Raw genomic sequence first — 72,089 nt, forward strand, 5'->3', positions numbered from 1 at the left:
CCGCCCCCTCTTCCTCCCCCTCTTCCTCCTCCTCCTCCTCCTCCCCCTCTTCCTCCCCCTCTTCCTCCTCCTCCTCCTCCTCCTCCTCCCCCTCTTCCTCCTCCTCCTCCTCCCCCTCTGCAGCATCCTGGCTCGTCCAGCCCAGAACTTCCTCTGCAGTGTTGCTGCTTCCTCCTCGGCCTCCAAGTATTACAGTCCCATGAGGACAGCAACCGTCGCCTGATCCTTTTTTTTTTTTTTTTTTTTTTTTTTTTTTTATATATATCAGTTCTCTGGTATCCTCTCACAAAATGTTGTTTCCACACCAACGGCTACCTCCCACAAATATTTCCCGACAATGGCCCCGCTATAAACAATCATCCTACGTTACTTTTTATTAATATATTTATTTTTGTATTAACAGTTTACTACATGATGATATGAAGAGAAACATACAATTGTGTTGTAAATAGGTATTTTTATCTTTGTGTGTGTGTGTGCGAGCGCGTCTATGTGAAGTCATCCAGTACTGTTTACTCGCAAGTCTGTTCTCAGAGGTACGACTGACAGGTGTGTACTCTCCAAGTACACGAGTGCGTACTCGCGTACTATGAATTGAGAAACGGCCAAGGAGACAGGAAAAACACCAACAAAAAAGGGGTTTTCCGCCTGGGTCACACATGTCATTTATTTATAATTCTAAAATTAATCAAAAGGAGTCCGACCAAGTATTGAGCGCAGAGAAATGAAAATACTTTTAACAAGTCTTACATTTTCTTTAAAATATCCTTTTTAATTTTTTTTATTCATTTATTTCTGAGACACTGAATTTTGCATTTTCATTATCTGTAAGCCATCATGATCAACATTTCAAGAAGCAAAGGCTGGAAATATTTCACTCCATGATACTGTATAGGTTTGACTTTCTGAAATGAGTGACTTCTGAAATATTGAACATTTTCATGACATTCTAATTTTCTGAGGCATAAAGGTCCACTGCATGAGAAGATACAGCACCGCTTGACAGGAAAAGATGGAAACAAACAAACAAAACTGTAAAGATTAAAGCTCGTGTCCGGAGTTTCCGTTCATTTCCAACGTATGTATCATTTTGTAACACAGCTTAAATGTGTCAGTCTGGTTCGATACTACAATATAATATTAGCATAAAGCAATATAAAAATTTATTTTTGAGCCCCGCCTTCGTCTCATAGACCCCCATGTTATCCGAAAAAGTGCCGGTCAGCTTCAGTCAATAGACTTGGAGCTTCTGCATTCTTGTGCTGTCAATCAAAGTGTGGAGCAGCCAGAGAGCACGGCCGCTCGCCCAGCAGAGGAGAGTTAGCTCTGCAGCAGCCGCCGCGCTTACCTCGGATATATCCACTGTCTGCTGAACATCCACCGTAAACAGCTCAACATGGAGGATGCTGTAGGACTCGGAGGCTCTCATTTTCACCCGACAGATAATAGCGTGCACAATTAAAGGGGCGTGGCTTGGTCGCTCATGAAAGCAGAGGGAGGGCAGAACCTCCAGACGGAAAACCTCTCTCTTTCAAAACTCCAAACACGAGCTTTAACTTCAAAGTACACTCTAAAAAGAAATGTCTAGACTCAACGAAAAAAAATCAACGCAACAGTTTGCATTAGTCTTTTTAAGTTATGGCAACCTTAGAAATTACATTGAACCAACAAACTGTATTACTTTGAGTGAATTCATTTTTTGTCATCAAAGATCATTTTAAGTCCTGCTTACTTAATAAATGCAAGATTTTTAAGTTGATTACTCAAATAAATTGGCTGCCCACTTTTAAGTTGTTAAAATGGCCAGTTTCTGTTGAACCTTAATGTTGTAAGTATTTGGGAATACGATGCTGTCATGGGCACTGTGGACTGGTTCTGCACAGGCAGTATCAGGCGATTAATAACTGGGAACTGTTCTGTAAGTTTTGGAGTAGTAGCAGGAGCAGATTAAACGCTCAGTACTTCTCATTCCAGGTTTGACACAAAAAGTAACTAAACTATTTAGATTAACTGAACAAGAAAACAACCAAACACAACCAGCAATAACACTATTAACGTCAGAACATCGAAATAAATAATGAAATCAATGTTTAAATCTGGAATATCTCATCCCAAACTCCCATGATGCATTGCGGCACTACCATCATCATTGTTAAATTCTTCAAAGAGCCTGTTCCCTTTATGCTGTGACCAACACTAACCATGCCGACGTGGTGTCCTTACCCTACTAAAAATGAATTTTAGTCACCATGAAATGTTGCTTATTTCAAGGTGTTTCATCCTGCTAACCCACTGTCCAACTTGTCCAGGCAGGGTGTGTGGTGAGAGGGAACTTAAAATTGTGAAGTCAACGTTGACAAAATCAAATTATCAAGCCAAGTTTGTTCAGTTATAACAACTTGAATTTTGTTTTAAACCCATCAACAATGAATTTTGAGTTCAAACTGCAAGCAAAATTAAGTTGATGTAATATAACATAATAATAATAATAATAATAATAATAATAATAATAATAATAATAATAATAATAATAATAATACATAACAACTTTTTCATAACTTGAAAAAAATAGGTTTGGAACTTAGAAAGTTTATCAAAATCAACGAATTACAGTTTTTTACTTGGATCCATGTATTAAATCAAGCGGTGTTAGAAGCTTCTCTGAGTTACTTTTTAGAGTGTGCTGATTACGTGGTTAAGAATGAGTTTACTGACACTACTTTTCCTGTGTTAAAGCTAATTAGACCACTGCTTGTTTCAGGTAGATGATCTTTTTCTAAATGATCAAAGATCTTGACTCCTTGTTTCAGTCCTGAACAGTTTCAGAGTCAGCAGCTGGACTGAAGTCAATCAGTTCAACACAGAGTGTGTTTTCACCGCCTGAACTCTCTCTCTACATTTCCTCCACCCTCCCTCCAGAGCAGCAGTGGGTGGAGCCACATGGTGGCTCACTGGGTGGAGGTCAGGAAAACTAGTTTCATTTCTCCAGAAGAGAAGCAGGTGGAAAGAGAGGCTGGACGTCTGCTCAGGATTTCTACTGCTGTGAGTAGAAACTAATGCTGACTAATGTGAGGAGGAGTCAGATGAAAGAGTACTTTTGGATTGTAAGTTTACTAAAAATCAGTTGTTGGCAGGTTAAAAATATACCAGATTTGTTCTTTTTTCTTTTAATATCTTCTTACTGTGCTGATAATGTGCTTCATTATAACTGTAGCTTATTCCAATTACTAAAAAAAACTCATCTTTGCAGTTAATAGTCAACATACTTTGTCATTAGTTTGCTGTACTACTTTTCTAGCACACACACACACACACACACACACACACACACACACACACACACACACACACACACACACACACACACACACACACACGACGATCCTGGAAGGTTCTCCCTTTATTTTATTTATCAGCAGAATCCAGACGTAACATCTTGAGGATGTTAAAACAGTGTCAGAGTTGAACCATGAGACCTTCTCCTCCTCCTGACTGGATCAGTAATTTCTAAACACTGATCGTTCACTTCAGAGCATCTGGATGGAGCAAACGGTGGAGGCTCCTCTCTCTTCACTGCATGGTGGAGACATCCAGTGGGTCTCTGGTCAGTCATGAGGACAGAGGACAGTGGACAGGAGGACAGGACGGAGCTTCACAGATCTGTCCTCTGGAGTCAAACAGCAGCCTGAGGTTTGATCTGCTCCACTTTGTCCAGAAAATGCTCAAAAGCTGAGACACAAGAGATGTTCTAGGTCTAAGTTCTGGTGTCCAACCCCAGGTTCGGTTCCTTTTCCCTTCTCGCGTTCAGTTCGCACACAGCTTGAAGATGACAGGATGAGGCTGCACGGCATCATGAAGCTCCGTCTGCTGAAAAGCTACGTTCACACCGCCAAGTGCTGTCTGCGATTTTGCGTCAAAGACAAGTGAAAACAAATGGGAACGCGCGTTCCAGCTGCGATGAGACGCAACGCGTCGGACGCTGCGCGTCGTCACGTCGCGTTGTGCGGCGCGTCGGGGCGTTGGCGCTACGCGTCGCGATTTTGCGTCCGACGCTGAAGTTGGGAAATCTGAACTTTGGCGCGTCGCGATTTTACGGCAAACCAATCATAGAGCGTGTCCATGGTGACGTCGGCCAGGGAGCTGGAACCGGTCCGAAGAGAAGCACTACGACCATGGAGGAGCGTGCTCGTCCATGCTTCACATGTACGCGTTTCCGCGTCCGCTTTGGAAGGTCCGCGCACCACCGATGCGGACGCGCTTTCTCCCATGCTACATTTTGAGCTCAGCTGTGCGCGTCTCATGCAGGCGCGGTGATCCACGCAGCCTCGAGAAGCTTTTCCGGCTCTACAGACTGTTTATCTGCTCCTTTATTACGGTTTATTTAGAGAAAATTAAGCACATACATTGTCAGTACATTATCTTTAAGTATTAAAGTTTATTTAGCCTTTTTTTTCTGTTTCTGAATCGCGGGGCGGCGCCCGAGCGATTAGTTACTTTTTCACTTCTGTCTGCAGACCTTCTCCTCCCTCCAGACAGTCTCTCTCTCTTTCCACGAGTTTTTCACTCTTTCGGTGTCTTTAAGTGGAGCCATCAGGCTGGAGCTCCGTCTACTTTCACTTTTACAGTCATGTTTTGTTTGCTATGGCGCTCTGGCGCAGGCGCACACTTCCGCGACCTGCGCGCAATGCGCAACGCGGTCTCAATTTCTGGCTGCTGCGCGGATGTCCGCGGATCGGTCCGCGCGGACCCTAGCGGACAGGAATTCATGACGATTCACGTCACGCGGACCAACGCGCACCCACGCGCACCCACGCGCACCCAGGCGGACATGTGAAGCATGGACGGGCCTTTATAATGGCCGTTTACGCTTGCCCAGAGCTCTGGGACAAAACTTCTTCATTTTACAGGGAGCCCCGCCTCCCCACCAGACACGACGCGTCGCGTCTGGTGGGGAGGCGGCTTTTGGCCCCACGTTGTTCAGCGTCGGACCTCAGAATTGACACGCGTTCAGCTTCTCGCGTTGACGCGCTTTTTGACGCAAAATCGCGTTCGGTGTGAACGTAGCTAAAGCCTTGCATCCGTGTTGGGAGGAGCAGCGCATCGCCCTCCTAAAGGCTGCGGCGTGATGCTGGTCCCGTTCACCTCACCCCGGGGTTCCACCGGACGCCACGCAAATTTTTCGTGCGATGAGATTACATACAAAGTCAATGTAATGACGGGAATGATGAGGTAAGGTACTTTATTGGTCATTATACAGTGAATGTACAACGAAATTTGTTTCTCTGCATTTAACCCATCCATCGATGCCACTGAGGCATTCCGTATGGAGCAGTGGGCAGCTGCGGGGAGCGCCCGGGGACCCATCTCCAGATGTGGGGTCAGGTTAATGGTCAGAATCACCTGACTGGAGGATTGACCTATGGTGCATGTTATCGGGGGAAACCGGAGATCCCGGAGGAAACCCATCCAGACACGGGGAGGAACATGCAAACTCCACACAGAAAGGCCCGCACGGTCCGGGGATTGAACCCGGGACCTTCTTGCTGTGAGGCAAGAGCGCTAACCACTCAGCCACTCAGCCACCGTGATGATGCGGTGAGCGGCCGGCGGCGAGCATTTCCAGCAAAAAATTTGCACGCCCTCGACTTGCACCGCCACTTGCCTCCGCCCGCCGCTCGACGATCGCCGCCCGCTGCGCGCCACTTCATTGCTCTTTGCTCGAGTTGAAATATTTGAACTTTTCAAGCGAATTCGCGCCAGGACAGCCTATCAGCGTGGAGGTCTTCACAACATGCTGACGTAGGGCATGCAGGAACATGCAAATCAGTTGGCGTGATGCCACGGCGTGCGAGATGTCATTTGTTCACCGCTTCTGGTGGAAACACAGCGTCAGCCTGAAGCAGCGTTAGAACCGGCCGTCCAGCAGCTCCTGCAGAAGACGGTGGAACTGACCGAGCTCAGACCGCCTCCGGAGGGCAGCATGCAGCCAGAAGAGATGCCGGCGCCTCGGCCTCAGCCAACGCTGACTTCCTCATTCCAAATAATACAGAGCAGCGACGGTGGTGGGCGGAGCATCTCAATCTCTATCTTTATTTGTAAAAGCACTTTTCATATTCATAAAAACAACGCAAAGTGCTGAATAGTAAAAACTAGGGGTGTAACAATACACAAAAATCTGGGTTCGATACGTACCTCGGTTCTGAGGTCACGGTTCGGTTCGTTTTCGATACAGTAGGGAACAAAATGCAAAACCTAAATGTTCTTCATGGTTTGGATTCGTATATACAGGCCAGAGGTTATTTTGCCTACCTTGACATGTTTCGGCTGCCAAGCTGCAGCCTTCCTCAGAAGTGTCACGTGATGTTGTCTGGTCGGCTGATTTATACAGGTTTTGGCGCCAGCTTCCTACTGGGTGCAGTAGGACGACAGCGCCATCTGCAGTCCGACTTCTTCAGAACTGTGTCCCAGGTATGGGAAAGTTGATACGCCCCCTCTGCCCGGTTCACAGTCTGGGGGGCACGTTTCCGGATCTCGATGGCCTCCCTGATCCAGCGGTGGTACTTGTTGCTTTCCGTGCCGATGATCTGGGCGTGATCCCAGTCCATGAGGTGGTTTTCCCTCTTGCAGTGTTCGGAAACGGCAGACTTTAGCTGTTCCTGCTCTGCCTGTCGTTTGGAGGAGCGTGTGCACGCTTTAGATGTTTCTTTTTCGCATTCAGTGCGATGTTCTTTTGTCCTGATGTTGAAGGCTCTGCCAGTCTCCCCGACGTAGGATTTGTTGCACGACAAACAAGGTATTTCGTAAATGATATTGCATTTGTGTTGTGGCTCTATTTTGTCCTTGGGATGTACTAGTAACTGCCGTAGTTTTAAGTGTGGTTTTACTGGGGTGCTGATGTTGTGCTTATTCATGGCCCGTTGTATTCTCTCTGTGATCCCTCTGATGTATGGAAGTGTCACCATGGCCCTGTTTTGTTTCTCAGTTTGTTTAGTTGTTGTTCTCTTTTTTGTGTCTTTGTTTTGTTTTGCTTGTTGGCGGCCTTTGTTTATGGCCCACATCGGATAGTTGCACTTTCGTAGTGCTTTTATGATGTGTTGTTCCTCCTCTTTTCTGTCTTCTTCCTGTGTGATTAGTTTTGTGCGTTCGAAAAGGGTTCTTACGACTGAAAGTTTGTGGTTAATGGGATGTTCTGACGTCCAAAGGAGGTATTGGTCTGTGTGAGTGGGTTTCCGATATATGTGAATTTTAATGCTGCCATCTTCCAGGTGTTTTATGTCCAGGTCCAGGAAATGTATGGTGCTGTCTGTTTCCTCTTCGTGGGTGAACTTGATGTTTTTTGTGTCATCCAGTGTGTTGAGATGATCCGTGAGTTCTTGTGTATGTCCTTTCCTTGTTATTTCCAAAATGTCATCCACGTACCTCTTCCAGAGGGAAAGGCCGCAGTGTGGTGGTACTGTTTTGAGGGCCCGGGCTTCAAGGTCTTCCATGAAGAAGCCGCTCATTATGGCAGACAGCGGATCCCCCATTGCAAACCCCTCCTTCTGCCTGTAGATGGTACCCCGATACTGGAAGTAGGTGGAGGTGGAGACGAATTCCAGGAGCCTTGTGATGTCCTCGACAGTGAGTGGGGTCCTTCTTTTTAATGATTTGTCCTCCTTGAGGCGATTATGTACGATGTGTATTGTGACGTTTATGGGAGTTTTTGTGAATAAAGAAACCACATCATGTGAGATAAATATTTCATCTTTTTGAATTGTTATATCCTTCAGTTCCTGGGCCAATTGCTTGGCATTTTTACAGTGTTGGTCTGTGAGGCCAAGGAGTGGTTTTATGAGGTCAACCAGGGCTTTAGACAGATTGTACGTCACGGACCCGATGCTATCCACAATGGGTCTAAGCGGTGTTCCAGGTTTGTGTATCTTGGGGGTTCCATAAATTCTAGGGGTGATGCTTGCTGTGGGGATGAGATGATTGTATGTCTCCTTACTTATTTTTTCTTCATTGAGAAGGGGTTTGAGTAGTGATTTCAGGGACTTCTTTTTGTCTTCAGTTGGGTCTTTCTTTAGAATCTCGTATGTATTGGAATCTTGTAGCATAGTATCCATTTGCTTTTCATAATGCTCCATGTTCATTATTACTGTGGCTCTCCCCTTGTCTGCTGGTAATATGGTGATGCTCTTGTCTTTGGCGAGTGTTTGTGCTGCTTTCACCTCCTCCTTAGTCATATTGGCTGGTGGTAGCTTTGCGGATTTTAAAATGCCTGCTATTTCGTTTCGTAGTTCTGACTTTTTCCCCTGGTCTTCTATTGATTTGCACGCTATTTCAGTAGCTAAAATGTAATCGTCGTACGGAATTTTAGCGGGTGTGATGGCATAGTTCAGACCCCGGGCTAAAACGCTTTGCTCCGTGGTGGTTAAAGAGCGACTGGAGATGTTATGCACCCACTTCCTGGATGCTACGTCGTGCGTGTTACGTTCCCTGTCTTGTTTATTTTGGATTAATGTTTCTAATTTCCTGACTTGGCGATGTTTGGCTTCTGCGAACTGCCATTCGTGTGCGTGCTTCAGATGTGTTTCCATCAGCTTGTATGTGTCCTTGTCCATATTGTATGTCTGTCTGAAATGTGCCGTTTTTTGTGCTAGTGACAAGTTGATTTCTTTTACCTTGTTTGCCGTGCAGCGGATCCTTTCCTGTAGCAATGCACTTTGCGCTCTAGGAAGCTGGCGCCAAAACCTGTATAAATCAGCCGACCAGACAACATCACGTGACACTTCTGAGGAAGGCTGCAGCTTGGCAGCCGAAACATGTCAAGGTAGGCAAAATAACCTCTGGCCTGTATATACGAATCCAAACCATAAATACAAAAAAAGGCCTAATGAACCTTATCGGACTCCTAAATGTTCTTGTTGTTGTCCATGCTTCCCATGTCCGTGTGTCTGTGTCGGCTTTGCGGCACATCACCGATGCCAACGCTCTTCTCTCCTGCTACATTTGGGCTCAGCTGTGGACGTTCCATGCAGGCGCACTGATCCACGCATCCTCCAGAAGCTTTTCCGGCTCTCTAGACTGTTTATCTGCTCCTTTGTTTCAGATTATTTATAGGAAATGAGGCACAGACGTTGTCAGTACGTTATCATTTAGTATCAGAGTTTATTTAGCCTTTTTTTTCTGTTTCTGAATCTCGGGGCGGCGTCCGAGTGATTAGATACTTTCACTCAGGGTGCGAACTATGGGGGGGGGCAGGGGGGTCTCAGCCCCCCTTGAAGAGACATGAGCCCCTCTGAAAACATGATTTGTGAAATTTTGGGGGGGCCCTAAATATTGGAAAAATGCTGTTTCCCCCATGCATTTCCTTTAATTTATTATTATTGATTTTGTATGATTATAATCATGGATTATATGCAGAATTAGGCCAATTTTAATGGATGATTTGCGCATCACTATTTCACTTTAATCAAGATGCCGACCTGCATGCAGTACTTGTCCTCACCATTGAAGGGTGGGGGCGCTATGCCTTAAGCGTCACTTAAAGCAGACGTATTCCCTCCGAGGCACGCGCACCCCCACAAATAACAGGCACATGCCGTGAGCTCCAGGGTTAGGTAGGCAGACAGTCGCAAATTGCTACGGACACACCAATGACAATTTAAATGTGTAGGCAGGTCAGTGCCAGCTTACTGTAACAAAATCAAGATGGTATAACACCATTAATAAAGCTTAAACAATGACTTAATAGCAGTCCCAAGACTTTCCCAATTAACTTTATATCTCATGGCCACACAGCGCATTCCTGGTTTGTGGTCAAGACGCAAAATGAGTGAGAAAATGACAATTCGGACGTGGAGCTGTCTGCGGTGCTGAAACGTCTCTCTCTGCAGGGCCCACACCCCAACACACATTTAATGAAAGAACACCTGAAAGCAACAACCAAAAACAACAAATAGGTTTATGCTCAAAGCTCTGCTGCACATATGTGTCGCTCCTCTTGCCCCTAATTCATGCCATTCACACAGTTATCACAGTTAACAGACTTAGCATGAAGTGATTCTCCACTGCCCTCCTCCGCTGACTGGATTCCACAAGTGAAGCTGGTTCGCAGCTGGGTGAAGCTAGTTCGCGGGTGCGCTAACCGTTAGCGGCTAATGTGACTTCATTCAGAGAGAAACCACATTTTCAGCAACACTGCTCAAAAACAAATAGACTCGCTTACTTGCCTTTATGAAAATGTCGAGAGCAAACAACCATGTTGGCAGATCTGGAGTGAAAAGTGATGCTCTTTCATGTCACGCTGCGACCCCCGCCGTCTGACGCCTCTTCCTTATTTCCTCAGTTTGCTCCCCGTCATTTCTTTTCCAAAACTGGGAAACTGGAAAAAACGGAGCCTGCCTTCTGTCCTGCTCCCGTTCCGTCGATGCGACTTATTATGGCAGCCTGTCACGCAACACGATCTTCCCATTTGTGAGAAATTCACCTTATTCAGGAAGTGCTGCTGGGCGGCGCCATTTTTGAGAGCAACTTCCGGTTGGCCGTCTTTGCGCTGCAACAACATTGAGTCCTCTCGCTACTTTCACTACTTTTAACTAGGGATGTGCGAGTACCGATACCAGGTATCGGTATCGGGCCGATACTGGCCTTATTTCAAGGTATCGGGTACTCGTGAAGGCTACCGATGCCAGCCGCCGATACTCACGGCAAGAAAACCCCACACGTAGTAAGCCCTCCTCACCAGCAGGTGGCGGTAGTGCAACCAAATGGGATGCAAGCTGCCGACAAACATGAAAGAGGAAGAAGCTCCTCTCTGGGAGTCACTGACAGGCGCAGGGCTACACTGCAGCGGGCTGACTTCTCCATGAGTCTCATCCAGAGCAGAGACAACAGAATGAATCCAGAACGGCTGCTCGTCTCACCAAAACTCCGCCGGTGTGGAAATTCTTTTATATAAGTGAAAACGAGCCGAGCTTTGCAGAATGCTAACTCTGCAATGCTAAAATTGCTAAAGGAGGTGCGCGATGTTGTTCATTTCCCACTAGTAATTTGTTGAAACACCTCAGGGCGAAGCTTGTGGACGAGAGTCTGACGCTGTTGTGCTGGAAAAAAGAAAACTCCGGCAGCAACTCGACGGCAAACTCTGCAGAAGACCGAGAATCTGAAGAGCAGAGATCCGAGAGCAGCACAAATAACACGAGCAACTCTTTCAACCCGGGGGTTGTTCTATCTTTGACTTTAGTTCATAAAAAAAATATTAAAATTAGTACATTCAAAAACCTTAGTTTATGTAAAGTGTAAAACTCAGAGAAAACTGTTTTATCTTGCACTTAATTTCATTTAAATAAGTGTAAACTCAGTGTTGTTTGTTTTATTTTTCAGACTATTATTTTGGACTTAAACATTGTGCCTGGGCTGCCTTTTTATTAGAAATAAAATTCATTTTCAAAAATAATCTGTCATTGCATTATTTTAAATTTTATATATATAAAGTATCGGTATCGGTGAGTACTGAAGATGAAGTACTTGTACTTGGTATCGGTCTGAAAAATGGTGGTATCGCACATCCCTACTTTTAACTGTTCTCTTTGGCGATTTTAACATGCTTGGCATCAATTGCGCTGTCCGTGGGAGCCACAACAACTGGGGAAAGATGAAGCTCTCTCTCTCTCTGTATTGTTTGGAGCACGGAAAGGCTAGATCTGAATGCTGCGGACCAGCTTTTAAACTCCACCCGCTTCGTCTAAAGAAGAAGAGCTCCGCTGCTGGCTCAAGGCGCTCCATTTAATAAAGCCACCAAAGCATCCGGATGTTTTCTCCTGTCATTTTGTGGACCTGCATCCCTCACCACTTCATCCCTCTCCAGAGAAACGGCCGGGCTACAAGGCTGAGTTAAAGAAGCCACGACGGAAGCTGGAGAGACACGTAGGTAACTAATCATATGTTAAATAACAGCTGCTGCTGTTAGAGTTGGGATAATAAACATTGTAAATCATAGCTTAATGATTATCCTTAGTTTGTGTAGATAATTGTCCAAAATATCAGGGCTCCTCATGGCGATGTAAACACCATAGACATTGAATAAAGTAAACACACAGCGATTCTACCAAAGTTATGTTTCCTCTAAAGACCCAGCTCTGCCGTCAGTCAGGTAAAAGATCCTCTCTGTTGTTTTGAGGCGTTGTTCTGACTGCGATTTGGTCAGAATCAGTTTTTTATTGCTCCAAGAATTAGCATTAGCTTGTGACAGGGTTAATAACAGTAAACCACAGGGGCTGTTTCAGAAATGACAACCTCCTTTTGCATGTTGGATAACTAGACCGATGCAGAGTGATACAGCAGAGTGATACAGCAGTGTCCTCCCAGGCAGAGACTCAGCCACAACTTCCACAAGCACAATGGTGACTTTGACATGATCTATGTAAAAAAAAGAACCACACCCAATAATAATAATATTCAAATATATCAACATTTCCTCATTTGTTTCAGATTAAATGAAGTGGACTTCTGTTGGCTTTTAGTGAAAGATATCTTACGAACGTAAAAAGATAAAACTTGAACTGCATTTTTATTGTGACATAAAATGTCATTATTGTCCCATCCCAAGAGTAACTGGATTACAGACATACTGTTTTGTGCGAGCATCCACACATCACTTTAGAAGATACACTCAACCTTTTAACACACCTTTTACGTCTATATATGTTGTTTTCATCCCAGCAGGTAGGAAACATGATCATTGACAGAACATTTACAAAATATTTAAGTGGGGAAAAAATATATTTCATATTATTTGGGGACTTGTCTGATACCATGTTTTTGTAACATCATACCTGAAATATACCCATCATTCTTTTTCCTCAGATGCATCAACCAGTCACCAGCCAGACGGCGAGCTCCAGGCTGAACCTGCTGCCTCCTGCCTTCCTCTGTCAGACCAGGACCGAGCTGGAAGTCCTGTTCTCTACCAGCCGGTCCAGGGTCATCCAGCGACAGTGTTCAACACCATCCGAGCTGCATCCAACACTCTGATGCTCTGACCATCTCTGCCTCGTCTACACTGGTCTCCCTCTGGAGAAAGATTGTCATGTTTGAGCTGTAGCATTTTATTTAACTATCATGATGCTGCACCACCTGCTTCACCGTCTTCAGAGTGACTGTGGTTTGAATTCTGTGTTTGGATCGTCTGACAAACTGTCCACAACCTCTCGACCCAAAAAGGACAGTTTTGATTTCACTAGTTCACAAAGTAGTTCCTAGATTTCTCGATAGTCCAGTTGATGTGTTTTTTGGTAAATTGTATTCTCTTTTGCAAACATCTGTTTTTCAACAGTGGGACTTTGCAGGTTCTTCTCGTCCATACTTTAATTTCACACAGGCTTTTCTAATTGTCACAGAATCAAAAGTTAATCCAGAGTGTCTGTGATGATCCTGGAGCTGATCATTGCTTCAGTCTTTTTCTTTCTGCCTCTTTTTTGATCCATTTGGACAGTAATCTTTGGGTTTCTTTAATTTTTTCTCTGGTTTTGCTCCCATTTTATATGACTGGAGTTTATTTTAGCTGAGCAGTTCATCATTTTCTGCACATTTTGTGTTTTTCCTTCACAAATCTTCATTTGAATTTCATTATGCTTAGAATGTTGGGCACTGCAATTTTTTTGCTCAGATTTTCAGGATGATTGATAAAATTTTATATTACCTGATCAGTGATAGTACTTATGAACTGTTGCATGCTTTTTTGTTTACCTCCTATTTAAAGTAAAAAAATAAACCTATACTTTAATCAGATATGCAAAGGTGGTACAATTCAATTAAATGTTTCAGGTAGTATGTAATACAAATTACATTGTTATGGAGTACCTAGGAAAAATATGACACATTGCAATTTTGAAGTCACTCGCCCAACACTGCAGCATAATAATTTGGCACACCAGATTTAGATTGTGGATTGTGTTCAGCCACACTTTCTTTATTTAGGACAGACAGATATATACACTATAGTAATAACAGATATAGTTCAGTATAATTTAAATATGCTGTACATTTAAGACAGACAGTGAGTGGTGATGATTGCACATGATCACTTTGAGGAAGTCACGTTTGGAATGTTTCCATCCTGTACCCTCTCCTTTCTACATCTGATAAAATAAAAACAAAATCAATAGTTCAAAGGGAGCAATCAGACACACCGCGTAATACAAACACTACAATGTCTTTGTCTCTGTACTACAAATACCGACTGTCACTTGTAATGACAATTTTTTTCATGATTCTCACTTCAAATTGTCCTCAATTAAATGGCAAATTGACACAAAAAATGTTTTCTATTTTGCCGTGGCCATATCTGACGTACCCCGAATCATCATTGTTCACAGCCTCTATGAGCTGCAGCGCATGAAACCCTGTTGACTCAAGAGGCAAAACTATTTTGATAATGCATGGACGCACAATTGCGCAACCAATTTCCTCTACATTTTTATGTTAAGTTTTTTTTTTTAAAGGTGTTTCTGCAATGTTGAGACACCATGAATTATGACAACTCACCTTCAAGTCGGACCACTTTTTTCACTTAAGCAGTAGTGGCCCGATGGCTCTGGCACCTGCTCCACTCAACATTTTTCCATTTGTCAGTGGAGACACTGCTGTGTCCTCCAGAGAGGACAGCAGACCGGCTCTCCACCTCACCAATGAGGGGCTGCAGCATCACCTCAAACCTCCACAGCGGCAGATCCTCCTGCAGCGGCGTCTCACCTGCCGGAGACACTGTGTCCTGCTGCAGCGAGACGCTGATCGGCCTGGAAAAGGAAAAGCTGCGTTACTCTGCTGAATGTGCATTAAACTGTAAATGCCATGAAGATGCACACTTCTGCTCGTTTGGCTGATCAAAAAGTGTTTTTCTATCATTTTCATTTGTTTCTTTATGTTTGGAATAAGATTTAAAATGTTGCTTTTTTTTTTTATTTGAGTGCTTCAACCTCGGGCTGGGCAGTAGGGCAAAAACTTAATATCACGTTTTTTTTAAAATTCATACCGGTTTCACAGTATTTGACAGTATTTCTTTTTTTTTCATGCAAGAGTGCTGTTACACACATTTTATTCTAATAAGAAAATAATTACTGCAGCTGATTGGCTTTAAATGGCCCATTTTACTGTCATAAGGACTGTATCTTTTTTTTTCATGTCCAGATTGCGTGATTGTGATCGTTATCTCCACCCACCACTTGCTTTTTTTCTCATAGTCAGTCCCTTTAGAACGCATCTTGAGTGGACGTCTGACTGCTGCTGCAGGTTGAGCTGTGGATGTGGAGGCTGTGGATCTTAGTTCATGACATTCCTGCTACTCTAAAACGTGTTTTCAGCTAAGGTGGTGAAGCTAATTGCTAGTGTTAGCACCGCCGGCTAACACTTCTGCTTGACAGCATTTGCAGAAGGTAGTAGTTTGATCCACGTCCGACCTTTTAAAGCCGAAAAACTTCCAAACCACAGACGTGGCTCCTCTTTTTGGTATTAGTTCTTCTGGGTAAACAGCGTGTGCTTCACTTTGAGAGCTCTTGCCGGCAGCCAACAACACGCTGTGTTGTTGGTGTGCAGCAGTGAAATGGGTCCCTGCTGAAACACTTTACCGCCGCGCACGTTCCGGACGTTGTTTGGGCTGTTCACTGGTATTGCGGTATATGAAAAATTCATATCATGACGAAAATTAAGACCGGTATTCGGTACAAACTGGTATACCGCACAGGCCTACTTCAACCGCAACCCACCCGAATGTAATTAAAATCTTAATTTTTCCACATGTCATCCGCCCGATCCGCGGTTATCTGCGGGCTCCGCAGTGCCGCACCCTGTAATATACCCAAATTTCTTTCATGAGTTCATTTGCATACCCATATGTGGTGCCAAGGGGTGGAGTTGGGGCGGGATTGTGGGTGGGATCGGCCACCGTCACGTTCTCCGCAGAATTTGGAACCATGACTTGGAAATTGCGGACAGGTGTGCGGCGGACTTTTTCTTGGCTCCTGAATTTTTTTTTGCAGACAGAAAATCTCCTTTCCTCTGTCTAACACCTCCCAATAACATTAAAGCCTCCCTAAAACTTCTATCAAAGGTTAAAACAGGGTTAAAATGCCAGTAAGCCTCCCTGGCCGGACATCTCTGATAAAAATACTGCTTAAAAGTAGACAATGATCAGTAAAACCAACAGGTAGAATATCACACCTCCTGAAAACATTAAAATGATGCTTAAGACAATAAATACGATCCAGCCTGGCTGAGGAGACCCTGCTCTCTCTACAGTGGGACCAGGTGTACTGCCGACAGTCAGGATGATCCTTCTCCAGACGTCCACAATGCCCTGAGAGTGGACCAGCTGCTTCAAGACGTGCTGAGAGGCTGGATGAGGCTCTGCATGGTCCAGATCTAAAGCCGCGTCTGTCTCTTTCTCAGATCTCTGCTCCATTTATGTTTAAAATACCAGCTTAAAAACATCCATGGTGAATGAGATGTCTAAAACCAGGATGAGGACAAATAAATTATTAAAAACCACTTGGCTGCCACCCTCATCATTTAATTGTTTCCTTCCTTTTGTCACCAGTTTCTTTAATCTATAACACTCTTGATCAGTGAGGCCAGACTCCTGTCTGTTGCTCATATGCAGCCTGGCTGAAAAAATAAAAACACTCAAATCAGGAAAATGATCCCCCACCTTCACCCTGTGTTGACTTTTGGTCTGGTGCAAGAATGTCTTGATTTTATCTGCGCTGTATGGTGACCTGTTTTTCTGTGAGCTGCTAAAAGAAACATCGCTGCTGTCTGACACACACTCACTATCAGTATCATCTGAAACCTGGCTCTCTCCACAACTTGTCTTTGCATCTGAACTCTTACTCTTTTTCTTTCTTTTTGTTGGTTTTATACGTTCCACTTTTTCCTCCTTCATCTCCTCCTCCTCCACATGATCAGCCCATGAGGCGCTCCTCCCAGCCTCTCCCCTTCCTCCTCCACCTGCTCCTCCATCACTGTCTCTCGCTGCTCTTCCTCCACCTCTGTCTCAAACTGATCCTGCTCCACCCGTCCCTCCACCTCACCTTGCTTCTCCTCCCCTCCCTCACCCACTGTTTTTATTTCTCTTTTTTTCCCTCCACCTCCGAGGGGTTATTTACATGAGCGTCAGTGTCCCTCCACCCGCCAGACTTGCTTTCCTCTCCCCTGCCGTCACCCTCTGTATTTACACTACTCCCCCCGTGCTCTCCTGTGGGGCCACGACAGATCGCCTCCTCAGGAAGGTCTGAGGAGCTGTGGTCTGCCGCTCGGACTGAGCCGGGGCCGCCGCGTCCCCTGGGAGCCTGGAGTGTGGAGCTGTCGCCGGGGAGGACCCCCCAGGCATTGGCCCATGGTGCCGGGGTGGCCGCGGCAGTAGTACCAGGTCCCGCAGAACTCGGCCCCGCCAAGCCTGGCTCCGAGCCGGACTCCGCCAAACCAGATGGAGCCGACACAAACTGTCCTGGGCAGGCGGGAGGATTCCAGGAGGGAAGACCAAGTCGGACCACCAACACGTGTGCCCGACTTTGACAGGGCCTTCACGTGCTTTGTGGAAAGATATCGCTGTCAGGGAATCATCAGTGAAAGAGGGTCAGGTCCGTCGCATCTCGTCTGTGAGACGGCTTGGGTTTGGTTTAATCCGTGGGTCGGACGTGGAATGCGTCTCTCCTTGGATAGAAAATGGAGAACTGGAAATGGCGGACCAGTGACTTCTATTTGGCTGGCAGAAGGAGCTCCCGCCTCCAACGTCCGCTTGGCCAATCAGACGGCGACCTTGGTCCCCCCTCCCCGTTCTGGCGAGGGGGTCTCATGAGTGCCCTCCTGAGGTGGGATGGTGGTATTGCACCAGGGGTCACCCCTCTGCTGCGGGAGGTTGAGAAGGGTCACCATTTTGTCTTTGTTCCCGAGGGATTTAGGCCTGCACGCCATGAGGGACAGCAGCCATTTTGTGTTTGTGAAGACAACATGGTGGTGGCCTCCTGGTGAGAGAAGGGGTCTCCTTTGTCTGAGCCTCAAACCTGCCATGTGCCCATGGTGGTCCTTTGTTCTCTGAGGAGGTGTGAGGTCTGAGGAAACACAACTTTTCGTCATGTTTTAGCTAGGTCTCTCAGACTAATGTTTTTAACATCAATGAGTCCCCAACACACTGCAACCTGGGTAAATTTAACCATCAGACTCAGGAACTGACAACATGAGTTAAAATCCACCAAACCACAGTTAACGTTAGCCAGTTAGCAGGTTCAGGGCCACATATGGTGCTGCTAGCCTCACTAGCTAGCTTCACAATTTGCCACATTGGGCCACCAGACCTATCAGAACAGAACCAACATAAACACTCGTCTTATGAACCTTTTTAATCGATCATCTAAATTACATTAGCCTGTTAAAGTACGCCGGCCCGCCCATGGGCCTGTAAACACATGGATAAACATCTCCAGATGCATTTACCTAATGTGGAGACGCAGTTCGCAGATTCCACAGACACACTATGTATCGTTAGAAAGCTTAAATTCTCATGAATCCGCTGGTATAAACCACTTTCAGATGTGATTACCACAGCAGGTAATATAAACACATTTGTCCAACAAACAGCAAATAAAGTAAACAGCGTAACTCACCTTTGGAGGCTCATAACTGATCACAGATGATCCATAATCCAGATAATCCAGCAAAAACTGCCACAGTCCAAACGTATGCATCCAGACAAAGCTAGAAAGTATAGCCTTTTGTTCAAAACATGTCTTGAAATAATAATAACAATCCAGAATTAGACGCGCCACCACACGCGCAGGCAGCACGTCTCTCCGCATCCGCGTCCCATAATAATCCATACTTTGATCAGAAATAAAGTTTGAGTCGCGCTGAGGATATCCAATATGGGGACTGATCGGTTTCCGTTGCTTATTCGTCATATTTCAACCAATCAAGTGACTTATCCCTCCCTCCGATGGCTAACCAGCCAACCGCTGCCGAGACTGATGTACCCTCGTCATCGGTTGTCATCACTCGTCATCAATGAATTCTGAGCCAATCACGTCGGAGGAAACATTTGACTGACAGGGCTGGTAGCCAATGAGCTTGCTGAATGGCTGGCTGGCCCGACGTCGCTGTTTTGGGACTGCTGAGAGTCTGACGGGGCTGCACCTGTCTCTGTTCCTCTCAATGCATGTCCCCAGTTCCACACTGAAGCCTATCTGAAGTGATTTTTTGAGTACTTTATGAGTTTTTGGAGTGAAAATAATGTAAAAACAGGCTAAAAACCAACATATACCATTGTACAGAGGGCATCCAGAGGGTGTACAGAGGATGTCCAAAATTGACACCGCCGGGGCATAGCAGTACAAATACATGTGTGAAACACTCATTTATTGCATTACTGCTCTGACATTTTGACCTGAACTGTGTAAGACCCTGGGCTTTAGCAAAACTGTGTTTTCAAGCTATTTCAGTGCTTCCACACTTATTTCCAGGTGTTTTATGAGGGAAAAAATTCAGGCGAGAATGAAATTTATCCTAATTCAGTGTGTTGCAACATAAATACATCTGTGCCAGTGGCACCTAGAGTAATTCTGACTGCACTGGGTGAAAATACAGGTTAACAGCTTTCAAATGAGACCCCAACCATGCATGTACTCCAAACAGTTCAAGAACAGCATTCAGTTTACTTTCTGTACATCTTCAGTAGAAATTTCGGGCGGAAATTGCCTGTACTTCATAGGGCTGTTAGACAAAGATGTAATTTACCTTCTTCTCCCCCTCTGGCTTTTTTCTCTGCTCCTTCAGCCTGCTGCTCCTTCACCTGACATTACGCCCAGTGTGGTGAATTACGCAATCATGATGCAGCATTAGTGACTGACAGCACTCTCCTCCAATCAATTGTTAAAGCCAGGGTAGACAATGTTGTCCAGCAGCACTTTTTGTTATACTGAGTTAAATGTTCCTTGCCCCCTGGGAGAAGTCAATACATTATGTGGACGGAAAAAGGTGCGGAAAAAATCTGACAACTGTAGCGGCCAAAGGACAGTAAAAACTCCGACCAATCGTAAGGCGCGGACCGCTCTTAAGGAACCAATCAAATCCCTTCGCCGTTCTACCAGCCCCCTGCGCATACATTTCAATGGCGTGCACTGGCCCTGGTTCAGTGCGCGCGCGCGTTGCCAAGACGCTCTCGATGCTCACGGCTCAAGTGAAAAATAGAACAAAGCGGAGCGGGTGCACTGCACTCCTCTGTGCGTTGTGTGCGGGCAGTCAGAAAGGTTAATAACATTGGAGGTGATCAAACTCTGTGCGCGTGGCGCTTACGCGCACGGCGCTTCCGCGTCCAGTGCGTTCGCTCCCAATGGGAGCTCCTCCAATGGGGTGGGAGCTGGGCGGAGCCTTGGGAGATGCTACATTCGTGCTACATGCCAGTTTTCCAAGATTGCCGACCCGAGCTTTAACATGGTTCAAAACGTTAACAAATACCTCTTGTGGAAGATGAAAATTAATCATTTGAGGTTATTTGAAACAGCTTTGGGTAAAAAAAAAAAGATCTTTTCAGTTACTTCTTTAGTTTTGTTAAACCAATTTTTTTATGCCAATGAACCTCACAGAATTTAACTTAAACCGTCATTAATTCAATATCATCTCATAATACCCCAAAAACAATATAGTTTCAATAAAAATTCACATTGGTGATGATTATTGTTATGTACCGGTAGTTCTGGTTAAGATTAGGATGGGGTTAGCCAAACCCTAACCTAACCCTAGCCCATACCCTCCTTTGTGCATTTTACAAATGTGAAATCTAAGGTTACAAGTTTCTAAATGTTGCAACAAACTGTTTTAATTACGATTATGATTTAGTCAACTTTATTATAATTGATTCCTCTTTGACAGGAAATGTTCCAGATGTATATATGTATTCAATTACTGTAATCCCTTTCACTCACAATAAATTGCATCACTTCATGTAAACTTCCATGTATATCGACGCCTGGCATTTCTTCAAACGGTTTAGATGCTTTTTCAAACTAATACTATTGAACTTTTTCCAAAAGAATGTCTTAAAGTACGAGTGTAAATAACTCCACTCCAAAATTAGACTCAAATTTAAATTGAAATACTTGCAAACTTCATATTAGTGAGTTGATACTAAAATGTGTACTTTTGAAATATTCTTTACAATTGTGTTACAATGACACATTTGAGCATGTATTTTAAAATATATTAAAAAAGTGTGAAACCTAATTTTGAATAGTATACTTTTGAAATTACACATGAATTTCACTTAGAATATATTCTAATCAGGGGCGGAGCAGGGGTCCCAGCCCAGGGGGGGCGAAGCAATTCTCTATGGGCTCTTGTGGCCTATACATCCCCATTAAAATACAATTAAAAACAAAATGCTGCAGATAATGTAATGTGCAATGTACGTAATGCATAGGTAGGGATGGGTACCTTTCACATCTGAATCGATACGATACTGATACTCGGTACCTGCGAATCGATACCGGTATTTTTCGGTACCTGTTTTCGATACTTTTTTTTTTTTTGGGGGGGGGGGGGGGGGGAATATGCATTTGGTAATTAAAGTTATTTTGTATATTTTAAAAAATAGTCAAAACTTTGGAATTTTCAACATTTATGCTTCAATAACATCAAGTGAAATAACTCCAACATAGAACTTGAGAAAAATGTGTGTGGGGATAAAGTAAAAAATTTAATAAATAACAATCATAACATAATAAAAATAGACTCAAAATAAATAGCTGTATGAAATGTTTCACATTTGCACCTGCTGCCTGTACAGTAACAAACAACTTTCAAAATAAATAACTGTATAAAATGTTTCACATTAGCAGCACCAGGCACCTCTACAGTAAACAAACACTAAAAGGTATACTGGAGGATCAGAATTGTATGGTTCCAACTCGTGATTGGGCAGTCATAATGCCAATCACACGCCACGTGGGACCGCTTTTGCGTGATGACATATCATGTGGAGTCGCCGCCTCGATGCGCGCTCTTGTTTCGAGCCGCGCATGCGCAGAGCATTGTTTAGGAAGTGACATGCAGCGGGAGCGACCATCACAGAAGCAGAAGCCGCAGAAGCGGCTTGTTCCTCCCGCGAACAACTCCGAACAGGGGCGGGGTGGCCATCAGGAGGTTTCCCGAACGGCCGGTGTGTTCCAGGCCAGTGGGGTCTATTCCGGCCGGCAGCCACAAGCGGCCGCCGCCACCCACTCACCCCCCCACCCCACCCCGCCCGCCCGCCCGCTCTCACGGCCCGTGTGCGTGTCCGCTCTCCCGGTATATTATATATTTGATCCCGGTCTGCGAGTCAAAATACTCCGAAGATTTTGGACCCACGTAACCGCGTCACCGTGTCCTCCGCTCTTGCCGATGCATAATGTCAAGGTGCGTTCAGGCTCAAAAAAAAAAAAAAAAAAGGTGCGTTCAGGTACCGAAATGTGGTACCGACGGATTTCCCGTGAATCAATACTCGGTACTTCAGCGGGAATTCGGTCGGTACCAAAGAAATACCGAAATTCGGTACCCATCCCTATGCATAGGTGAAAGTAAGCCGGAACGCACCGGAACGCACCGGAACGCCGTGCTGGTAAGAAATATACTGGCCTCTTCTACGGGAACGCCCTGGAACGCCTCTGAAAAGCAACTCACTCGTGCATACAAAGTGAGCCCTTTCTTTTTTCAAGCAAATTTTACCGAAATAAGTGTAAAATTGATGAATACATAAAACTCATCTCCAGACTACATCTTCTGTGACCTGTTGAACAAGGTTAATGCGCCTGACCAGCACTGGAGCACTCGCTTACCGTGACAGGTTGCAGCTTGTAGCGACAGTCACTTGCTGTAGCGTAAAGTTAATCCAGTGTCCACTGTTGTGTGTTTTTTGCAGACAACAGGGTTGTCATTTTTGCAAAATAAACAAAACAGAAATCCACAAGTAATAAATTGTGAGGGTTCACGCGTCGTAAAATATTCTCCGTCTCTGTCATGCGAGCAGCATCACTCCTTCCGCAAACACGCACACGTGGAAGTGAGGTACACTCAATGCGTTCTTTTCATTGGATGGCTGGTTGCCTAGGTGATGCAAGGACGCCCCGCCCCCCCGTCTCCGTCTCAAGAGACAACCAGGACGGGTCAAAATGCAAAGAAAAATTAAAAAAACATTAAACTAAAACATTAACTAAAAACAACAAATAATATATATTGTATATATTGTTGCGGCGGCAGGCACCGCCGGGGGCCGCCATATTGTTTGGTACCGCAAGGCATCATGGGAGGGGATGGTTTGGGCTGTTTCAAGATGTATTTCGTGTTAAAATGTGTTAAAATGTACTTCGTTTTGTTATAGGTGTGTTAAGTTATTGTTTCTCTATGTGTTGATGCCTTTTTCCGGTCTTTTTATGTTAAGTTTCATTTACATTATGTTGGACCAACAGTGAGAAGGGTCGGTGTGAGAGTGACATGGCCTCTGTGCCAGCATCATTTGGTATTAATGACATGCTCCCGGTATACATTAGGTGTTACAACAATAAAAGTTTTGGATGAGCTAAAGAGTTGCAGTCCTAGTCAAACATTGCTTCCATTGTGAAGAGGTCGCTGCCGCCGTCACAATATGCATTATATTTAAACATTCAAAATAACATTCAAACAATTAAAAAAACATCATGCTTTCAAGGATGTCAAAAAAGAGCAGGATTTATCAATATCTGTCTTGTACGATGCCCACACGCTTTGCACACAAACAAAAACATTTTTTTGAGTTGCACAGTTCCTGCAAGAATCTTATCTTACTTTCACCCCTGACGTAATGTACTACACTGTTTGGTTCAGACACACCTCTTTCTTTTAGCTTTTAACATTTTCAATAATTTTTATTAATATTTTTATAAAAATTTGTTTTTTTTCTCAATAGCTCCCAGGTTATTTGACTTATTGACTCCAAATCACTTGTGAATCACATTACTGTAGTGTCTCTTTCAGACACACCTCTTTGTTTTCGCATTAAAGGGACTTAAGGCAACTTTTCAAAATTTACCTCAGTGCTGCCGCTATAGGCACTATGGGTAACTGCAGCCACCAGCCATGGCGGCACAAACATTTTACAGAATGTCCGGCTTCACAGCGCTGCACCAGGGATGCTCATGCTGTTTACTATGTCGCGGATTACTGCAGGACCACAGCGCATATTATGTGATTTTTCTAAGCATCCATTTTCACTCCCAAATGCAGCTGAAGTTCCCTCCATGAATCAAACGCATATCCAATATTTATTCGGGTGCTGCTTCGGTCATATTTTTATTTATTTATTTATTTTTTTTTACTCACGAGATAACACTGATAATAGGGCTGCGTTAAACGATTACTTTTGTAATCGATTAATCTAGGAAATAGTTCTTCGATGCATTGATTAATCTAACGATTCATTTTTAAATCTGTCGCGGAGCTCCTCTCCGCCTCCGTGGTTATGCGGCGGGTCCCTGCGCGCTCCGCGGCCGGCACGGAGCGCGTCTCCGCCCGGGAGCAGAGATCCGGAGCTCTTCCGTCAGCCTCCGTAGGGCAGCTCCACTCAGCCCGTGGAAGCCGCGGCCTGCTTCACGCGCCTTCGTGGAGCAAGCCGCGGCGGCAGCTCCGGATCTCCGCTCCCGGGCGGAGACGCGCTCTGTGCCGGCCGCGGAGCGCGCGGGGACCCGCCGCATAACCACGGAGGTGCGGGAAGCAGGCCGCGGCTGCTGGAGCTCTCCCGTCGCCGCCGTGGAGCAGCTCCGGGCCGTTTACCCAATCGGCCTCAACTCAGCAGGGAGCGCTGCTGAGACTGGCCGCCTGTGAGTGCTTTGGGACGGGGGAGGGGCTCACGCAGCACCCGCTGCTTGCTGAGAACAGCGGAGATGTCCTGTCGCGTCTCCAGAGCACCAGAAAAAGCCGCTAAATTTGTCGCTACTTTTGACAAAAAAAAAGTCGAAAAGAGGCTTTGATAAGTCGCCAGATTTAGTGAGAAAGTCACCAAGTTGGCAACACTGCCCGCCCCTGATCCCAGCAGTGTTTGAGTCCATGTCCACGGCGGCCATGTTCTTCCTGTTCGGCAGCGCGCATACAGTGTCAATTTACGTCACATCCCCACGATTGCGCGGGAAATTCGGACCCCGAACAGCAACAAATTATTTGGCACACAGCCTGTATAAGGCAACAGACAGATACGCGGATTGGCCTGTTATTTTAGGTTTTTAATGCTTCACGACCCATTAGCATTGAATAAAGTGGAAATGCATGTGTAGTTTTTCACAAATCTTGCCTTAAGTCCCTTTAAATATTGCAAAAAAAAAAAAAAAATATATATATATATATATATATATATATATATATATATATATATATATATACATTTGTAAGAGAAATGCAGTATTTGAGCTCAATATCTCCCAGTTCATTTAACCTATTGACTGGACTGAAAAGCGGCATTATCACAAGCTTAATTTACTTTGTTGTTCAGTTTAGTTTTTTTGTCAACATTATTCATGCGTCTTCTATTAATTATTAATAAGGTTGTGATCAATGTTTGTTTTGCAATCCCCTCAGTTTCGCTTTTACCGTAATGCGTAAAATATGTGCGCACCGCTAATATAATGTGTCGGCTCACGTGGCTGTTTGTCAGAGCACAGGCTGGCTTGACCGCAGTAAACTCGCCAAGCGACACGTTATTTGGCGGCGCACACATTTTCCACGCATTACGGTAAACGTGAAACCGAGAGGGTTACAGGCTACAGCTCCGGGAAAACTAACAACAGACAACATGGGCGAGCGTTTTTTTTTTTTTTTCATTTTTTTTTTTTTAAACAACTTCATCCTCAAAACACGACTGTTATACACCGTAAAAAATAATTCTACCTGTTAGTCATGATAAATTAAGAATTTTAGTCGGCAGGACTACAAACTATTGAAATAGTTGTGATAACTCAAGATGTTATGTTTATGTTGCGTTAACTAAAGAAAATTTGTTAAACTTAGAAAAACGATTCCAACGGAATTAGGAATTTGAGTCAAAACGATTAACCGATGATACTTCTCCTCATTGGACATTTCTGATGACGTCAGCACGTTGAACGTGCATTCAAACAGCCCAGCGGTTCGTCCGCCAGTTTCTGCAGCTGCACGCGACGTATTCCTTCAGTCTGGATTCAATCACGCTCACATATTCAGAAAAGGTAAGTCACCGTGTTATGAATACTACCCAGAGGTTTTTTCTTGCTTTTCACTTAAGTTATTAAAAGGCTAAACGTGAGACCTTTAGCTATGCTAAGTGGAGCTTCTCAGGACAACGAGCGAGACACACTTTGCAATTTTAAACATGTTAATTCACAACTTGTCACTGAACGAGATGAATCAAGTCTGCCGTGTGCAGACTGCACCATGAAAACGCCAGTTGAATTGCAGCAGACGATGCTTGACGACATTTGTGAGTGCACGGTGGGGGGAGGGGGGGTGTCAAATCTGTCAATCTTGTAAATCTGTCAGTACAGATTCCACACGTTTCTGACATTAAGTCTTAATTCAAAAACAAGCATTTTTTAAGTTTTAAGGGAAAACAATGTTGTTGTTTTTTTATGGTGTTTACTTTTTTTCCCTTCTAGGTGCAAGTCTTCAATTTAGTTGAGGAATAAACAGTACAATGCTGCTGCCCTCAGCCCACCTAAAATATTTTTCAGCTTTTAACCCATTTGTGCCCAAATTTTTTTCAGAGTTGTAAGGCATATCATTTTATCAATTGAGTCCAGTTGAATCAAGTTATGTATTTATTATTTCCATTTTGTTCTTTTTTTTGAAAAAAATTGCATTTTTATGACTGGCAACAATTGTTGCCAGTGGGCACATACCTTGTCACTATGTCAAATGTCACCTATAATACAGGAATGACAATGACAACAAAATAATAATATAGTCAGAATAAACAATAACAATAAGATGGAGCCTCAGGTTCTCCCTGCATAAAATTCCAAACAACAAACAATTTGGAATGTTTTTTTTATTCTCATTTTTTTACACTCAACACCTCAGCAAACAGTTTTTTCTTAGAACGTCTAAAAATACATACTACATAAAATTTCTTGCCATACATTCCATCATCTTTCATACATGTTCTACTCATTGTGGTACTTCTTGAAGCACACCACATGTGGTGAAACATCACACTTTCCACGTGCTAATGATGTGCGCCGCCACAGTTCTTGCATCGTTTCTAGTGATTGGTAAATCAGGCCTCCTGAACCACTTTCCGTGGTTTCCATTTTCTGTGGTCACGAGTCTCTTGGTTTTAAAGTGGAGGCTGAAGTACTGACAATGAAGTGTGCTTTCACACAATTCTTGAACATACAGCACCATCTAGTGGCTTCAGACAGTACGGACAGTGGTTCATGAGGCCTCGTTTGCCTCTCACTAGTTGCACCTGCTGCTGTTGAAGGCCCAGTGGTTGAAACTATCAAACCAGTTATCAGCAATGCCTTTGAAGATCTTCTACCCTGCCTAATTGGTTTTGTTCCATGGAGGAGGGTCTGGGCTGTCAGCCTCTGGAAGCAGAGGAGATCCTCCTGCCCACTTTTCCAGGACCTAAATGAATGACAAAGCAAGCATGACAGATGTAAGAATGCGCCATGTTTTAGTTCACATTTGATTTTATTGATGAATCATCAATATCATTCTTTCTAAAGCATCATATGTAGAATATTATGGAAAAGCAATATCACAGTTTAGTTTTTGATGTTGGTCTGGATATCATCACTGTTGCTCTTGTCGACTGAAGAGCAGTAGCGATGATGACCTCTAGTCAAAGATCACAGACTCGACTGTGATACTGCTAAATAACATCCATCCTACCCCAGGGGTGGGGGTGGGGGGGCATTGGCTATGAAAAGTACTTGTGTGCCAAGAGAAGTGCACCTCCAACATCATCCAACAGCAACATTTTTTAGTGAAACACAGTGAAAACGTGTCTTGTGTTTCAGTGAAACACAAGCTAATGTTAGCTAGCAACAAAATGATATATGATAACATATAAAAATCCTAAACACACAGGCCTTGAACACCTGTGAACTTATTTAGCTTGAAAGAGTATTCTAAGAGGACTAAAATGAGACACTGTACATCATTCTACAAATTTAAATAAGTAAATTAGGAGCAATCCTGCAGACAGTGTTTTCCTGTAGTTAGTGACAAGCTATGTGCCCATTGGCAACTTTTGTTGCCGCTCATAAAAATAAGCCCATGAACAAAAAAATATTTATCCTAGGTACAATTTTTGGGTTCAGGGTTACTCTAGAGACTCCAATGATTAAATAATTATAAATATGGCTGTTGGAAAATCATTAGAAATGTTTGAAAATTACCTCTTTCCAGGAAGATTTGCGTCGGCCATGTCTTCAGCCGGAAGGAGCAGGAAGCAGATGATGTCATGTGACAGGAAGCACTTGGAAATGATTTTTTAAAAATGAAAACCTTTGTCTAAGTGGTCTACTAGCATTTAAGTGGGAAAAGTTGCATTCGTACCTTTGAGATTTTTTATTGTGAGTCAAAAACAACAGTGATAAACTTTGGCAACAATTGTTGCCAGTGGGGCAAAACGGGTTAAATCCTTGAAACTGTTGAATTTGACACAAAAACTATGCATTGATAGGCAAGTGTATGTGCACGCCTCTAGAACATCAAAACAGTTATGATTGTTGAGTGTGTTGTAACCATTGTCACTATACTAATATGAGATTTTATGTTGTAGCTCATCGTATTTGCTCCACCTGGCTGCTTCATGGATGAGATGGACGGGTAAGCTTTGCACTTATGTCACGGGAAACCCAGAAGAACACTTGAACACTACAGAACCAGCCATGGTCATGATGGAAGTAGTTTAGCTCTCCTTTGCATTTACAGTGATTGTGTGTGTGTGTGTGTGTGTGTGTGTGTGTGTGTGTGTGTGTGTGTGTGTGTGTGTTTTTAATCTCTCCAAACCCATGTGAGACAACATGGATTTAGCAGGCGCAAACCAGTGGACCTTGAAGTCTCTTTTGTGACTTTGAGGAACCTGCAGACAATTAAAAATTCTAACAGTGTTTTCTTTTGTTTTTCTTTATATCTTTGAGGAGCCGCCCACAGATATGGAGGACGACATGACGAGGGGATTGAACGTGGGAATCCTCAGAATACAAGAAGGGGAGGATCTTACTGACCTGGCTGTGGTGCAGGAGGCTCAGATCATCCTGCATGGCATCAAGGACTACTCACACTACTATGCTGTTTGGACTGCTGTATGTACTCAACATCGACTACACCAAGTTAAAATATACCTTTGAAGTCATTCCGAAGGTTGTGATGGGCATCGGAAGTGACCACTGCTCAGCAAGAGTCTATGGACTGAGGACCAGAGTCCTCTGTGAGACTGTATAGGAACCACACAGAGACCATTGCTGCAAAGTATGTCACTGCTATAATGTTCCAGAATTGTCTCGAAGGTTTCATTTAGTCTCTGTTGTACTGTTCTTGTGACACTATTCGGGTACCACTTTGTAAAAATGTTGCTAAATTAAGAGATTTCCTCACAAGCCCAATCTATAAAGGCAGGAAATTGTGTTGTGTGTGGGCCCAGCATTCTCCTCTAGTTTCATCTGGTTTTATTGAGTTTTAATTGTAGAATGTCATTCTTGAAATAGATCTTTCAGTATTGTCAATTTAACAGTTTTACAGTGTTTAAGTTCACAGTTGTCTTCAGTCCAAGCATTTGGCAAGACTCCCGTTTTTCAGTGTCAGTGCTCAGTTTAACTGCAAACTTTTGTTCATATGTGAGCACGGTGACAAAAATAAATGGTTTTTTTTTCCTGAGATGGTTACCATGATGCCAAGCTTCAAAGATTGAGAAAATGTTTGATGGGAATCTGTAATGTCATTGCTAAATAACTTGTTAATAAATGTTGCAGTGGTCAAAAGACGGAACTTGATTTTTTAATTTTTTTTCTGCAAATGTATAGAGACAAGATTAAGTTCCACAAACATGTAAGGAATTATATTCAGAACTTTAAAACTTTATTAGAATTGAGTCCTGTTGAAGCTGACTCCAATGCAATGTAATTTTCAGCTGACAAAAAGTAAAGTTAAGTTAACTCAACATTGTAGGTAAACTGAACAGTAAATTAAGATATTTCAGATTTGTAATTTCAGTTGAAAGGGATTAAATGATTGTGTTGACTAAACTATAGAATTCTACTGGAACTGATTTTTACTCAAGTTATGAAAACTTAAAAATTTGAGTATAATTGAATTGGAATCAATTTCATTCAATTTGAAAATACCATTTATTTTGAATAGTTCTGAAGTTACTTGAAATTATTTTCTTAAATTAAAGCAACTCAAAATTCTAAGGCAGCCTGGACACTAATTTTTTAAAGTTGAAACAAAGAGTTATTTTTTAACGGTGTAGAGTCCAAGTTTCCTTCCTTACCATTTTCTTCAGCACACTTTTTTCCCCCCTCCCTACATGATGGGCCCCCATGCAGCAATGGGCCCAGGGCAGCCCCCCCCCCCCCCCCCCCCCCCCTCCGCCATTGATTCTAATTTAATATATTTCAATAAACTGTAATACACTACAATTGTTTCAAAGTGTGTTAAAAGTATTACTGTGAATGTGTGATGTTAGCATAGTTGCTATATATTTACAAGAAGTACAATTTGTGGAAGTACATTTTCAATATACTACAGATAGTTTGAATAAACTTAGAATACAATTAAAGGGCAACTCCAGTTTTTTGACACCTGGACCTTATTTCTTGGTGTGTCATGCTCATATACTCACTCAGACAAACATCGTGCAGCTCAGAGTCCTCCAGAAGTTATTTAGATCCAACTGATTTAGCGGGGGCCACGACAAGGGAGCTTCAACGCGGGACATAATCTCTGCAAAATCGCTCATTTCAGATATATTTCTAAACCGGAGTTGCCCTTGAAGTATACTTTTGTTTCACCAGGGAAGCAGAAGTTGAAGCTTGACATTCTAGCTGAATGACGGCTGGAAGGTGAAGTGAAGCTGCTGGATTTCCTGAATGAAATCAAGCTGTGACGTCCTCTCCCTTCTCTCCACACTGAGTCACTGCCTCCTCCTCTTTCACAGATCTCACAGCTGAGGGATCACTGACGTCTCTGAGCTGCAGGGGGCACCAGCTCACCAGCAGAACCAGGGCAGACCAGCGTTCACAGGAGCAGGAAACCAGAGGAGGGGTGGGCTTCAAACCTGCTGAGCAGGAAGAGAAACTCTTCAAACCCTGGCTGTTGTTGAGAGGAGGAAATGGCTCAGGGAGGAGCTCAGCTGGATCCACAAAAGTTCTCTTGTTCCATCTGTCTGGATCCCCTGAAGGATCCGGTGACGGTTCCCTGTGGACACAGCTACTGCAGCAACTGTATTAAAGGACACTGGGATGAAGAGCAAAACAAGGGAATCTACAGCTGTCCTCAGTGCAGGAAGAAGTTCATGCAGAGACCTGACATGGAGATAAACATTGTGTTAGCAGAGTTAGTGGAGGATCTGAAGAAGACTGGACTCCAAGCTGCTGCAGCTGATCTCTGCTCTGCTGGACCTGAAGATGTGGCCTATGATGTTTGCTCAGGGAGGAAGCTGAAAGCCGTCAAGTCCTGTCTGGTCTGTGGTGCCTCTTACTGTGAGGAACACCTCCAAGGTCACTACGAAGCAACTCCATTAAAGAAACACCAGCTGGTGGAGCCCTCCAAGAAGCTCCAGGAGAAGATCTGCTCTCTTCACGTTGAGGTGAAGAAGATTTTCTGTCGCACTGATCAGCAGTGTATCTGTTACCTCTGCACCATGGACCAACACAGAGGCCATGAAACAGTCCCAGCTGCAGCAGAAAGGAGCCAGAAGCAGAAGGAGCTAGAGGGGAGTCGACTAAACATCCAGCAGAGAATCCAGGAGCGAGAGAAAGACATGAAGCTGCTTCAGCAGCAGATGGAGGCCATCAATGTCTCTGCTGATGAAGCAGTGGAGCACAGCAAGGAGAGCTTCACCCAGATGATCCGTCTCCTCCAGAAAAGAAGCCTTGAGGTGAAGCGGCAGCTCAGATCCCAGCAGCAAACTGCAGTGAGTGGACTCAAAGAGCTTGAGGAGAAGCTGCAGCTGGAGATCGCTGAGCTGAAGAGGAAAGACGTCCAGCTGGAGCAGTTGGCACACACAGAGGACCACACCCAGTTTCTCCACAGCTACACCTCAGTGTCAGCACCCAGTGAGCCCACACACTCCTCCAGCATCCAGACTGCTCCTCTCAGATACTTTGAGGATGTGGCAGCAGCTGTGTCAGAGAGCAGAGACAAACTACAGGGCATCCTGAGAGAGAATGAAGAGGAGCTGCTACTGCTACAACCACAGCCAGAGAGCAGAGCAGTCTTCTTACAATATTCACAGCAGATCACTCTGGATCCAAACTCTGTGAACAGAGAGCTGAAATTATCTGATGGAGACAGAAAAGTAACTTTTACAGAGGAAGTTCAGTCTTATTCTGATCATCCAGACAGATTCATTGAATGGCCTCAGGTTCTGAGCAGAGAGAGTCTGACTGGACGTAGTTACTGGGAGGTGGAGAGGGAAGGAGACGTTTATGTAGCAGTCACATACAAGAACATCAGCAGAGCAGGGGGGGGGAAGGAATGTGGATTTGGTTATAATGACAAATCTTGGGCTATATATTGTTACTCTAACAGTTTTATTTTTTATCACAACAAAATCAGAACTCCCGTCTCAGGTCCTGAGTCCTCCAGAGTGGGAGTGTACCTGGATCACAGAGCAGGTATTCTGTCCTTCTACAGCGTCTCTGAAACCATGACTCTCCTCCACAGAGTCCAGACCTCCTTCACTCAGCCGCTACATGCTGGAGTTTGGGTTTATGATTCTGAATCCTCAGCAGAGTTTGTGAAACCTGAGTAGAGGACTCCATCAGATCTCCTTGTGTGGTTTTCTAAAGCAGCCTCCACATTTTCTGAACTGAGACCTTGATGAGATTTCTGACAGGAAGAAGATTGAAACCAACAGATGGCCGGCCGTCTTCTCAGAGACTTTCTACGTGGACAAAAGGATGTGAGATGAGTGTGGAGAGACAGAAAGGAGCTGCGTTAGTGGAGAAAAACATGGCTGCTGCAGCCATCAGTCCCCTCACTGATTCCTCAACTGATGCTTTTCTTATAGTTGGACTCATTTTTCAAGCTTCTCAAAAAGGATGTTCTTCTTCATGGACCACAGGAAGCTGCAGCTTTTCACACTTTGGGGTATTTGAAGTGGAAATTAGGAGCTTTCACATGTTTGGATTGATCAGTCTTTCTTTTTTCATGATTCTTTTCTGACATTTGATCCTTCAGAGTGAAGGTTTGTGGATTTTCTTGAACAGTGAACTGATTGTTTTGGCTTTTTGGATCTTCATCTGTCACCAAGTGGCAGGAAGTTTGATTCTTTTAGCTGGAAATGACTCCAGTCGACAACAACAGTCAACAATATACACTCACACACGCACACACACACACACACACACACACACAAACACACACACACACACAAACACACACACACACAGGTTTCTTTTAAAGACATTAAATCAGTCATAAAGTGAAATACTGCTTTATTAATTGTCGATTTGTTTCTTTTTCAAAGGTTTTTGCGTCAAGTGTTGTTTGTGTGAAACCAAAAGAAACCAAGTCAGTCAACACGGAGCCTTTAATAAAATACATTCAATCATCATTCTGGTCTGGATTAGCATTTGTTACACACACACACACACACACGCACACGCACAGTCTTGTATTTCTATCCTTGTGGGGACCGTCCATTGACTCCCATTCATGTCTAGCCCCTAACCCTAACCCTAACCCACACCACAACAAAGCCTAACCCTAAAGAAATGTTTTTGCACTTTTACTTTTTTCAGTAACAACAACATGGTCAAGAAAACACTGTTTCTCCTACTTAGGACCGGAAAAAGGTCCCCACAAGGCACGTCGTTCCACGTTTTGCTATCCTTGTGGGGACATTTGGCCCCGACAAGGATAGAAATACAAGAACTCACACACACACACACACACACACACACACACACACACACACACACACACACACACACACACACACACACATTTGTCTTTTTGTCCTCGTGGGGACCTTCCATTGACTCCCATTCATATCTAACTCCTAACCCTAACCCACACCAAAACAATGCGTAGTCCTCAAGAAATGTTTTTGCACGTTTACTTTTTTCAGTAACAACAACATGGTCAAGAAAGCGCTGTTTCCCCAAAAAATGTCCCCATGAGGCACATCGTGCTGGAATTTCCTATCCTTGTAGGGACATTTGGTCCCCACAAGGATGGAAAAACGTGTACACACACACACACACACACACACACACACACACACACACACACACACACACACACACACACACACAGACACACACACACACATACACACACATCAAAAACAACCTAGCTGAACAAAAGCAGAGATAGCTGGTTCAACACAGGTAAGCTAGGTGGCTAACAGCAGTTAAGCTACCTGGCTAACAAAAGTTAAGCTAGCTGGTTAAACACAAGTAAGCTAGGTCGCTAACAAAAGTTAAGCTAGCTGGTGTTGGGGTTTACGATTGGTAATTGGGAATAAATTAATAAAGTATTGATTACCGGAAGTAATGCATTACTTTAGGTAATTTAGTTACTTATTAATTTGAGTACATTTTGATTTACCAATTAATAATTGCAGGTCATTCACAGTGGATCACCAATAACAATCAATTACTGCGTAATAAACTTTATAAAGTGAAGCACCAAGTAATTTAACCCAACATCAGTTATTATTAATCAGAATAAACGGTTATTTATTCATTAATATTGTTAAATAATCAGCTATTTTGGAATAGAGTAGAGCACAGAGTGTTTTAACCATTAAATTATTGATTAACAAGGTGTTATTAAAGTTGCTGTAGGCAGGATTCGGCATCTCCGCCATCTTGCTTAGGGTTACCTAAGCAAGATGGTGATTTGACCCATCTAAGATGGCAATTTGAAACCCAGCACAGCCAATCCTGTCCTGTTTTCTCTGACATCAGGCCCTTACGCAAGTTAAGCCCCTCCCACAAGAATGCACGACGAACGCCACTCGACCAATCATGGTTAGAGCCTCATGAGCTCTTCTGATTGGTCAAAGATACCTGGAGCTGTCGAGATTCCTTTTCAGCTCGGAACAGAGACAGATGGAAACGCTGCGCCCTCGCGGTAGTGCAATTATGCTACACTCCTAAAGGATTATCAATGGATACTCTAACATTTAATCCAAAGAAAACAGAAAAATTAGCATTGACTAGCAAAATCCTGCCTACAGCACCTTTAATTAATCAATAATGCCACAAATTACCAATTACTGGAAATGGGTAAATTACAGAAAATGAACTGAGGGAAGTTGTGAATTATGCATTAAATAAATCTGTAGTTTATTTAATTAATATTTTCGGGGCACCACCTCATCAGAGGAACATTCATTACCAATTTTCAGTCTCAAAGATGGAAAGATAATTTAAGCTGGTAGTTAATCTTTGATTAAACAACTGTTAAATTATCAGAGAAGGTGTGAGATCAAGCACAGGCTGATACAACCAGGAACTTAGTCACAAGACCATCAAAAACAAGAATGAATCGTCCAGTTCGGTTAATGAGCGTTTATTAACAACTTCTATTACTAATTAACACATAATCAACAACACAGAACATATTCAACTTGCAAGCAGTGTGTGTGTGTGTGTGTGTGTGTGTGTGTGTGTGTGTGTGTGTGTGTGTGTGAGAGCATCTGGAGACGCACGAGGAGGAGGAGGAGGTGTAACCCGTTCGGACCGTGGCCCGTTGGGGCCGGCTGTGTGTGGCTCCGTGTACGGTGTGTGAGTGGGTGTGTGAATTTGGCTCGGTCCGCTCTGTCCGGTGACCACCCGCGAGTGTTTGTGTGTGTGTGTGGTTGGAGGCGGAGCGGGGCGTCTCTTGGAGTCCCGGGTCCAGCTTCCCCGGCAGGGGTAGCGGGGAGTGGTGGAGTGAGAGAGAGAGAGACAGGGAGAGAGAGAGGCGGAGTTCTGGCGTCTCCCGACTGGCAGAGGACGGTGTGCGCTTGTGTGGCCCTGGCGATGGCACGCCTGCACAGGAGGAAGAGCCAGAGAGAGAGAGGGAGAGAGAGAAAGAGAGAGAGAGAGAGCGAAGGGGAGGTTTCCGGACCTCCCCCTTGGTGGGCGGTCTGCTGGTCCGTTCCCCCCGTGGAGATGAGGAGAGGAGGGGGGAGAGATCTGCATTCTCGACCGAGAGACGGGGGAAAAGAGAGGGAGAGAGAGGAGGAACGGGCGGGCAAGTGGCACGCGTGCGTGCTCTTTACTCGAGGTCTACCGCGCTGGTTCAACTTACTACTCTCGGGGTTAAGGCTGGTCCATGCTTCACATGTACGCATTTCCGCGTCCGCTTTGGAAGGTCCGCGCACCACCGATGCGGACGCGATTTCTCCCTTACTACATTTTGAGCTCAGCTGTGTGCGTCCCATGCAGGCACGGTGATCCACGCAGCCTCGAGAAGCTTTTCCGGAACTACAGACTGTTTATCTGCTCCTTTATTACGGATTATTTAGAGAAAATTAAGCACATACACTGTCAGTCCATTATCATTAAGTATTAAAGTATATTTAGCCTTTTTTTCCTGTTTCTGAATTGCCGGGGCGGCGCCAGAGCAATTAGTTACTTTCACCTCTGTCTGCGGACCTTCTCCTCCCTCCAGACAGAGTCTGCTCTCTCTTTCCACCAGTTTTTCACTCTTTCGGTGTCTTTAAGTGGAGCCATCAGGCTGGAGCTCCATCTACTTTCACTTTTACCGTTATGTTTTGTTTGCTATGCCGCTCTGGCGCATGCGTACACTTCCGCAACCTGCGCACAATGCGCAACGCGGTCTCAAAATCTGGCTGCTGGGCGGACGTCCGCGGATTGGTCCGCGCGGACCCTAGCGCACAGGAATTCATGACGATTTTTACGTCACGCAGACCAACGCGCAACGCGCACCCACACGGACATGTGAAGCATGGACGGGCCTTTAGTAAAGAGGATGGCTTGGAAGAGGAGCGTGTCTTCCTATCTCACACACACAGATGCACGGCTAGCCGGCTTCTTGCGTCTGATGTGAGGAGGAAGCGAGTGCTCGTGAGCGTGCGCATGGGAGCGCACGAGGAGAGGAGAGAAATGAGGAAAGAAAGATAAACAGTCTTACAATAATGAACAGCTTCAGTCCGTTCATTAATAAAAACACAAGCATGAATTATCACCTCTAGCTATGCTCTGCCCAGGCACGAACCTCTGTGTGAGGAGGGGTTTGAAGCAGCGGCTCTCCGCCGCTGTGCGTGTCCTGTCCATTGATGAGGTGAGTTCGGTGGGGAGATCGAAGCCGTCGCTCTGATCTCGCTGGGGTTCTGTTCTGTCCAACAGAACCTCGGGCTCTTGGAGGGGTCCACGTGGAGGAAAAGGTTCAGTCCGTCCGGACTGGACTCTGGTTTCGGCTGCAGGAGGAGGAGGAGGAGGGGAGAAGCTGCTGCAGCGCGGCTGGCTGCAGGCTGAGTGGAGCTGCAGCAGTGGCGTCCTGTTGTTGTCTCGGTCCGCTCCAGGTCAGCTTCTGTCTCCTCCGCTGGGAGAGGGGCACCGGTGGAGGAGAGGATGGATGGTCCCAAAAAGTTCCGGCCAGCGGGTCCATTCGGTTACCGGGTATAATCCGTTGGAGAGACGCGCCGTGCACGTCCTTCCTAGATAAAAACCTTTTCTGAAAACTGATGATGGTGCCTCTGGTGACTCTGTTTGACTAGCGGGCGGAGCTCCCGCCCCCGGGGGTCTGCTTGGCCAATCAGACAGTGATCTGGGTCCTCCCTCCTCTGCTCTGGGAGGAGGCTCACGAGCGCCCTCATGAGGTGGGCGGTGGTATTGCACCCTTATCTGGTTTTCCTCTGGTGCAGAGGTGAGGAACAGACGCCATAGTTCTTTTGTTCTCGAGGGAGATCAGGCTGGCACATGGTGGGTTTGAGATGGGCAGCCATTTTAGATTTGTGGGACCGCCAAATGGTGCTGGTCTCCTGCTGGGGGGGGGGGGGGGGGGGGGGGAGTTCCTCTCCTTTGTTCTAGAGAGCTTCAAAGTCTGCTGCGTCTCCACCACAGCGGGGGTCATGTCTCCTCTGTGAAGGGGGGCAGTATTCGCAGACAGCATGACTCCAGGTAATGCCTGAGCAAGATCTTTCCATTAATGCGTCCCTAACACTGGTTAAACACATGTAAGCTAGGTCGCTAACAAAAGTTAAGCTAGCTGGTTAAACACAGGTAAGCTAGGTGGCTAACACCAGTCAAGCTAGTTGGCTAACAAAAGTTAAGCTAGCTTGTTAAATACGGGTTAGCTAGGTCGCTAACAAAAGTTAAGCTAGCTGGTTAAATACAGGTTAGCTAGGTCGCTAACAAAGTTAAACTAGTTGGTTAAACAGAAGTAAGCTAGGTGGCTAACAAAAGTTAAGCTAGCTGGTTAAACACAGGTAAGCTAGGTGGCTAACACCAGTCAAGCTAGTTGGCTAACAAAAGTTAAGCTATCTAGTTAAATACGGGTTAGCTAGGTCGCTAACAAAAGTTAAGCCAGCTGGTTAAACACATGCAAGCTAGGTTGCTAACAAAAGTTAAGCTAGCTGGTTAAACACATGCAAGCTAGGTTGCTAACAAAAGTTAAGCTAGCTGGTTAAACACAGGTTAGCTAGGTCACTAACAAAAGTTAAGCTAGTTGGTTAAACACAGGTAAGTTAGGTAGCTAACACCAGTCAAGCTAGTTGGCTAACAAAAGTTAAGCTAGCTGGTTAAACACAGGTAAGCTAGGTCGCTAACAAAAGTTAAACCAGCTGGTTAAATGTAGGTAAGCTAGGTTGCTAACAAAACTTAAGCTAGCTGGTTAAACACATGCAAGCTAGGTTGCTAATAAAACTTAAGCTAGCTGGTTAAACACAGGTAAGCTAGGTCGCTAACAAAAGTTAAGCTAGTTGGTTAAACACAGGTAAGTTAGGTAGCTAACACCAGTCAAGCTAGTTGGCTAACAAAAGTTAAGCTAGCTGGTTAAATGTAGGTAAGCTGGGTTGCTAACAAAACTTAAGCTAGCTGGTTAAACACATGCAAGCTAGGTTGCTAACAAAAGTTAAGCCAGCTGGTTAAATGTAGGTAAGCTAGGTTGCTAACAAATTGAAGCTAGCTGGTTAAACATATGCAAGCTAGGTTGCTAACAAAAGTTAAGCTAGCTGGTTAAACACAGGTAAGCTAGGTCGCTAAAAAAAGTTAAGCTAGTTGGTTAAACACAGGTAAGCTAGGTGGCTAACACCAGTCAAGCTAGTTGGCTAACAAAAGTTAAGCTAGCTGGTTAAATGTAGGTAAGCTGGGTTGCTAACAAAACTTAAGCTAGCTGGTTAAACACATGCAAGCTAGGTTGCTAACAAAAGTTAAGCTAGCTGGTTAAACACAGGTAAGCTAGGTGGCTAACCCCAGTTAAGCTAGTTGGCTAACAAAATTTAAACTAGCTGGTTAAATACAAGTAAGCTAGGTTGCTAACTAATTTAAGCTAGCTGGTTAAACACATGCAAGCTAGGTTGCTAACAAAGCTAAGCTAGCTGGTTAAACACGAAAGTTAAAGCTCCCTCTCCTGGATGCTCTGGGACTCATCATCAATGATGTCATCAGTGATGTCATCGGGGCTCATTGGGCGTTTGGGGTCTTTCAGCATCAGACCGTCGCCCAGGCGACCCGACCGGAGGTGATCAGACTCTGGCCTGTGTCCCAGCAGCACTCGCCCACGGTCTGCCCTCTTCCTCCACAGCCAGCTTGTGGCTTTCTCTGCTCCAGTGGTGGATCTGATGCCTTCCCTTCTCCTCCCCTGTGAGGCCCAGCAGTGATGGAGCTCTGCAGAGGGATCGCCCTGCCAGTCCTGGCCAGCTTCTTCCAGAGGGTCACAATGTTCTGAAGGTCTGCTCTCCAGAGGTTGGACCAGGTGACCTTCCATTGCCCCATTCCCACCATCCTGCTAGTTGGTTCTTCCTCCTCCTGAAGGAGGCGCTGTCGCCGTGACTCCGCCCCCTCCAGAGCTTGGTCTGCCCTCCATCTCCTCCCTGTTCCTACCTGGATACCAGCCAATGCCACCTCCTCCTCCCTGGATCCCTGCCCGGAGCCAACACTGTCAAAAGAAAACATTTCCTGTTTAAAACAATGTTTTTCAGACTAAGAGGCTCTATGGCCAGATTAGTTGTTTTTATGTCTGCTTATTAGTGATTGCACCTCTTTAAATGTAAAACACATTTTCACTTCAGAAGTTGTGAATTAATCACACAGTTCAGAGGAAATCTACCTTTGTTGTTTACGATGAAATAAGATATTAGAGAAGTTTGAACCAGGGATAAAAATGAAAGTTAAACTTTGAAATCCTCATTAAAAATATCATCACAATCAAATTCTAGCGTCTTTAGTTGTTAATCATGATTCACAGCTGTGCACGTTTCAGACTGAATTAATTTATTTTAGGTGAGATGTTCTATTTCAGTGATGTTCTAAAGGATGTGGTCAGAATATTGTTTGCAGATAAAAGTTGTGGAAACATTGATGTTCAAAGAGTTTTCTGCTCAACTCCAAATCCTCCTTCAGCTGGATGATCTGCTGACTCCACCTACAGGAAGGAGTTGTTGTGTTGATTCTCCAGAGCCTCATGTTGCTCCACCTTTCTGTCAGGGACAGTTCAAGGGAAGCGCCGCCGAGTTCAGGAATTCTAAACCTCTCACTTTATTTTCTAGCTGGTCTTTCCAGGAACTCATAATTCTTTAAAAAATAACTAAAAAGGTGGAATGTCCCTTTAATGAAGGGTTAAAAGGTCCGAAATCAGCCTCAGAGATGAATGGATGGATCTGTTGGGTTTCTCTGTAGAAGTGTCTCGAAACACCCTGCTGTAATCAGCACTTCATCAATAAAGCTGAATTGAATTGATAATCATTCCTTTGCACAGAGTTTACTTTGCGTTGATAAACAATCTCTGAATTTTTTGGGAAGTTTCGTTTTACTGTGTTAAAATTGTTTAAAAATTAAAAGATTTTAGGAAACGTAAATCTTCCACTGGGGAAATGAGCCGTTCTACATTTCTATGAAAATCCTCGCAGCTTCTGGACTCAAATGACATGAATGAGCTGCAGACTTTTCAATAAACTCTATTTGTTGGACTTCTACTGTGAATCAAACCAGTCTGTTATTCAGGCCTGTGTTTGGCTTTGAGTCGTGTGTTTTTAACAGTGTGAATCCAGATGACCTTGAGTGACCTTCCACTCTTACAGCAGAGGCTTTCATCTGCCGTGGCTCCGTCCTCTGGAGCTGGAGCAGCTTCAGCAGTGTTGATGGGAATGTTGGAGCGTTCTTCTAGAGCACGGTCACTCTGACTCTGGATGTGGCTCCAGCAGACTCTGCTGGACGGAGGGAAAGAAGAACCCAGGTGGAAGTTCAGAGCTTCTGCGGAGACCTTCATCCATGAGGACAGAGATGAGACAGGACCCTCCCAGAACAGCCAGGTTCTCATCAGAGTGTTGATCATGATGATAAAGAACATTTTTCTGTCTCGTCTGTTCACAAACATCCAGTAAAAGCAGACCGCCCTACAGCTCATGTTCAGTCCAGGAAACTTTATTCATCACTACAATAACAGATTATTTTCACCCTCAGAATCACTTGTTCGTCTCACCTCAACCATCCTGACATCAAGCAGAACGGTCACGTGATCAGAGAGAAGCAGTGAACTGAACTCTGAACCATCATGGAGCTCTTCATTCCAGCTGCTCTGCAGACTTTTGGCCACCAGGTGGCGCCACAGAGGACGGTGTGGAGACGCTTCCATCCAGGCTCCAGAGCTTCACAAAGCTTCATTTGTCCATCAGGATGAGAAAGAGCTTCACTTCCAGCCTGGCAGCAGACTGACAGGAGGAGGAAGAGGAAGAGGAGGAGGAGGAAGAGGAGGAGGAGGAGGAGGAAGAGGAGGAGGAAGAGGAGGAGGAGGAGGAAGAGGAGGAAGAGGAGGAAGAGCAGGGGGAGGAGGAGGAAGAGGAGGAGGAGATGGAGGAGGAGGAGGAGGAAGAGGAAGAGGAGGAGGAGGAGGAGGAGGAGGAGGAGGAGGAGGAGGAGGAGGAGGAGGATGATATCCTCTCACTGTTCCAGACAGAGTAACCTCTATCAGAGCTCTCCAGACTCCAGGACTGATCCTTCCCTCCAACCTCACACTCCTCTCTGCCTCCCCTCCTGCTGCCTCCTCTGTAGCTCTCTGATAATTAACCCCTCCGCTCCGCTCCACCTCCCAGGAACATCCACCTCTCACATCGTTTCTACACAGCAGCTGATTCCAGCCTTCAGATCAGTCTGGATGATCAGGATGCGGCGGCTCCTCCTCCACCTGTCACCTTCCTGTTGTTGTTGGACAGTTTGAGCTTTCTGCTCGTTGAGTTTGTGTCCAGTTCAAGCTGAGAGAAATCTGATGGAGAGAAAGAGAGAAGTCCTCCTCTGACTCATGAGATGGATTTCTTCTGTCTGGACTTCCTGACATGTTGTTCATTCAGAGGATGTCTCATGAGGAAACTTTCTGTCAGACGTCTCTTGTCAGTCATGTTGGAATGAAGTGAAAGACAGACAGACACTGTTTGGTCCTCATCAGTCCAGCTTCCACCTCCTGGAACCAGGTTTTAGCCTCTGCTCTGCACCATGGCCCCCCCTGCAGGAAGAGAGACCGTCAGAAGGCTTTTCTCTCCAACAGGAGTCCTGACTGCTGCTCCTCAGAAACAGGCTGGAAGAGCTCTGAGTCCACACTCTGGGACTGCTTCCCCCAGGACAGCAGGCAGCTCTGGATGGAGGGATGAAGAGGATGAAGTGATGAATGAAGCCTCCTCTGGTGTTTCAGCTCACACTGACTCATTCAAAGCTTCAGACTTGGCTCAAAGTGTGTGTGGAGACGTCTGGAGGCTGTCAGATCACTGCAGCTCCCGGCGCTGCTGCTGGACTGGAGAACTACTGGAGGAAGAGTCTGGACTGATGGAGCTGATCCTCAGTCAGACTGTCAGCAGGTTCAGAAGACGCCATGTTGTTGGTATTGATGGGGTCAGAGGTCAGAGTTCAACATGCACTGATAATCCTCAGAGCAGTGTGTGTGTGCTGTGTGTAGAGTCGTCAACACACTGAGAGGAACACACACTGAATTGGTCTTTGTCTTTATTTTTATGTTTGCTGGTGAAGGAATATAAAGTAACTAAGAGTAATCTGGGATGTTTCTACTACAACTCCCTGTCCCGCTGGAGACAGCCTGTGGAGGGGAGAGGACGAGTCCACATCTGTTTCCTTCCAGATCCAGATTTTAGATGAACCTCCTGGACTCTGAGGAGCTGCAGCTTGAGGTCAGGGTCAGTGAAATGAGATCTGATCCTCTGCTTTGACCCACTGGGGCCAGTCCTGTGTGGATTCATCACTTAGTTCACTAGGTGGTCAACAAACCAGGTGGACTACAACACTGGAGCAGTGAGAAGGTTTTCCAGCAGCAGTAATCCTGACAGACTGAGTAACTTTACTTCTTCCTCTTTTGAACTCAGCATGTCTCCACTGTCTGATCCGCTGTAAACCTGACAACGGGACTCCTCTGACTTCCTGCTGGAGCTGGTGGGAGTTCATCTGCAGGGTCTGAATTCTATGTTTGGTTGTGAATCACGGACCACGGAAAGCTTTTCTCATCGCGTTAGCATCTGGAGGCGTTTTTTTTCTGTGCTCTCCAATAAGAACGAGGCTCTGCTCCACCAGATCTCCTGGCGGTTTGGCAGTAGTTTGATGACTCTGCTGCGTTGATCACCATCAGTTTAAAGTTGGTATCATAACTTCTCCTCTGTTGTTTGCTCAGTTGTCCAGCGTTCGAGCCCCTTTGTTCCAGATGATCCGCCATTTTTCATCAGATCATTTGATCTCATTTCATCGCTCCACTCGCTCTCTGGTCAGTGATACTTTGGCTCCATCTAGCGGCGCGGATGGGTATTGACATCTACTGTAAGTCCGCGATTATAACACGACCCCACTTTTGAGGATGGAATTTCTGGAAAAAAACATCGTCTTATATTCGGGCCAATACGGTAGTTTGCCAATTTATTGTAACATTCAGCTAATATCAAATGGACTCACAAAAAGTGTTTACATGTTGAACAGCTGGGTTTTGGGTAGTTACTGTAAGTAGCTGAAGTGGTCTAGTATGGACTGGATCAAGTCCTACAGTGATTCCTATTGATAAATGAGATTAATTTGCCAAAGCTTAAAAGCCATAATTAAATTGAGGACTATAATACCTTTAACTTTCCCCAGCAGATGGCGTGAAAATTGCAATAAAAGGGAATTAACTATGTTCTTATGGTGTCTTGCCAAAGCGATGAGAGCCTCTCTCATTCGCCGTCTCCTCCTCAAGCCCGCTCTCCGGTGTCTCCTCTCCTTAATTTGTGCCATTTGGCCATTAAAAGATGGATTAAAGAGCACCAAAACACAGAAAAGTTGACGGTTGGGTCCATTTCGCCAGTGATGAGACTCCCGTGGCAGGTGAGTGCCGCGAACATCAAAGAACATAACGTATCAATATAATAATTTAATAATATATTTTATTTATTCTTCAATGATTAGAAACATGACTAGGAAAGCAAAATGCAGAATAAGAGCACATTCCAAAAAATATTACGCCTTAGCGAGCTTGTGGTTACCATGGTACCGGCCGAGGGTCACGTGATCAGCGCTGAGGGGAAAGGTAGGGGGCTGAGTGTCCGAATGGCCAACAGATTCAGGACTCTATGTAGTGCACTATGTAGTCCAGCACTATGTAGTGACTGAGGGGTTCGGGCATAGGGCGCACATTCGCACACAGCCTATGGCGGCCAATCAGTGAACACAGACACAGAACTTCCTGTCTGTCACCCTTCAAATTAAAACAAAAATAAAATACATCAAAACCCATTTCATGCTGATCTGGTTCAGCACAGAAGTGGTGCTTTGGAAACCCCGGCGTTTGGGAGCCGAGGCCGAGGCTGAGTCCGCGGTTGGCGCAAACACATAAAGTGGTTCAAAGCTGGAGGCCTGATTCTGCACAGGAACCAGTTTGGTGGAAAAGGGGCTGCTGGACTGGAGGGACAGCTGTGCTCCACACATTCATGGCTAGTAGGGGAGTTGAACCCACAACCTTGGTGTTATTCGCACCATGCTCTGAGCAGCTGAGCTAAATGGCTGCTTCAGCTGGAGTGTGTGTTTCGTGTGTGTGTTGGTGTTCTTTGTGTTGATTTGTGAGACGATATGAAGCCTTGAAAAACCAACTGTGAAACACAGGAAAGACTCTTTAGTGGTTGAATCCAAACCATCATCATCACGGTGTACTTGATGAGTTTGAGCCGGTGGATTACAGTCAAGTCGGCACAAATCTAAGTCGGCACTGACCAACTTGGCACCGCCCCCGGGCCGTACGAAAGCCCGCATGAAAAAAACTGTGTAAATCGTGATAAAAAAGAGGCTTTTGGCCGAGTTGGTAAGCAGCTTACAGTTAAGTCGGAAGCGACCAACTCGGCCACTTGAGAGCCCCGTGGGGCCGACTTGGCTATGTGCCGACTTCACTCTGTGCCGACTTGACGGTATCCCCGAGCCAGTGACCTAATCATCCTTACAGGACCTGGTTGCCCATATTAGAGGAATACTCCGAAGATTTTGGACCCACGCCCTATCCCTGAGACAGGCAGCTGAGTCTACGGCTTCTACTGCTGTGCTCCGGTATATCCTTCCGTGGAGCACTGCGCATGTGCAGGTCTGTGGATCAAAACCTTATTTTAACGGATTGAAAAGAAAACCTGTCTTTTAAAATGTTTTATAACCATTCGGATTTACTTCACGAGCTAATACACCGTCCCCTGGACCACTGGAAGGAGGATTTTGTCCACTTTCGTCAGTCCGGCTGTTTCCTCTTCACCTCCAGCAGCTGAGTTAAGCTAACTATGATGCTAACAGCTGGGATCCATTTCATTTTGTCCGCCATTACTCCGCCAGATGCTGAATGAGCAACAACTGAGCAGTACTGAGGATGGAGCTTCCAGAAAGTAAGAACACACCGGCTTCTAGCACTGCCACAGCTCCAGCACAGACCCACCAGGCAGAAGACACTTCAATTTTACTGGAGCGTTTCTCAAAGAGCGAGGAAGGAGTTCGCCTCTTCTGTGCTCGTACATGGACGCACAGTGTTTCACTAAGATGCAGTTATGTCCAAGGCCTGCAGGGGCCGCTGTTTCTCATCAAACGTGTAAACTCCTTAATGCACCTTTAAACATGCGGTGGTACAACCCCTTCTGAAGATACCTGTCCTGGATCATTTTAGGCCAATCTCAAAGCTGCCCTTTATTTCACAGATCCTGGAGAAGGTTGTCTACCTGCTGCTGAAAAACCACCTGGACAATCAGAACATCCTGGAGGTCTTCCAGTCCGGTGTTAAACCCCTGCACAGCACCGAGTCAGCTCTACTCAGGGTTTTTAATGACATCTGGTGACTCTGCGGTTCTGATTCTGCTGGACCTGACTGCTGAATTTGACACCGTGGACCACAAACCCTGAATATCCCGACTGCAGCACCTGGTTGGCATCAGTGGTCCTGTACGGTTCAGGTCCTACCTGACAGACAGAGCCATGTGTGTTTGTCTTGCCAGTTCTGAATCCTCCTGAAAGGTTGTATAGAGGATTTTCCATGGAGAGAGAAATCCAGAGACAGTTAGTCCTTTTTGAAATGCTGCGCATGCATGACCCACACCCCCTCCCCCCCTGCTCTCTCCGGAGGAACGCCTCCTCCTTACGCAGAAAGTTCATGCCTGTGCGAGCTGAGTAGCATGTAGCATGTAGCAACTTAGCATCCTAGTGCTAACACATAGCTACCAACGTGTCCTTTTGAACAACACAAAACAGCGAATATGAGTAAAATCCTGCACTTGTGCCAAATCCTGTCCCTGAGCCGTCCCTGGTCTCAGTGGATCAGAGGAGGACGGGGAGGTTTGTGTGGAGCTGCAGGACTGGAGCAGACACTGGAGCTCACAGCTGATCTGTGTGTGGCTGCAGCATGCAGGCGTAAACAAACCCCCCCCCCCCCCCCCCCCCCCCCCCCCGGACTGTTTCATACAAGTCTTGTTTTAAGATTAAAACACACATTGTTTGTGGCAATTGTCTCAAGTCTACAGGTGAAAAGGTGTTGATAGCAGCAGCAGAGCCTGGCATGGTGGAGCGGGCTGGAGCGCGTGGGGGAGGGGGGACGAAAAGAGCGTCGGAGCATGACAGCTACGCTACAAATGCAGAGAGGTTGATTGACAGGTTGATGTTGTGGAACACGAACAAATACTATTGTAGCATTACGACACTGAAGCAAATACTGGGAACTACTTTTTCTTTTGAAATCACTACGCCCAGACGCCATGTTTAGTAAGTAGTTCCGTCTCAGCAATCTTCACAAAAAAAAAAAAAAACACCTCAATCTGGTAATTTTGCATTAATATTTCACAGCGTAGTGAATGTGTGGATTATAACGTGCCCACCAAAGTGTTTTGGGGTTGTTGGATTGTGTATTTGATGAGTTTGACGAGGGGAACAACAATACCGTCCACTTCCATTGTGTCCTCTGCGAAGCCTCGACTCACCTCTGGATCAACAACAGCTCGCCCTCATAAGGAAACAGGAAGCACGCTGTTCCTAATGACTCAGGAACTGCGCTAAATGGGCCAAATTGACAAAATGTTGAAGTATCGCTTTAAGCTAGATTCACAGATCAGCGCAGTGGTTCAGTCCGGCTTCTTCCACCTCAGGAAGTTGGCCAGAGTGAAATCTGCTCTTGCACGTGAGCACTTTGAGACAGTAATCCAGTACTCTATTACATCTGGCTGAATTACTGTAATGCACTTCATGTTGGAGTCAGCCAGTCGTCCCTCGCTCGTCTCCAGTTGGTCCAAAATGCTGCAGCGCTGCCGACTGGAGGACGTAGGAGGAACACATCACTCCCATCCTGGCCTCCTCCTCTGGCGACCTCTGACCTTTAGAGTCCATTTTAAGGTTCTTTTATTTGTTTTTAAATCCCTGAATGGCCTCGCCCCGCCTTGCCTCTCTGAGCTGCTCCACCTCTACACTCCTGCTGGGAGGCTCAGGTCAGCTGATCAGCTGCTCCTGGAGGGGCCCGGGTCCAGACGGAGGCTCAGGTCAGCTGATCAGCTGCTCCTGGAGGTACCCGGGTCCAGACGGAGGCTCAGGTCAGCTGCTCCTGGAGGTACCCGGGTCCAGACGGAGGCTCAGGTCAGCTGATCAGCTGCTCCTGGAGGTACCCGGGTCCAGACGGAGGCTCAGAGGGGACGGAGCTTTTTCCGCTGTGGCCCCCCAGCTGTGGACTGAGCTGCCACTGCCATCAGACAGGCCCCTCACTGTCCGTCTTTAAGAAAGATCTGAAAACACATTTTTATTCACAGCCTGAGACTCTGCCCTTGGTTTTTAATGTTTATTTAAATGTCTCTTTTTTGTTATTGTTTTCTTTGTTCTGACTGTTGTTTTATTCTTGCACTTATAGATCTTGTGACGTTGTTTCAGCTGCAGTTGTGTTTAAAGTGCTGTAGAAATAAAGTTGAGTTGAGCTGAGAATCACTGTTCATACGACACAATTTAAGCACCGTTGTGTAAATTTCTGATCTCCAGCATGAAGCCACGCCCCCATAAACAGATGTGTCGACTCTGAGACAGACTGCGTGACCGCGACAGTTAAACTGAATTCTGGGAAATTCCCATCTGGAGCGGTGACTGAGAGGTGGAGGAGTTATCAGGGCCTGGAGCCCAGACGGCCCTGGGGGCCGCTGGTGCTGCAGAGACCTGGTTCTCACTGGGACTGGATCAGAGACTGAAGCTTCACAGAGGGAGGGGGGTCTTCATCTGGAACAGCCTGGACTCCAGGACTGGTCTGGTCCCTGTGACGGTCGGGTTCAGAGTTTCTCCAGTGGACCAGCTGATCTGTTCCAGCTGTGAACGGCGTGCAGAAGGTTCTACTGTGAGACTTGTTGAAAAGCGTGTGGTGATCCTGCAGGTCGGCTCGCTCCCTGGAACTCTCTCTCTCTCTCTCACCTTAAAAAGGATAAAGAAGGAAAAGGTGTGGATGCTGGAGGTTGTTCAGGTTTGTAAAGGACGAGTGTTGCTGTTTGTGTTGCTGCTTTCTGTGCTGGTGGTGTTTGTCTCATCTGTTTGTTCAACATGGGAAATAATGAGTCCAGAACAGAGGATGCTGGGAAACAAGGAGGCAGTAAACATGGGAGAAGAAGTGACAGAGCAGTGGAGCAGTGGAGCAGCGGGGCTGAGAGCAGCCTGGCCTGGAGCTCTGTCTGATCCTGTCCACAGTTTTCCCCCCAGCCGGGGGGGTCGGCAGGACCGCAGGCTGGAGATTTGTTTTCCTTCTGCTTCTGTTGTGTTTGATGAGACGAAGGGTCAGAGGTCATAGGAAGGGTCATTTCATGGAAAGACGTTGAAAGTTGCTGTAAAAATTCCACAATACTGATCAGGACCATGAATTTATCTGAAGTGACCCCGAGCCGGACCGGGACTCCTTCAGTGTCCGATGGACAGGATGGAGAACACCACAGGAATGCTGGGAGTTCCTGGAGGCATGAAGAGACGTTCACTGACACATGGTACTGCAGCAAGACTCCAAGATCCAGCAGAGTCCAGCAGTCAGGGGAGGAGAGAAAACACACTTCCTGGAAGAACCAGGAAACACACAGTGACGAGCAGACTGCTGCTGTGGAGCTTCTGCAGTTCCTTTAACCATGAAGGGACTCGAACCCTCAACCTTCTGATCTGAAGTATTAAATATTTATTGCTCTATTATTCCGTTAATATCATTAATATTATTGACAATTCTCTGTGATTTAAAAAAATGACAACAAGTCACACACTCTTGCCAGGATTTGCACCTGGAATCTTCCACCCACAGGATGGCTGTGTTGCTGTTCCACCACAAGAGTTGTGTTTTTTGTTGTTTTCAGTGACAAATCAACACTGTTCTGACTTGTTAACATTTATCAGCTACTTTATCCTTTACTCTGAAGCTGCTAAATGCAGTTTAAACACAATAATACTTTGATTTAACACTTGAAATGAATCAAATATGTTGAATGAACGAAACATGAAGTCCTGTCAGAGACTCACTTCATTCAGACCAGAACAGAACAGACAGGAAGGCAGAACACACTGTGTGTACAGTAATACACAACACACCCCTGTGTTGCTGCAGGGTCACGTCCCCCCCCCCTCCTGATGTCCTCACCTGCAGAGCATCTGTCCCCAAAGCGTCCTGTTAGTGGAGCGGCTGACCAGACAGCGAGTCAGGAGGCTCCCTGCTTCCTGCTCTCTGGCCTGTTAAAACACACCTTATCCTGAGCCCACAGGGTCAGCACTGCTTCCCAGCAGGACCCTGGGCTCCGGTCTGTCAACGTCCCGGCCCTCCATCACCGGCCGTTCATTCATCCATTCATCATCTGAGTGTTCAGACACTGGAACCTGGTCCTGCTGGAAACGTCAACAAGAACACTGATGGTCTGTCTGTTCGCTCTGACTGGGAAAGAAATCTGGAGCGTCTGCAGGAAATAAATCGACCCACACATGACTGGAACTGCAATATACTGCAAAATATACTGTGATATGTTACAAAATATACAAATGTTCGCTGCTTTCAATATACTGCCATTAGGGCTGCGCGGTATGACGGTATAACACCGTGTGACGGTGTAACAGTGTGTACCGGTTGAAATTCTGCAACACCGTTTACAGCGGAGAGAGAGCAGACGTCTGCTGCAGCTCTCTGCGTCGGCGTTCAGTCGTCTGCTGACAGGACGGCCGGAGCGCAGTTGTTTGGGAGCGTTTGTGCATCTTCACAGCGCGTCCCGACGCCGTGCGGGGTTTGTTCGCTGCGTTTCATTGGTCAGGTCAGCACGGGGTGCGCTCGCCAACAACACCAGCGTAGCCAGGAGAGGCGGAGTCATGATGGCGACGCAGAGACCAGCGGCTCTGGGAGCGACGCTAAAAACGGAGTCTTTTCTTTCTTTCATGTTGTGAATCAGTGTTTCCTGCAGGAAAAAAGTCTGGCGAGCTCGTGAGAGAGAGAGAGAGAGAGAGAGACAGAGAGAGACAGAGAGAGAGAGAGAGAGAGAGAGAGAGAGAGAGAGAGAGAGAGAGAGAGAGAGAGAGAGAGAGAGAGCACCGCACACATGGAGCACAGTTTTTCCCCTCTCCTTGTCCAGGCGCTGCGGCAGGCGGGTGAAAAGGTCTGGAGGAAACCCTGCTGATGTTTTTTTCTATAATTTCAGTCATATAAACCGGAGTTTAAAAAATAAAAGAGGAAAATGAGCAAATGTGACAGTTTAGTTATTTTTAAGCAATTGTTTGAATTTACAGGGGAAAAATAATACGGTGATATATACCGTTACCGTGATGTGAAGTTTCTGATACCGCCCAGCCCTAATCACAATCCACTGGGGAATAGAAATATGAAAGCTGAAGACATCAGCAGCAGCTCTTCATTGTTCTGGATGTTTTAACAGGATCTCACATCGCCAGGAGCTATTTATAGACACTGATAGACCAGATTAAAGAAAACACACCTGAACCAGCTCAGTACAGACTGCTGACTTATCCACACACACACACACAGACGAGCACTGAAAATAAATCCATGTAAAACACGTTTCTGTTCATGTCGTTCTTACTTCTGAGGCTGTGAATGAAGTGAATCTTCGGTGCAGAGCTGCTGACGGCGCTGCAGCGCTGTCGGTACCAGACGGTCCCTTCTCCACAGTTCCGGTCCGGTTCAGGTTCAGGTCTGGTCGGTTCGGGTCGGATCCGCGCGCTTCGTCGCCGGCGGCGACGTCATCAGGGCGACGAGCCGTGACCGACCGCCACGGCCCCGCTCCGAGCGGGGACCGCCGCGCCGAGCCGGACGCGGCAGGGCGGGACTCCGACGCCCCCGTCTGCCGATCGGTCCGTGACGCGCGCCGCTCCAGCCGGCCCGCCGAGCAGCGAGCCGTCTGACCGTCTGTTCCACCGGGGAACCAGAACAACTCTGCAAACTCTTCCAAGAAGTCTCCTGAACGGCGTCTTGACGGAGGAGCGGCGGCTGCTTCCGTCACTGCAGAGGAGGCTCAGCCAGACCGACGGCGCCGTCGCAGACGGAGGGAAAAACCACCAGGTGGTCTCAGAGCGGCTCTCCGGCGCTCCAGACCCGGTCAGCGCCGCGCAGAAAGCAAGAAACTGAGGAGAGATTCCAGAACATGAAGGATCAGAACAGCTGCAGGATCCTGAGGAAGAACCGGCGCTGGTTTGACGCCACGGACCCGAGTTCTGATCACAGACCGGCGAGAGGAGCAGAGGAGGCTGTGAGGACCTGGAGCTGGTCCTGGTCCTGAGCTTCCTGTGAGACCAGGACCAGGACCTGGACCAGGACCAGGACCAGGACCTGGACCAGGACCTGGACCAGCACCAGCACCAGGACCAGCACCAGGACAGAGTCCTGGACAGAGTCCCGGACAGAGTCCTGAACAGAGTCGTAACAGAGTCCTGGACAGAGTCCTGGACAGAGTCCTGGACAGAGTCCCGAACAGAGTCCCGAACAGAGTCCTGGACAGAGTCCCGAACAGAGTCCCGGACAGAGTCCTGGACAGAGTCCTGGACAGAGTCCCGGACAGAGTCCTGAACAGAGTCGTAACAGAGTCCTGGACAGAGTCCTGGACAGAGTCCCGGACAGAGTCCTGGACAGAGTCCCGGACAGAGTCCTGGACAGAGTCCTGGACAGAGTCCCGAACAGAGTCCCGGACAGAGTCCCGGACAGAGTCCCGGACAGAGTCCTGGACAGAGTCCTGGACAGAGTCCCGAACAGAGTCCCGAACAGAGTCCCGGACAGAGTCCTGGACAGAGTCCTGGACAGAGTCCCGAACAGAGTCCCGGACAGAGTCCCGAACAGAGTCCCGGACAGAGTCCCGGACAGAGTCCCGGACAGAGTCCCGGACAGAGTCCCGGACAGAGTCCCGGACAGAGTCCCGGACAGAGTCCCGGACAGAGTCCCGAACAGAGTCCCGGACAGAGTCCCGGACAGAGTCCCGGACAGAGTCCCGAACAGAGTCCTGGACAGAGTCCCGGACAGAGTCCCGGACAGAGTCCTGGACAGAGTCCCGGACAGAGTCCTGAACAGAGTCCTGGACAGAGTCCCGGACAGAGTCCCGGACAGAGTCCCGGACAGAGTCCCGAACAGAGTCCTGGACAGAGTCCTGGACAGAGTCCTGGACAGAGTCCCGAACAGAGTCCCGGACAGAGTCCCGGACAGAGTCCCGGACAGAGTCCTGGACAGAGTCCCGAACAGAGTCCCGGACAGAGTCCCGGACAGAGTCCTGGACAGAGTCCCGGACAGAGTCCTGAACAGAGTCGTAACAGAGTCCTGGACAGAGTCCTGGACAGAGTCCCGGACAGAGTCCCGAACAGAGTCCCGAACAGAGTCCTGGACAGAGTCCCGAACAGAGTCCCGGACAGAGTCCTGGACAGAGTCCTGGACAGAGTCCCGGACAGAGTCCTGAACAGAGTCGTAACAGAGTCCTGGACAGAGTCCTGGACAGAGTCCCGGACAGAGTCCCGGACAGAGTCCTGGACAGAGTCCCGGACAGAGTCCTGGACAGAGTCCTGGACAGAGTCCTGGACAGAGTCCCGGACAGAGTCCTGGACAGAGTCCTGGACAGAGTCCCGAACAGAGTCCCGAACAGAGTCCCGGACAGAGTCCCGAACAGAGTCCTGGACAGAGTCCCGAACAGAGTCCCGGACAGAGTCCCGGACAGAGTCCCGGACAGAGTCCCGGACAGAGTCCCGGACAGAGTCCCGAACAGAGTCCCGGACAGAGTCCCGAACAGAGTCCCGGACAGAGTCCCGGACAGAGTCCCGGACAGAGTCCTGGACAGAGTCCTGGACAGAGTCCTGGACAGAGTCCCGGACAGAGTCCCGAACAGAGTCCCGGACAGAGTCCCGGACAGAGTCCCGGACAGAGTCCCGAACAGAGTCCCGGACAGAGTCCCGGACAGAGTCCTGAACAGAGTCCTGGACAGAGTCCCGGACAGAGTCCCGGACAGAGTCCTGGACAGAGTCCCGGACAGAGTCCTGGACAGAGTCCCGGACAGAGTCCCGGACAGAGTCCCGGACAGAGTCCCGAACAGAGTCCTGGACAGAGTCCTGGACAGAGTCCTGGACAGAGTCCCGAACAGAGTCCCGGACAGAGTCCCGGACAGAGTCCCGGACAGAGTCCTGGACAGAGTCCCGGACAGAGTCCCGGACAGAGTCCCGGACAGAGTCCCGGACAGAGTCCCGGACAGAGTCCTGAACAGAGTCGTAACAGAGTCCTGGACAGAGTCCCGGACAGAGTCCCGGACAGAGTCCTGGACAGAGTCCCGGACAGAGTCCCGGACAGAGTCCTGGACAGAGTCCTGGACAGAGTCGTAACAGAGTCCCGGACAGAGTCCCGGACAGAGTCCCGGACAGAGTCCCGGACAGAGTCCTGAACAGAGTCGTAACAGAGTCCTGGACAGAGTCCCGGACAGAGTCCCGGACAGAGTCCTGGACAGAGTCCCGGACAGAGTCCTGGACAGAGTCCTGGACAGAGTCGTAACAGAGTCCCGGACAGAGTCCCGGACAGAGTCCTGGACAGAGTCCCGGACAGAGTCCTGAACAGAGTCGTAACAGAGTCCTGGACAGAGTCCCGGACAGAGTCCCGGACAGAGTCCTGGACAGAGTCCCGGACAGAGTCCTGGACAGAGTCCTGGACAGAGTCCTGGACAGAGTCGTAACAGAGTCCCGGACAGAGTCCCGGACAGAGTCGTAACAGAGTCCTGGACAGAGTCCTGGACAGAGTCCCGGACAGAGTCCTGGACAGAGTCCTGGACAGAGTCCTGGACAGAGTCCTGGACAGAGTCCTGGACAGAGTCCCGGACAGAGTCCCGGACAGAGTCCCGGACAGAGTCCCGAACAGAGTCCTGCTGGAGCAGCCAGGAAGGACTCAGAGCCACAGGAAGTTCTGGAGATCATGACGACTCAGCATCAGAGCTGCAGCCTCCAGAGGATCTCTTCTCTCTGGATCCAGGTCCAGGCAGAGCTGCTGGCGTCACAGTAACTGTCGTGTTGTGGAAACATTTCAACGTCCAGAATGATGGATCCATGAAAACAAAGCAGCAGAACAACAAAGAAACGTTGTGTCGTCCCTGCAGCTTTCTGCCAGGGCTCCCATTCCATCCAGCTGGAGGATTCTGAAAGCAGGCCTGGAGGGAGAGCCAGAGAGCCAGTACTCTGATTACTGTGGAGCCTTTTTACATCTGAAACGTCAAATCAACCAGCAGCTGAAGCCTGGAAGGAATGTAAAGAACGGCCACTCAGAAGAACATGGATGTAGAGAGAAATCCAGGAGCTGATCATGTGTTTCCTCTCTGATGCTCCGTGATCACAGCAGCAGCGACCAGAGTTCTGCTCTGGATGAAGGGCGCAGCTCAGTCTGGAGTCCAGAGGAAGAGTCCAGGTCTGGAAGGGGAAGGACTGATGGAGGAAGTGGGCCAGAAACGACTTCCCAGCAGCCCCGGCAGAGCGGCGAGGGTCCGCGCTGGGGTCCGTCTCCAGGAACGATCTTCAGGCTCCGACGCCCGGACGAGGCTTCCCGGCTCTCCATCGAGCCGGCCTGCATGGAGAACAGGTCCACAGAATCCTCTGGTGCTCACACAATATCAAACCTTCACAAGAACAGAGCTGCAGAACACAGGCTGGTAGAAACACACAGCATCACCCAATACTGGACAATGTGCTCAGAACAGAAGCTCAGCTGGAATAAATAACGTCACACTAAGGTGTTCATCACAGCGTTTGATCATCTAGAAGATAAATGTTGACAGATAAAGAGCCTGACAGCCCGGAGATCAACTGGCTGCAAAGACAAAGCAGCAGCAGCACCAAGAAACTGGCTTTAAAGAGCACACAGTAACTTTGCCAGTGTCAAAAATGCATAGTCAAAGTTTTTTAACTCTTTCAGAGTTCGTCCAACAATGGACAGAGTAAAACTGAAGAAAAAAATGTCCAGTGTTGGTGAAAATAATTGGAGTTAATAGAGGTTTTACACTGTAAGTGTCACATGTTCAGTATTAAAGCAAAGTAACTCTCTCAGAGTGAATTTAACACCGATTAGAGTTGGATACCCGTCAGTGTTAAAAAAAAAAAAAAAAACACCTCTCTGGAAAGCTCCGCCAGCCATTCTCCCCGGGTCAACCTGAGGAAGAAGACTGATCGACCATCGGCATCCATCGACAGACTGCGGTAAGTTTTTGTAAAAGTTTTGCTATTGTTAGTTTATTCAAGCACAATCTTTGTAAGAATAAAGTTGCATCGTTGTTGTAATTCCTATACCGAATTTGGGATGGCTAACATGATGCGGGTCGGGAGCTAGCTTAATGCAGCAGCCATGTGGAGCTAATTAAGGCTGACGACTCAATGCAAAACTGAACGAACACGGCACAAGTTACTGTTAATGTCAGCGGGGCGGCTGTTGTGGTGCGGTATGTGTCGTGGTTGCACTTTTATTGTAATGAAATAGTTGCCACTGCTCGTGTCAAAAATCGGCTAAAGTAGCTGGTGTGTGTGTGTGTGTGTGTGTGTGTGTGTGTGTGTGTGTGTGTGTGCGCGGTGATGCAGCCAGGCTATGGGGAGATAAACGGAAAAGATGGTATTGAGATTTCGTCAAACGTGGCCATGAATATATTGGTTTTCGGTATTTGTTATCGCAACAGGTGCTCCGGGCGCCGCGCACCTGATATTGTTAACCCGTGTGGTGTCAGTACATCAGCATCGCTGTCTGATGTCTGCTCTGCTGACTGGAGAGGTGGTGTTGTATGGAGAATAGCATGAATTGGAAATTTGCGAATCACACTAAATTGTGAGTGACTGTGTGTGTTATATTTTTACTAACGCATTGGCCCGAATGTATTCTCAAAAATGGGGTCGTGCTATAATCGAGGACTAGATGGAGTCAAAGTAGCGGTGACCTGCACTGCCTCTGCTTCATGCAGTGGCTCAGCCGCCCCGTTAGGGGGAGCTAGTGAGCTGGACAGAGTGTCAGCCTACAGCAGTGTGAGAAGAAGACTGAGCAAGCGTGCCCGCGTTTGTTTTTCTAAGGTTCATTTTAAACAGCGCATCGAAAATATCTGCCTGTAAGTACTCGAGTATACTTAGTTGATGTTCAGGATGGAGGTGAAACTGATACTTGTGAGTTTGTCAGTTTGTTTTGAAGTTTCAACGCAGATGCTAATTCCGTCAGCATGTCAATGGCGTTCCCTTTAATAGTTAGCATTGAGCTAGCGGCTTTGATTTTAAATACTGACTTGTTTTGTTTTCAGACAGTGATGCATGTTGTGATCCATCTTGTGTATTTGTTCACTTATATGTATATCTGGCTTGTTTCAGTTTTGCAGCCTTCAGGAGAAAGTAATAAAGCTCAGAGCAGCTGAAATCTCCTGCTTTCTTTCTGAAGAACTGTTCTCTACAGGCCAGACTGAGTCCAACATTCACATAGGGCATTAATGTTCATGAAGTTGAATAGAAATGGAATTTGATGGTTATGAAGTTATTTACATCATTAATGCAGCTATTGAACCTTTGAGGTACTTAATAGTTGCTTATTGTTGCTTATTTTGAAAAAGAGAATATATTTATTATTTAATAGTGCAGTAATATTTTTTGATCTTAAATCACTTGAAATGTTATCTCTGTTGTGAGTTTTTCAGTTTAAATAATTGTACAATAAAAAGTTCTCTTATGAGTAACCTAATTGTTTTCAACATATTTTTATTTTCACAAAATGATATTTGAAAAATAGGGGTCATCTTATGATCAGAGTCGTCTCATATTCGGGCCAATACGGTATTTTCATGCACACACTTGAGATGGCTTCATGTTCGTGCTGTTTGATAATTGATAGGCATTTTCTGGTGCGCCAGCCGGCGCGTCTCGGACTCCGGCTCCGTCAGGCAGCATGTTACTGGCCACAGCATGCTAGCCAGCTAGCCGACTTGGTGTTTGCTTTTTCCTTCTTTTTCCTTTTTTTTTGATCGCTGTCGTTGTTTTGTCCAGGTGTGACCAGCCGTCCCGTTTTCGTCTTTCTTTTGATCGGGTTTAGTTGGGGGTTTTTGTCTTTAGTTTGGACGAGGGATCAGCTTCGACGGCTGCATAGCAGCTGGGTGGTGAACTCGTCTTTTTCTTAAGTTTGGCTGGTGCATCTGGGCCTTCCTTTGTTTGATACTTTGTTTCCTGTTTGACACAATTCTTGGGCACGGGTGAAAAGGGTTCGTCTCTCTTCCAGAGCTCCGTCAACTTACAGCACGAAGACGCCGACTCTGTGGAGAATATTCAATAAATCATTGAAACCCTTATCACTGTTTTGTCCTGTGTCCTTGAAGAATATGTTTGACGTGTTTTTATTCAGTCGTATCTACACTTACCTTATAGAGTGAAATTTTGGTTCCTCGAATAATGGTTCCTTGATATTTGTGACATTCAGTGTATTTATTTTAACATTGATTGTCTTTCTCTCACAATCTATTATCTATTATTTTATCTATCTAGATGGCCCACAACATTCAAGCAAAAGATCATTCAGCAGTGTAAGGCTCTCCCTTCTTCAAGTGACCTTGAAGAACTTATCCATTGTGCTCAGGTGACATCGGTTGAAGAGGAAATGGATGACGCTCGTGCCCTTGGTAGTGTCGTTCATTTTTTTAAAATGTATTTTTTAATTTTAAATATATTAAATAATTTAAAAAAAAATTCTGTTTTTATTCAGTAATCTGTTTTTGGTGCAGCTACATTTAATATAATGGCATTTTCAAAATGTAGCATAGTATGTTTATTTAAGTTTTAACTGTGATTTCCATGTACAGGCTGGGACCTGATCTTTCATCAATTATCCTCCTCCTCCACCTGATACCTCCTTCAGCCCAAGGCCGGAAAAGACTGGGAAAGGTGTCTGCAGCCCAAGCTGAGAAGCATCTTGTCCTGTTCAAGAAGGTTTGTGGTTTTGCTTCAGAGGATGTTAAAAATGTTGTGGTGCAAAACTGTTCCGCAGAAATCTTGTTCAGCAACATTGATTATTTGTCATAGACAAAGCTTTTTATCTTTACAGTTAGCACTAAGAGAATGGACCTGTTTTTATCAGTTATTTTCAAGTTTTAATTTTGACTTACTCTTTATTTTCAGAATGGAACAAGTATTCAAGAACATGTTGATGCAATCAAATGCGCCACTCAACCATACCTTCTTGCTGTTGGGATGAGGAGGAGCACCATCCATGAGTATTTCATCATCCTGGACAAGCAAGTCATATCATGCAACTCAACCAGTTCCCTAGGAGCTTTTGACGAACTGTTCAAGGCACACTTTGTATTCGGTACCATGTACCACCAGATGCTCCACAACATGTACACCTTCATTCAGACAACCATTTACAACATAGATGTTGGTAAAGTCCAGGAGAGCCCACGTGTTGCTGAGGTGAGGGCCAGGCTGCTGCATAGTTAGTAGACATTTGTCACGTTTCACCCACTATCAGTATTGTGAGTGACTTTCCTGTCATTCAGTAGTAACTGATACAATGGGCCTGATTTGTTTTGTTTGCCGTTGTCGTTTTGTGGGAACCAATGCACTTGTGAGGCATATGCGCTTGAGTCATGGTTTGTATCCAGGCAAATCACTTCGCCTTAAATGTGTTCAGAGAGGATGTTGTCATGTTTTTAGTACCTTTTCTAGTTTAAGGAAACATTTAAACTCTAAGCATGCTGAGAACATTGAGAGTGAAGTTGAAACAGGTAACGTTACTGACAGTTGTGAGACTGCAGATAACACTCTGTCAGAATATCTTGAAGGAGCGGCTAGTAGCTCTGCAGTCCTGCCAGCACCCAACATCAGTACTCATGATATGTGTGCGTCTGCGATTGCTCAGCTTCAAGTAGCTGGTGTAGGCCAGTCCACTTTAAACAATTTTGTTTCATCCATGGAAGAAATAATAATGGATGTACAGAATCAAACTAAAGATGCAGTTTTGAAAAGCTTATCTTCTGTGGATACTAATGTGAAGTCTAAAATTGAACAAACTTTTAAAAAACTTGAAAACCCTTTCACAGCATTGAACACTCAGTCATAACGTGATGCATATTTCAAACAAAAATGGAGAACTGTTGACCCTGTCGAAAAAGTACTTGGTGTCAGATTGGAAAATAGAAGAAACAGAAGCACTGGAACTTATGATCAGGTAGTTGTAACAGACAAATTTTCATATGTTCCAATTCTTGAAACACTGCAATCTATTCTCAGAAATCCAAACATCAGTGATATGTTTATGTCAAGTCACCCTCTCAAGGACAATGTGTATTTTGACATTAATGATGGGTTGCATATGAAGAAGAATCCTCTTTTTTCTCAAAAAAATAATGCATTGCAAATTCAACTGTTTTTTTGACGAGTTCGAGACTGCTAATCCTTTAGGCTCCAAAAAAGGCATACACAAATTGGGTGCTATATATTTTACGCTCAGAAACTTTCCACCAAAGTTAAATTCATCTTTAGTAAACATACATTTGTGTGCACTTTTTCATGCCCAGGACATCAAAACATATGGTTTTGACACCATCCTTGAGCCCATCATAAATGACATAAAAGTGCTTGAAACCAATGGGATCAAAGTTCCCTTGTTCGGAAGTGAAGTTCATGGCAGCATTGTGCAGGTTACTGGTGATAATCTTGCTATGCATGGACTTTTTGGGTTTGTGGAATCGTTCAGTGCCCGTAATTGCTGTCGTTTTTGTATCATTGAGAAAAGTGAATTTCAAACTGTCTTCAGTGAAGATGACTCAACTGTGATATTATGTGTATATTGTGACATGCATGCTGAACATTGCCAGGTTATGCAAACAAATCCACATCTACCTCACGTATATGGTGTGAAGCGTTCGTGTTTGTTAAACTCTCTGAAATATTTCAACACAGCTGATAATTTTTCCGTTAACATAATGCATGACATTTTAGAGGGTGTTGCACAGTTAGAAGTTAAACTTGTATTGGAGTATTTGCTGGAAAATTTCCTAACTGCAAAGCAACTGGCCAGTAGAATAGAGTCGTTTAACTATGGGTACAGTGAGAGAAGAAATCGCCCTCCTGCAGTTAAGTTACTTGATGGAAGTAATGATTTGGGTCTTAATGCCATTCAGTCCTGGTGTTTACTGCGAAACATGCCATTGATATTTGGTGATCTAGTGCAGAGAGACGATGAGTGCTGGCGTCTGTTAATATTGTTGCTGCAGATAGTAAATATTGTGTTTTCTCCCATCATAACACATGGTATGACTATCTTTCTGAAGCACATTATTATTGACCATCATCAGCTTTTTAAACGCCTTTCTCCTACCAGAAATCTCTTGCCTAAACATCATCTCATGATCCACTATCCTCGATGTGTAAGAAACATAGGACCTCTTCTGCATGTGTGGTGCATGCGGTACGAAGCAAAGCATAACTTCTTTAAAACTCAACTCAAAAGTTTCAAAAATATCACAAAGACACTGGCCAGGAAACACCAGAAATACATGGCCTTGCACTGGGAATCTTTTAATCTGAGCAGAGTGAGTAACGGTCCAGGAAAGATGCTACAGCTGACAGAGGTGCAAGGAGGCCATGAAATCGCTGCCAAACTTAATGTAGACACATCTGCTAATGTTCTGTTGGTCAAATGGGTGAAGCATTATGGTTCTGAATATCGCCCTGGTTTACTAGTGTGTCTTGAGATGTGTGAGGAGTTGCCAGTATTTTGTAAAATCAGTTTTATTGTAATCAAAGATGAGCAAGTTGTATTTACTGGCACTGTTGTGGAAACTGTTTTGATGAACATTACCATGCCTTCAAAATTGTCAGTAAGCCATCCTCAGCACTTAAGGTCTTCAGTGTCCGAGAGTTGATTTATTTCAAACCAATGGACATTCAGACGGCATATGGACCAACAGATTTATCCTCATTTGTAGTGCCTTAATGCCATTTGATGTAACCTTGAACAGTTTTTGGATTCCAGTTTGTATTCTCTCCAGCTGAAAACCATTGTCTTGTTTTTGTTTTGTAAGGGTGTAGTGTCGTTTTGAAGCTCGAGCTATTCAATCTTTTAAAATGCAATTTTCTCCATGTTTTTCTTATGGAGACTGAGCTTCTACATGTAATTTTCTCCTTATTTTTTAGTGGAGAATGAACTTTTCCGTGTGATCTTTTCTCCCTGTTTTTATTGGAGAATGTAGTAATTAAGTTGTCAATTTAAAGTGTGCTTTGAATAAATTAGGTAAAAATATAATGTGTGTTTTTTCACCACTGCAAACTACGCAAATACATTATATTACACTGGTAGGAGTCAGTTAAAAATCAACACTCTGTAGAGTAATTTCTTAATCCACATAGTGTTAAGGAGGTTTAACACTAGAACAGTTATTTAACACCAAAACTGAACACTTAACTCTTCAGTGTTAAATGTAAATAACACTATGATTGTTATTTCCCACATAGCGTAAAACTTGATTGACACTGATTAGTGTAGTGTAGTGTAAAATATTAACTCCTGACAGAGTAAAATTAACTCTAAAAATTTAACTCTATGTTCAGTGTAAATTTAACACTCTGTAGATAGGGACCATATGTTCACTGAGGTAGTGTTAAAATTGACTCTTTAAGTGTTGTATTTACACTGGCAATTTTACTGTGCAGGAACCACATCCATCAGGGCCAGACAGCAGATCAACAGTCAGACAAACAAGTCACAGCTTCAGGCTATTTGGTCTGGTCACATTCAGAGAACTCAGCCACGAACGAACGAATGAATGAATGAATGAATGAGCCTCAAATTATTGAGAGGCTAAGCTAACAGTGTAAATGGACGGGAGGCTAAGCTAACGCAGTGTAAATGGACGGGAGGCTAAGCTAACGCAGTGTAAATGGACGGGAGGCTAAGCTAACGTCAGCGTGACTCACCAAGTCCGCAGTTCAACAGTCTCGCGGCTCAGGCTCAGACGCTCGGCGGCTCCGGTAGTCAGCTCCTACAGTCCCACATTCTCTGCATTCAGTTGCGGAACGTTTAGATTTGACTGAAGCAGCAATGATCAGACAAACCTGCAGCAACTTGTCCCAAACGCGCCCCTCGCGCTACTTCCGGCAGCTGGTGTTTATGCTCTGTGATTGGTCGCGCCCCGTCACGTGAGCCACGGCAACACGCAGGAAACCTTTATAATCAGGAAACCGGATAAAAAAACGGAGGAGAAAGGATTTTCCCCGCTGGGTTCAAGACCTGTCATTTACTCATATTTCTATAATTCACCAAAAGGAGCCCAACCAAGTATTGAGAGCAGTTCACAAGTCTTATATTTTCTTTAAAACATCCTTTTTAATTTTATTTTTTTTTATTTATTTAATTCTGAGACACTTAATTTTGGGTTTTCATTACCTGTAAGCCATCATGATCAACATTTCAATAAGCAAAGGCTGGAAATATTTCACTCAGTGTCATGAGTCTATATCTGTACTGTATGGGTTTGACTTTCTGAAATGAGTGACAAGAAACATTGAACATTTTCATGATATTCTAATTTTCTGAGGCATAAAGGTCCACTGCATGAGAAGATACAGCACCGCTTGACCTGACAAGATGGAAACAAACAAACGAAACTGTAAAGATTAACTTCAAAGTATTGATTACTTGGTTAAGAATGAGTTTATTGACACCACTTTTCCTGTGTTAAAGCCAATTCGACCACTGCTTGTTTCAGGGAGATAATCTTTTTCTAAATGATCAATGAATTATTTCTCAGTCACTAATTACAATGTTTACATGAGTAGAAAAATGCACAGATTGTTCTGACAGTAACAAACAGGAATGTGCAAAGGATGAAATTTAAATGATGACTAGTAGGCTACTGTGTAATTAAAATGTGCAAAGAATGATTGTTCTGAACACTGAACATTTGACTTTTTAACAGTCCATTCAAGCTGTGCAGTAAAGAAATATTATCAACAGTCACAAACTGCAACTACTAACAATTTCTTGACTCCTTGTTTCAGTCCTGAACAGTTTCAGAGTCAGCAGCTGGACTGAAGTCAATCAGTTCAACACACAGTGTGTTTTCACCGCCTGAACTCTCTCTCTGCGTTTCCTCCACCCTGCCTTCAGAGCAGCAGTGGATGGAGCCACATGCTGACTCAGCAGGTGGAGATCAGAACGAGTTTCACTTCTCCAGAAGAGAAGCAGACAGAAAGAGAGGCTGGACGTCTGCTCAGGATTTCTACTGCTGTGAGTAGAAACTAATGCTGACTAATGTGAGGAGGAGTCAGATTAAAGTGAACTTTGTTTGGATTGTAAGTTTACTAAAAATTAGTTGTTGGCAACTTAAATACATCCAAGATTTATACTTTAATGTCTTCTTCGTGTGCTGATAATGTGCTTCAATATACTTGTAGCTTATGTCAGTTAATAGAAAAGCTAAACTTTGCAGTTAACAGTCAACATACTTTAACATTACTTTGCTGTACGTTCACGATGGCAAAGCCAGAGGGAGGCGGAGCTAGACGAAGTAGACGGCGTCAGCCGTGGGGCGGAGTTATAAGTCTGCCTCCAACTCGGACAACCCTATGTTCTCCATGTTTGTGTTTCTCATGACTCCCACCGTGGGGGGTGTTTACAGGCCTGGCGTCCGGGGCGGCAATGCCCCCCGCCTGTGCCTCCTTGCCCCCCCTGGCTGTCAGAGGGGTAATTGTGTTTTTCTTATTAAAAACAAAATAATTCACAATTTCTTTTGTGTGTCACATTGTGTTAATTCATATTCAGTTAACTGAAATAAATAAAATTTTAAAAAACAAAATAATTTTAAGTTACGTTTTGGCTTCTGTCATGTGACGCGTGCGTGCTGCTGCAAGTGCAACCAGGCATCAAGGGGGGCAGACTGCCTCGCCCCCTCAGTCCAAAAAATTAATAAATAAAGTTTTCAGTCTATTTTGTGCTTAAAAAACAACAGCAAACTCCACTGGCTTGGTCAAATCAATATGAAGTGTTGTGCTATTCAAAATTCAAAAAAAAAAAAAAAAAAGAGGAGACTCCAGCTCTACGAAAGGTGAGAGCTGCTTATTTTATCAGTTGTTTTATTACTATTTGTGCTTTTTAGCAATGTGGTTAATGATCATACGTTGTTGGACATGGTGGAACAGGCCTCTGATCTGTGGATTCTGTTTTTGTGTTGCTCCGTTACTTTTTCGCCACCTTTGCGCACTACCCTCCCCCCCTCTACACTGGACTGGAGCTGGGACTGGGTGTTTATTTATGCAAATAAAGCGTGTTGTCATCAAACTGATGAGGAGTGGGCTCGGGTCCAATCCCCTGCCTGGATGAACCAGAGAGGTGGGCCAGGCAGCTGCAGTGAGTTGCTCTCCAGCAGCTCACGCGGCTCCCTCTGTGACCGATCTCGTTTGGGTCTCGCGAGTTTTCGATGCCCTACTTAGGTCCTACGTATCAGTGACGCCGGGCCAAATCTGGGCGGGGCGGCTCAAAAGTCTTAAAGGTCTGTCTCTGGCTTTCTCATGTCGAACGCACCTAATCATTCTGCGTCGTGTGATGCTCAGCCCACCTACGGGCTTCACTATCGGTGCTCTCCCTGGTGCCAGCCAATCACTGAGACAGATCCCACAGGGGAATCCCGCCATTCCCGCACGTGCGCTGGCACACTGCCACGCCCCTCACCAAGGGGATATAGTCAGCGTGCGTCAGGACCACTTCCTTCTTCTTTCTCAGCCTCGAGGCTGATCTGAAGCTCCAGACTCAAGATTCAGGACAAAGACAAAGACAAGAGAAGACATGGACAGTCGCCATCCGGCGTCGGGCCGTTCTCCTGCCACGGCTGCAGCGCACCGCTCTAGAAAGGACAGCTGCTTCGCCTGCTTCAGGTCAGCATCTAACTCTGCGTGTTTCTTTGGCCTGCCCTCTTGTCCCGCTGGAAGAGGCTCGGCGGAACGTCTCAATGTCTGTCTTCACCGCAGCCCCCCAGGGCACTCAACACGCACAAGACGAGGCTCCGGCGTCACGGAGGCCTCCTCCTGCGCGTTTCTCCAGATGTCCCGCGCTCATTGCGCCCGCTCCCTCGCCCTGGTTTTTCCTACGGCCAGGAGCGCCAGCCCCCCCCCCCCCCCCCCCCCCCCCCCCCCCCCGGCAATGTTGGCAGCCCTGCCGGCCGCTACTGAGGACAGGCGGCAGGTGGACGCTCTGGCTGCAACCAGACACCCGTCCTCACCGAGGTGACAGCATGTGTCTGGCCTCCACTCATGCGCCCCTCGTTTCCCCGGCCATGAGCGTTGAGCGGCTCTCTCCGACAACATTGGCGGAGCTGCATATCACTACGCTGGGGTGTAGTGACGCCAGCTGAGGCGCCCTGTCAACCTGCCCCCCTCCGGTGGCTGAGAGGTTTACTGGTATGGAGGGCAACCCCAAGGTTGTGGGTTCCAATCCAGTAGGAATGGAGTCGATATCTCTGATGTCACAACTCCTTACATCTGCCACACAGACCTTCTTTTCCTCCATGATGGACGCTCCACCTGCAGTCATCTGCCGACGTGTGAAACGGAGCACCTGAGCTGCCGGAGCTGGCCTCCCACTTGCACTGCCTGTCTGCCGTCCGGAGAGGACCGCCTAAAATGGGTGGAGTGAGAATCATTCTGGACCTGCGGGTCCTGAAAACTCACGTGGCCACCAGGAGGTTCCGCATGCTAACAGTCAGTCACCTCCTGGAGAGCGTCCGCCCTGTGGACTGGAAGTTCCTCAGATTCGCTGTGGGAGATCGGTGTTTCCAGTACAACCGTCTCCCCTTCGGCTACTCCCTCATTCCACGCACCTTCACCAAGTGTGTCGAGGCCCCGCTGGAGCCTCTCCGTCGTCAAGGTCTCAGGATCCTCACCTACATCGACGACTGGCTGATACTAGTGCCCTCTTTCCGGGAGGCCGTGGAGCGCACGGCCCTGGTCCTTCACCACATCGAGCTCCTGGGGCTTGTGGTGAACAGAGACAAGTGCGCTTGTCCCAGCTCAGCAGATGGCTTATCTGGACCTGGAGCTGGATGCTCTCACCATGACGGCTCACCTCTCCGAGGAGAGCTGGGCCTCTCTTCTGTCACTCCTGAGGTTCCTGATTGTGTCATCCACGGTTCAGGTCCACCTGGTCGGGACCGTTCTGCAGATGATGGCTGCTACCCACCCCATGGTTGGCTTTGGCCTTCTGCACATCCGCAGGCTCCAACGGTGGTTCAGCCGCCTCCGCCTTTCAGGGATGTGGGACAGATGCAGGAGCGTCTCAGTCCCGCCCCAGGTGCAAAACGACCTCCTGTTCTGGCTGGATCCAGTTCTTCTCCAGCAGGGAGTCCCCATTAGCTGCGTCTCGCATCACGTCGAGGTGTCCACGGATGCGTCTCTCGCAGGTTGGGGAAGATCCTGTTGTGGGCGGACCGGCACCTGTCCTCTCTGAAAGCTCGATACGTGCCGAGGGCTCTCAACGTCGGTGCGGACAGCATGTCTCGGGGAGGCCCACTCCACGACGAGTGGAGCCTGTCCCCCCGAGTGGCAGCCCGACTCTGACACAGGTTTGGACCCCCCGCGGCAGACTTTTTCGCCAGTGCAGAGAATGCATAGTGCCCACTTTGGTTCTCGCTCAGGTCGTCAGATTAACCCGACGCCCTACTGCAGGCAGGGGGCACCCTCCGGTCCCGCCCCATCCTGGGCAGGACTCTCTTGGCCTGGATGCTGAGCTGGTGAGACTAGTTGGGCTAGATCTCCCCCCGGCTGTGGTGTCCACCATCCAGAGCGCCATAGCCCCCTTCACCGTTAAGGCTTACAGGTCTCGGTGGCACCTCTTTGCGTCGTGGTGCTCTGAGAGGGGTCTGGACCCGGTCTCCTGCACCGTCAGCAGGGTGCTGGAATTTCTGCAGGCATGCTGCATCCACTCTTGCAGTGTTTGCATTGGCCATCACGACGGGCCACGCGCAGTCACCCACTGGTGAAGCGGTTATTGCGAGGTGCGTGTCGGCTGCGGCCTCCCCCCAGGCATGTCGTTCCCCAGTGGGACCTCCACACTGTGCTGGATGGTCTGAGCCGACCCCCTTTCGAGCCTTGGAGCAGGTGGATGTCCGCATTCTCTCCTTCAAGGCTGCCCTCCTTTTGGCGTTGGCCTCTGCCAAGAGGGTTGGAGATCTCTGCGCCCTGTCGGTCCATCCCTCCTGAATGGCTTTCAGTCAGGACTGGGGACTGGTTCACCTTTGGCCTAACCCGGCTTTTCATCCCAAGGGGATCACTTAAGACTTCCGGTCATGAGTGATCTGGATCAGGGCACCTTGCTCCTTGCCTGGCCCGTCAGGAGACGACCCTTGGCTGCGGTTGCTGTGTCCGGTCAGGGCTCTTCATTGCTACATTGAGCGCACAGCTGGCTTTCGCACTATGGACCAGCTGTTTGTGCAGTTTGGGGCCAGGGGGTGTAGCGCCCCGCTGTCCTCCCAGCGTCTTGCCCACTGGGTTGGGGGGGCGCTATCATGGCTGCCTATAAGGCATGGAACTGCCTGCCGCCTGCGGTGATTTGCGCTCATTCTATGCGGCGCGTTGCCGCTGCTGCGGCTCTGTGCAGAGGTGTCACGGTGGGTGATATCTGCCAGGCCGCCTCTTGGGCCTCTGCGTGAACCTTTGTGCGCTCCTACCTGATGGATATGTGCACAGACTCTGTGGCCACGTCAGTTTTCAGCGAGAACAGGAGTTCTGTCGCTTAACTGTGTTGGTTCTTGTCCAGACTGGCTACTGCTTCCCTTGGGGGATTCAGGTCACGTGTGGTTCCGCTGCCTGCCGTTGTGACTCTGGTGTCCTGGCCGGCGTATGTGTGCCGCTGTGTTACGGTGTTTATCGGACATGTCTGCGGTCGACGCCTCAGTGCGAGGCTGCCTGCCGCCAGTGTCTGGGGGTTTGGTGTGGCGGTACTGGGCATACGGCCTGCCAGCTTCCTTTTCTGCGCCAATCCCGTCAGCCTTCCAGCTGGGGGTACATTTTATCCCTCCGGCCTCTGCCTTGGTAGTGTACCAATACCGAAGCCCATAGGTGGGTTAAGCATCACATGAAGTAGAAATTATAGTTACTAAACGTAACTACAGTTCTACGAGTGTGTGCTTGCCCACCTACCTGCAAGACCAGCTGCCCTGCTTACGTTTCTCCTGGGCTGTTCAGAAGAAGGGAGTTGAGCGGGCGCACGCTGATTATATCCCCTTAGTGAGGGGCGTGGCAGTGTGCCAGCGCGCATGTGGGATTGGCGCGTCAGTTTTCGGATCTGTTTCAGTGATTGGCTGGCGCCAGGGAGGGTACCAATAGCGATGCCCGTAGGTGGGCACGCACACATTCATAGAACTGGATTTACGTTTAGTAACTATAATTTTGTAAACACTGATTGTTCACTGCAGAACATCTTGTTGGAGCAAACGATGGAGGCTCCTCTCTCTTCACTGCAGGGTGAAGACATCCAGAGGATCTTGCTCCGGCTCGCTCCCCCCCGGGTTTGTTTACATGGCGACAGTGGCTGTTAGCAACGCGGTCGGTGTTAGCTTGGGGCCCAGGGCCCGCGTCCCTCGCCCGGCTTCAGAAGAGATGCAATGATGGGGTCGGTATGATACCATGCTTCTCACTGTTGTGGAGTAACGTTTGGGCTTTTGCCGTTGTTTGGGGCCACCACAGAGTTTATTTACATTAACTGATATCATCACCCGCCCTGCCCGCCTGCTGTCTGGACGAGGGCCGCCGTTGGTCACCCCCTCTCCTGAGCATGGCCCTGGCAGGAGTTTACGGCTGTGGCGCAGCCTCCGCCTTCAGCGGGTGGCGCGATCACTGGCAGAAGAAGGATGAGGGAACCGCTGCACTCCTCCTTTCTCTTGTAGCTTGGCTGAATTTGTAGTCACTGTGGTCACTGTACAGGCGGAGTATGCATCAACCTCCCCCACCCCCCCCCCCCCCCCCCCACCCCCCAAGCATTTTTTGTGCACTTGTGGTGTCGTTTCACTTTCCTACAATGACTAAGTACAAAGAGTTCATTCTTCTAATTTGCATATTGTATCTGCAGAAAGCATTTCTGCCAGCAGAGGGCCCCTCTGAGCCTGAGGACCACTGGGCACGTGCCCAGATTGCCCATGTGGTAGATCAGGGCAAGGGCTTGGTGGTATAGAGACTTCTCTGTAACTGGAATATGCCCCTCCCCCAGCTTATCGTACTACCGTTGTTTTGACCTGTAGCACTATAGTGACGGTAGAAGGAAGAGGGAGCCGTCAAGCGTCCCCCTCCTGGACATGGTTCAACTGAGCTACTTGTCCTGTGATTTGTGTTTGCCTTGCAGGCGGTGTGCGCCCCCTTCCCTCAGCTGACCGCATTACTAATATTAATTTATATTTCTGAGGTGCTGTGCACAACCCCCGCTCCTGGTGGATGGAACCAATATAGAAGCTGTTGGAGGAGGGAGCAGCTGAGCAGCCGTCTCTCTCCTGGATGTAGCTTTAGCTGGGCTGATGGCCGGTGATTGAGGTTGGTTGTGCAGGTGGAACACGCCTCCTTCCCTGGGCTTACTGCATTGCTGTTGTTTCTCCTGGCCTGCTGCACGCACCCCCGATCCCAGCGGGTGGTGCTGCTATGAGGGCACAATGGAAAGGGTGCCGCTGGGCGGCTGTCTCCTCTCCTGAGCTCGACCCCAGCTGGTAGTATGGTGTCCACTGTGTAGGCGGCATATGACCTTCCCCCAGCTTATTGCATTACCATTGTTTTGACCTGTTGCGTGCACCCACTGCTCCCGGTGGGTGGCAGTGCAATGAAGGCAGACAGAGGTGGAAGCCGCCAAGCGCCCCCCCTCCTGGACGTAGCTTAGCTGAGCTACTCGTCCGGGGATCTGCATTTGCTGTGCAGGTGGTGTACGCCCCCTGCAATCAGCTTACCGCACTGTTGTCTATTGACCGGTTGCGTACACACACCTCATCCAGCGGTGCCCTCACTACGGGGAAGAGGAAGCCATAGGGCGGCTGTGCCTTCTCCTGTGCGTGGCCTCAGCTGGTTTACGGGTTTGGCAGTATAGAGTTTGCTGTGCGTACGCCCCCTTCCCTCAAATGTCACACCAACCTTGTTCTTATGCCCACTTTTAGACATATTTGTTGTCGGCTTGGTTTTACTGATAGTCCAGTAGCTGTACGCTAGCCGGGCTACTCGGCTCTCGGAAGTGAGCCAGGTTTCCCCCTCTCGGGAGGCTGTGTCTTCACACTCCCTCCCCAGTTTGTGGGTGTGCCTCCCGCGGTTGTTGATGATGCGGTTTGTGTTAGCTCGGTTGCTGCGGTTGAAGCACCATTCATACGCCCCTCACTTGGCTTATCAGGACAATCCTGGTTGATAGCCAGGGGCAAGTGTTGGCTTAACGGTGGCTTGTAGGCCACTTGTTGCTGCTTCCCCTGCTTATTGGGCCTCGCTGTGGCTGTTGCCACGCGCTTTGGTGTCAGCTTGGACACTGCCGCGGGAAGTGCTGTTGTGCACTGTTTTTCCAGCTTATTGGTACCTACTTTGGCTGGTATGTGGCTCGTGTCATGTGGCCGCTGTTGGTGGAGGATCCATTTGTGCAATTTTTTTCTCCTGCCTTATGGGTGACATGCCTGGTCATTTCTGTAAATGGTTCAGCATCCGCAAGGCAGACCCGGTGCTTTGTCTAATCCCAGCAGTCTTGGATACTTGAAGACTCCTCTGGGGGGACGTGGACCTCCATCTACCCTGAGGGTGCAGGTT

The 72,089-nt window shown here is 46.7% G+C and overlaps 2 protein-coding genes across 3 annotated transcripts in view; both read left to right on the forward strand.

Moving 5' to 3' along the window:
• Positions 1-3,000: 3,000 nt before the first annotated feature.
• On the forward strand, positions 3,001-33,784 carry LOC115409874 (tripartite motif-containing protein 16-like). Of its 2 annotated transcripts, none has more exons than XM_030121166.1 (2): positions 3,001-3,042; positions 31,175-33,784. In XM_030121166.1, the coding sequence occupies exon 2, from the start codon at positions 31,349-31,351 to the stop codon at positions 32,990-32,992; it is 1,644 nt and encodes a 547-aa protein (XP_029977026.1). In that variant the 5' UTR covers positions 3,001-3,042; positions 31,175-31,348; the 3' UTR covers positions 32,993-33,784. The 2 variants fall into 2 exon arrangements, with proteins under 2 accessions (XP_029977026.1, XP_029977027.1); XM_030121167.1 differs by lacking the exon at positions 3,001-3,042 and adding an exon at positions 3,638-3,690.
• Positions 33,785-64,529: 30,745 nt separating this feature from the next.
• LOC115408961 (tripartite motif-containing protein 16-like) overlaps positions 64,530-72,089 on the forward strand; it is a 14,370-nt gene continuing 6,810 nt past the window's right edge. The window contains exon 1 of the mRNA XM_030119896.1: positions 64,530-64,569. The gene's annotated coding sequence lies outside the window, so the exon portion shown is untranslated. The remainder of the gene's footprint in view (positions 64,570-72,089) is intronic.

The sequence above is a fragment of the Salarias fasciatus genome, chromosome 22 (assembly GCF_902148845.1).
Source record: "Salarias fasciatus chromosome 22, fSalaFa1.1, whole genome shotgun sequence".
NCBI lineage: Eukaryota > Metazoa > Chordata > Actinopteri > Blenniiformes > Blenniidae > Salarias > Salarias fasciatus.

Excerpts from the sequence above, each read along its gene's own strand:
- LOC115409874 (XM_030121166.1), top strand. The coding sequence starts at position 31,349 with ATGGCTCAGGGAGGAGCTCAGCTGGATCCACAAAAGTTCTCTTGTTCC.